This window comes from Hakea prostrata, chromosome 1 (assembly GCF_041222555.1).
Source record: "Hakea prostrata isolate BN-2017 chromosome 1, UWA_Hpros_2, whole genome shotgun sequence".
In the NCBI taxonomy this organism is placed as follows: Eukaryota; Viridiplantae; Streptophyta; class Magnoliopsida; order Proteales; family Proteaceae; genus Hakea; species Hakea prostrata.
Genome location: NC_142600.1, coordinates 23,784,243 through 23,856,331, shown reverse-complemented (window position 1 = coordinate 23,856,331; position 72,089 = coordinate 23,784,243). Strand labels below are relative to the sequence as shown.

General features: G+C 38.3%; 4 protein-coding genes across 5 annotated transcripts; 1 reads left to right on the top strand and 3 right to left on the bottom strand.

Annotated features, from left to right (window-relative positions):
* The first annotated feature begins 13,337 nt into the window (after nt 1-13,337).
* Nucleotides 13,338-14,669, top strand: LOC149028382 (uncharacterized). The gene is made up of 2 exons (XM_089136194.1): nt 13,338-13,656; nt 13,775-14,669. The coding sequence occupies exons 1-2, from the start codon at nt 13,462-13,464 to the stop codon at nt 14,396-14,398; spliced, it is 819 nt and encodes a 272-aa protein (XP_088992320.1). The 5' UTR covers nt 13,338-13,461; the 3' UTR covers nt 14,399-14,669.
* Nucleotides 14,670-49,622: 34,953 nt separating this feature from the next.
* On the bottom strand, nt 49,623-53,667 carry LOC149028381 (calmodulin calcium-dependent NAD kinase-like). Of its 2 annotated transcripts, none has more exons than XM_089136180.1 (9): nt 53,426-53,667; nt 53,145-53,305; nt 52,811-53,037; nt 52,616-52,677; nt 52,001-52,225; nt 51,601-51,727; nt 50,542-50,873; nt 50,302-50,446; nt 49,623-50,065 (listed from the first exon to the last, which is right to left on the bottom strand). In XM_089136180.1, the coding sequence occupies exons 1-9, from the start codon at nt 53,437-53,439 to the stop codon at nt 49,829-49,831; spliced, it is 1,530 nt and encodes a 509-aa protein (XP_088992306.1). In that variant the 5' UTR covers nt 53,440-53,667; the 3' UTR covers nt 49,623-49,828. The 2 variants fall into 2 exon arrangements, with proteins under 2 accessions (XP_088992306.1, XP_088992311.1); XM_089136185.1 differs by having other exon boundaries at nt 51,619-51,727.
* A 6,182-nt stretch (nt 53,668-59,849) lies between these two features.
* LOC149028380 (calmodulin calcium-dependent NAD kinase-like) lies at nt 59,850-64,121 on the bottom strand. Its single transcript, XM_089136167.1, has 8 exons — nt 63,476-64,121; nt 63,141-63,344; nt 62,802-63,025; nt 62,624-62,697; nt 62,174-62,398; nt 60,961-61,087; nt 60,374-60,853; nt 59,850-60,267 (listed from the first exon to the last, which is right to left on the bottom strand). The coding sequence occupies exons 1-8, from the start codon at nt 63,486-63,488 to the stop codon at nt 60,028-60,030; spliced, it is 1,587 nt and encodes a 528-aa protein (XP_088992293.1). The 5' UTR covers nt 63,489-64,121; the 3' UTR covers nt 59,850-60,027.
* A 5,419-nt stretch (nt 64,122-69,540) lies between these two features.
* On the bottom strand, nt 69,541-71,851 carry LOC149028379 (calmodulin calcium-dependent NAD kinase-like). The gene is made up of 7 exons (XM_089148334.1): nt 71,698-71,851; nt 71,374-71,600; nt 71,213-71,274; nt 70,705-70,929; nt 70,478-70,604; nt 69,911-70,390; nt 69,541-69,817 (listed from the first exon to the last, which is right to left on the bottom strand). The coding sequence occupies exons 1-7, from the start codon at nt 71,813-71,815 to the stop codon at nt 69,587-69,589; spliced, it is 1,470 nt and encodes a 489-aa protein (XP_089004460.1). The 5' UTR covers nt 71,816-71,851; the 3' UTR covers nt 69,541-69,586.
* Nucleotides 71,852-72,089: the final 238 nt, after the last annotated feature.

Here is a 72,089-nt window from a genome sequence, read left to right as displayed (position 1 = left end):
CAAATCTGGTCATACCCGAATACCCGTGGGGGTGATACACCGCAAGACCTAGGTTCAATGACAATTCCAAACAACACATAACATAGCGTAATTAAAAGGACAAGTAATCAAGTTCAAGTATTAAAATCCAAAATTTGAAATATCGATTACAATCATCCACGATTCAGATCCAAAAGACATAAATATAAGAGTTTAATAAAAAAGAGAATATTTTGTTCACAGTAGAAAGTCTCTAAGGATGGCTCTAATGAAAGGCGACTCCATTAGAACAATCCTGACACAAGCATGACACATCATGTGCATCCACATCTTCTCTGATCATGCTCTAATGGAAGTCTAACGACGATGGATCCTCCATGGGAGTGGGGTCCTCATAACCTAAAGAGAAGTCTAAAAATATACACAAATAAAGGAGTGAGTTCATAGAACTCAATGAGGTTAACTAACATCCATGTCATACATTCATCCGTCATTTCCACATCATAAGCATAAGATAAGCATGTGATTAATAACATAAATAAAATGATGTATGATTATGATATGATGTTCCTAACTCTATCATGTAGTCTCTATGGTAGACACAAGTTTAAACACCAATCTCCTTTGGGCGGTCTAATTCACTCTCCCTCAACAAAAGACGTCTATTGGGTTCTCCGCGGTTGTTGGGTAAAGTCCTGTCAAGCCATGGTTGGGGTGTAGGTCACCACTCTCTCACATCACCGTCTGGTATGAGATTTGGTGTGTGTCAAAGATAATCCTATGCCCAGTGCAAAGTCATATGGTCTCGTATTACATATGGTCTTGATATCTCCCCTTATGCCTAGCGCCCTTTTGGTTTGATACCTTCCCACCTATGAATAGAATCCTCAACGGGAGGCATCTCTTGGATCTCATTCCTTAACCCAATGGTAATCCATATATAATAGACAGGATGTTCTCCATGTCCTCTCACAGGTTGGTTGTAACAACCCCCGTTTTTCTAACCCGGAATCCGTATTGCAGGTCCGAGAACTCGAAGGTCTAGTCGGATTAAATTGTGGAGTGTCCGAATAGAAGTCCATGATCCATATCCAGAACCCATGGATCTGGATTCTCTTGTTGAAGAACCTGCCTTACTGGGAAGTTGGATCGTTGGTAGAAGGCAAGTGGTGTTTGGAGATGTCTGGAATGAAGGTAAGACATCCCCCATGTGTTGTTTAGGGCTAGGTTGTGTTTGGGTTTCAACCCCCCTGAGCAAAGCACCCTTGTATAGCAATATACTTGGGGGCGGTTGCTAGTGGCGGTTGATTAAACCAAGCGACTGCCTTAAGCGACCACCCGGTTCTGGCTTGCGGAAAATGCCCTATTTTGCCCCCTGTTCATTATAAATAGTATCCCTCGCCCTATTAACGCATTATTATGTTCGAGAGTGCTATTTTGGGCGATTAGGCGGCAGTGGAAACGTGCTGGAAGGTGGGCGAAGTGCTGTTAATGATATGGAACCTTTTCTCTTCTATTCTTGGTGATTCTGGTTAAGGTAATGAATCTCCATCTGCTATTCTCTTCTTTCTAATCTCTAATTGATTTGAAACCATCCCCATTTTGTTAGTGGTTACCCAATTGATTTGTTGTATCTCCATCTCCCTTTTCAATGTTCTTGATGAAATCCTGTCCAGAAACGAATCCCCGCATTTGTTTAATGGATGGATCTCATCAAGGGGAATGTTTTGGGTAATAAATCTTTGTTATTGTAGGGTTTCTTGTTACCCCTTTGTTCTAGACCTATTAAGATTGAAATTCGGACTAAGATCATCCCAAAATGATTGAAATTAGATGATCAAAAGTCCAATTTTCGGAGTTGGAAACTATTTGAAACAGGGGCAGTCGCTTGTGGAGGTCGCTCAACTTAAGCGACCGGCACAAGCAACCGGCTGGTTTCCAGTGACTGTGTAGGTTTGATTTTTGATTTGTTTTGACTCTTGACTCTTATACATTCTTGTAACCCTATGCTTAGGTGTTCTCTGTTTCAAATAAAAGTCTTATAATAGTTTTTGGATTGCAAGTTAGAGGAATTCTATTAAATTACAGGTAAGGACATGCATTCTTATTTATATGCAATTACATATACATGATGATTCATCTATTCTATTTACTATTCTTTGATTATGTAACTTGCTGTAATTGTATAAGCATGTGAATCTTATTGTATACTTGCTGTTTGTGGTGTTCCTTAATGTACTTCATCTTTTATGATATTGCACAACTATTCATGATATGATAAAGAGTGATGTAGTGTAGTTGTGGTGGAATGGGTATTCCATTGGGATATCTTGGCTGGAGATATCAGAGGACTGTGGTATGGGACACATGCTCACTGATGCCTCTAGCACTATCATGATTACTTGACAACATACCTAGGAGAGTTTAGAATTGCATGGCTAGGTACCCCGCATGCTATTACCCTTTTGGCAGGGGAATTGAAGCCGGGTGACCCGTGACAATAGTGACGTGACTATGTTTCATCCTACAACGGTAACCAGTCCCGTGCGGAGATTCAGTGGTCCACTGTTGGTCATGCAATGGTAGGGTTGCATATATTAGGGTTGGGCTCATGGACGTCCAAGGATCGGATCGAGTGTCGTGAGGAGTCATGAGAGCATCCGCCCCAATAATATGTGGATGACCATAGGGTTAAGGAGTGGAGTCCAACAGCGGTAGCCAGTTCGTGAGGGTTCTCACTCCTAGGTTGCGAAGGATACTGAACCGAGTTGGTTGGTGCCATAGGGGAAGTATTTGGACTTCATATAGTATGTTACCAGTATGACTTGTATTGGATTAGAAACCCCGACATGCGCCAGTACTCATTGCCAATGGTCGTGGTGAGAAAGTGTTGACTTAACCCCTAGCCATGGTTTGAGAACTAGTGTGGACTTACCCCTTTGCCCAGGATCCCTACAAAGGTAACCAGTCCTTGCAGGATCAGAGAGACTAGACCTACCCAGAGGAGTGCTGATGTATATCTTAAAGCATGTCAGCTATTAGAGACTTGCATAGTTAGATCTTAGTAGCATTCATATTTCTGCATACCATCCATATCATTTCATATGTGCATTCGTGGATTGTATTGACATATATATGAGAATTGTCTGTTCCTTACTGAGTTCGTCGGAACTCATTCCTTTCATTGTATATATTGTATGAGTTGTACATATGGTTGCACAATGTCGGAAGTTGGAGATGATTCATATGAAAGAGCTTTCTCGTATGAAGCTGATGTGAGACAGACAGTGGTACATGGACTTGCAGAGCATGGAGCCTCCTGAAGATGCTTGTGTGCACTTTTAGCACCCATTGATGGCCGACGGAGGCAGATTCCCAGGATTTTGATAATCGTGTGGAGAAAGATTGGAGGACATCTTTACTTGCTAATTTAGAAAACTAGTTTTTAGATTTAGAAAAGAAAACCAAAGAGAAGATTATTTAGTTTATTTATTTTGCTTCCGCTGAACTCGATATTACATTTGATTCTTGATTCTTTCCTTTGGCTATTTTCTTGGATATTTATTGGAGTATTTGGACTCGTGTAACATTTTTATTAATTATTGCTCTTGATTACATGTATTTGTATTTATTATTATTGATAGACTAAAACCGTGGATCTTGTGAGTTGTGACGGAACGCACCCACGGGTTGTCGAGCGGGTAACCGAGGCCGGCGGGCGGGGTGTGACATTGGTTACCGGTCTTAAGCGCCAGGAGCCCTTAACTATTTATATGCAACCTTACCATTGTATGATGATAGTGTGTTTGCTTGACATTGAGGCCCCGGCCACTAGTATCATGGGTTAACTGGCTCAATACCCTTGCTGGAAGCGTGGTAGTATTCCTAGGGATTCCTAGCCTAACACTTATAAACACCTATTGTTTGTGAAATTTAAAAGTAACCGCAAGCGCAAGATATCGTGTAGCTAACGGGTCGATCTTAGGGAGATATGCCACTTAGAATTAACTTCTTAATAGTAATGCGAGAGTGGAATGATTCAATTTTTGTTAACTAATTAACTAAACTAAACGATCCTAATCTATACATTTAATGCAATCGAATTGAAAAGAAAAATAAATTAAACACAATCAATGCATAAATAAAAGACAGGAAAAAATATGCGAACAATAAAAATAAAAGGAAAAGGGAAGTGATCCGAGTGTCAACTCTGGATTGAGGGAAGGGGAGTATAATAATAATGACTTTGACCGTAGACCCTTTGCTTTGCCGTAGCTTACAGTCCACCGATCGGGGGAATGGATATTAAAGAAAAAAAAACAGTGCAGAAAGTAAATAACAAAGTAATAAAAGGAAAATGAAGCCTTAACCAAAGAGAGGCATGACTATAGGCATCTCTGATCAAGGATCCAGGGGATGGAAGAACAATAAATAAATGTTGAAAGTAAATTGCAGAAAGTAAATAACAGAAAATAAATTGAAGAAAGTAAAAAGGAAGCCTTAACTAAAGAGAGGCACGACTGTAGGCATCTCTGATCAAGGATTCAGGGGATGGGAGAACAATAAGTAAATTCTAAATTAAGAATATGGAGGGGTAGATAGAAGCGGGAATGGAGGGAGGAGAGAAGATTAATACAGAAGGTTACTTACTTGCGAATTTAACAAATGATTCGAATCTCAACCAACCCTAACAACCAGATCTAGATCTAGAATGATTTAAATCTGCAATTGCTAGACCCAGAGAAAAACGAATCTAAAAACTTGAAACTTGAACTTGAATTGCATTACATAAAAAAAATTAAACCTAAACATTCAATCTAGAAATTAAAATCTCACAAATGCAAGCAAATAAAACTAAAGAAAGCCTAAATAAACTGAAGAGAGAAGAAAGAATGCTTCTACTAAGTTCTAGAACACGTTCTCCTTTGATGGAGTATGCTCTCCTTTTATAGAGTTTACATGAGATATGAGGCACGGTTGAATTTGAATAAAACTCAGGGTTTCTATCTGACTCAGCCAATTAGGGTTTTGACGTACTAATCGCGCCAACTTAGAGAGATCAGATGCATAATTATACCGTTGGATTTGAGGTTTAAGAAGTCATTAAGCTCTCCTCCAAAAATCAGCTCGATCGGACACCGGATGACCGTTCGATGAAGGGCTTGATCAAAACTGGACAGAGACATTCAAAAACGGGATTTTTGCCTCTTTCTTCTCTAAATATAATTATTTTTCCTCTTTTTCTTTCTTTAATCAAATCACAAATAGGAAATAAGATATTGAGGTATGCAATGACTCTTTCTCCATTTGGACTCTCTCAATAATATCTCTGTATTTTTTACTGATAATTTATAATTTCAGCCGTAGATCAAATTTGCCTTCTTTATCTCTTCAATATTTCGGAGTTGGCCCATAATCACATCTCTAGCCCATCATGCTCCAAATCAGGCTCATTTTCGCATTTGAGAATTTGAATAGACCTCTTGACGTTTAAAATAGCATGATTAATGCCCAAAACTCCAATTATTTGCTTAAATATTGAAAAGTCCTAAAATATGCAAAAACAACATAAAACCCAAGGTAAATCCACTCTAAGTGTATAAAATGCATGCTTTATGCCCTAAGATTTCACACATAAATATGCTCATCACCTATCATTCATGCAATTTGGTCTAAATGCAATCACATAAGGTAATTAGGGTAATCGGCGAACCCACAACACCAGTTGATAAAATAAAATAAGAAGAATAATCTCATTCACATCGTTCATCTCATACATTCTCATATCGATTTCATATCAACAATATAAGATTCAAAATAAAGAGTAATATCCAACATCAAACCTTACCTTCCGATCGCAAAGTCACACACAAGCATATCATGATAATCATCAATGTAAACAATTTATATTACCAATCAAATAAAAATAACAACATTTAATAATACAAACATTGTTAGTCATTCCTCACCTTCCCACTTGATTTCGTTCCTTAATTTCACAATTTCGGCTCACAAGAGTTGGCGATTAAACTCACAAGAAGATTAATAGACATTATTTGGAATTCATTTGGGTTTCAAAAGACTTCCCAAAATCACCCAACAAAAACCCAATCAGTCAATTAGGTTCAAACCCACCGTTCTAAACCTAGTTTCGGAAATTTCACTATTTTGCCACCGATTTGGAGTCGAATCAAAACAAAACTTTGGGAATGTCTAATTGGGATAAATAGGGTCCTAATGGTACCTTAAATTTGATCTAATTCGTTTTAGGTCAAAAAGCCCCAAATTTGACTCTCTAAATCGTCCACGGGCGTCTCAGAGAGTCAAAACGCGAAATCGTTTGCAACGATTCACACAAACCACTTATAAACTAAAGGGAAACATAAATATAACTAAACACAAGTATTCAATAGACCTAACATTCATCAACTACCCAAATCTATCATTTATTGTGAAGAACACCCCATAAAACCAAGCTTGAGAAGATGGTTTAAGGATTCTCACATTTTCTAACGATTTTGCTATGATTTGGGTGTCGACACGCTTCCAAATGGTTAGAATCCCTTCCTTCCCTTGGTTTCTCTTCCTCCTTTAGCCTCAGCCTCGTACTGGCATTATAAAATGCAAGTATGAGAGAATGAGAACATAAAATAGGGTTTTAAACAATAAAAACCCGATTCTGCCCCAAACTGGGCAGGGGGCGGTCGACTGGTCGTTCAACCAGCCCAATCAATCAGCCCTGGTTAAGGGGCCAACCGAGGTCCAATTCTAGTGATTTTTGGCTTGGTAGAAAGGTCTTTCAAAGATCTACGCTTGGGTGAAATTACCTCGTCATTTGTTTTCCATCATCGTTTTCCGGGCGTGCCAATATCGCCTTTTAAAACATTCGTGACTAAACTTCTCTCTCCTCTTAAATTTTATAAGAGGTGTCAAGTCATCACTAGTGTCACACCCCACCCAGCCGGATCCGGTCATACCCGAATGCCTGTGGGGGTGATACACCGCAAGATCTAGGTTCAGTGACAAATCCATACAAAACATGATATAGTATAATTAAATGAATGGACAAGAATAATTCAAGTTTCTCATATAAAGTTATCAAAATTGAAATAATGGTTACAATCATCCATTATTTCAAAATAAAAGTATAGCATCGGAGTTTTGAAAAGAAAATAGTGTAGTTTTATTCGCAGCGGAAAAATAAACTAAATTAGTTCTCTAATGGAATCCAATCCAAAAGAACAATCTTGATACTGGCATGAAGCTCCATGTGCGTCCACTTCTTCTTTGGTCACTCCTTCAAGAAGATATCACATCAAAGAGTTTATTTATGTGATTGGTGAATGGATTTTAACCATTTGATGTGATGTTGGGACACATGGCACACATCTACAAGGAAATGGATGGTACAATTCCTTGTCATAAATGAACTTGATATTCGTCCCATTGAGTTGTCCCTTGTAAGGCAACTCATAAAATTCTTCTAACCTGAGTTGAATGAAGTTATGGTTTAGAGAAGATTTAAGGGACTAAGGTGTCCAGTGGCAAAACAAGCAACTATTCATCTGCATTGCTTGTATATCTGCACGTGTCAACAGGGGTGTCAACGTTAGACCCGCATCGATAAAAGCTACCGATCCTGACTGATTTAAACCTGGACCAACCTATCTCATTTACTAAATGTGTCAGGCTTTGGCCAGGCCCAATTATTAAATAATCAGTCCTAGTCCACACTTTAGGCCCATTGGGCACCCGACCAGTCCGACTGAAGTGCAACCTTACCGAGACCAACTTGTTAGACCCGATTAAGCCCAAGCTGATTTGTTAATTTTACATATGATAAAGAGCTATAAATCCATAGGTTTGGATAACAAAATCTTCATTTTGCTTGTCTATTGTAAGGGGTCAGAGGATGGAGCGAAAAAAAGATAAATGTACTTTTGTCTATTTTTCTTTCTAAAACAAATGTAGCAGTCCAATTTTCTTTCCAAAACAAATGAAGAAAAGCTACATACATAGAACTCTTCCCCTCTACCCAATGCATACCATCTAAAACCCTAGATCTCTTCTGCATGAGTGTGGAATTAGTCTTACCTAAGATTAATAAACCCTCATCACATTGTTCCCAAATTTTCCCCCTAAAATCTTCATTTGGTCATGTTCTTTCATGAACATCCAATAATTAGTTCATGTAACATTATATGTCGGGAAGCCAAATGAACAATTATGGATTTATTTAATTTGAATGCACCATAGGTTAATTTCGTTTTGTAATAAATGATAAGGAAAGAGAATGATCATTAAGATATGAAATAAAGGTTAAAATGCATGAATACTTATAGATTCTAAGAAAAATTAATCCTACTTTTCAGGGTGGTGTTGGGGATACATGCATCTTCTCAAGGCTCTAATGGAGAGTGGAGAAATAAAAAAGGAAAGATGTGATCGAGACCATGAGAAGTTTATGAAAGTATCTTTTTTTCTTATTCAATTTAACATTATAAGAATTCAATGGAGTCTACAACCCGATTAAGCTCGATTTTAGCCCGGTTAAGCTTGATTGTAGTGACCCGGTTATGGATAAAAAACCGACACGACCCGATATGGTCCAGTACTAGACCAGGCTGTACTTGGTCCAACTCTTTTGGACCGATAGCCCAACTAGGTCCGATCGAGATTGGCCAGGCCAAACCTATTTGACACCCCTAGTCTCAACCATCATCTCAACTGTTGGATTGGGGTTTGGGAGTTTTTAGGATAAATTTTGAGGGTAGATTTGCGAGACACCCAAGATATATGGCAAAAAGCACTAGCTCCCAACAAGTATATTCAGTTGACATAGACACCCCAAAATATCACATAAAATTGTACAGTAATACACTCCACAAGCACTTTTCATTAAGTCATGACTCATGGTAGGCTGAATTATGAACCAAAACAATCCTTATTCTTATGTGAGTTTACCTTCTTAACCTAGTAAAGAAGAAAGAAAAAAAAAATCATAAATGACTTTATTTTCTCCTTGAAATCATGGAATGTTCTAGGCATCAAGATTGTCAATTCCATCTATTACCAAAAAATTGTCACTTGCCTCCCTTGTTTCTATATTTTGTTTTTGCAATTAGAGAATATTTTAGGGCCTGTTTGGTTACATGAGTCTAGAGATTTCAAATCTATGACTTCAAATCTGGTTGTCCCAATTGATTTTGGTTCATTGTTCTTTTTGTCATCCCCCTTACTAATATTTCCTCGTGCTGAGATTTCAATGAGGGAATGTTTTAGGCATCAAGATCATCACTTCCATCCTTGTAGTTATGTCATTTTATCTACTGAAGGCAATATGGTCATTTTTCATGTGACTTAATAGAATCTTGGATGAAAGTCTAGCAGTGTGCAACTTGTAATTTTGCAAGTGTGCAACCTGTAATTTAAACCGCTAAAGTGAGGTACCCAGAGTTTCACCCCATTATAGTGTGCAACTTATAAAAAACTCCAAAAAATATTTTGAGGTTTGATGCTGCCAATTGACATCCCATATCTTGGTTTCTACAAAACCAAAAACCTATGGTTCTCTCTCCTGCACTTTCTCCTCCTATTAAATCTCTATGTAGAAACAGAGTTTGTATGGAATGGACAAAAACTTTGGAAATTGACAATTAACTAGCCAAATCTAGGTTTCTACAAGCGCTAAAAGCAAATATGTTCGCGAGATCTTTTCATTTCCAGTCCTCTGTCTCCTTTGAATTCTCCACCTATATATCTCTCAATAGTTCTTATAGACCACTAGTTCCTTCCAACTCCATTAGCAATGTAAAAAATACCCTTCATGATCCTTAAAATGGTTGAGAAGATTTATATATTTTTTTTTTTTTTTTGGTTGCCAACCCTGGTTTCCAAGGCTTTGCCAACCCGTCCGTGTTCCAAGGCTTTGCCCTGACTAATCCGGTGGGTGAGTCTCTCGGGGATTTTTTGCATCCACAAGGTTTCGGTACCAAGCTGCTTACCACTTGGACCAACCCCCGTTGGTGAAGATTTATATCTTTTAAAAGCAGCTCAAATGTTATTTAGAAAACGGATAAGTAAAATAATGAAAATAAAAGGATAAGAACGTTTGCCAATTTTATGTGCTAGTGGTGTCTCTCCTTTCTGCCAATATATATTGGGGCATCGCTAGAACTTTTCCAAAATTTTTAAGCCTCAACTATATAACGGTTGAGATTATGGCTAAGACGCGTGGTAGATATACAAGCAGTGTCAATGGATGGCTGGTTGTTTTACTACTGCAAACATCAAACAAGCCTTTGTGGAAAAATTACGTGTTTTGGGTCATATCTCTTGGATATATAACTTTGTAGATGTTTCTTCCTCTTTTATATAGAGAGAAAATATTTGGTCTTTTTGCTCTAATGATGTTTTGGAACAATTTCAAAATTTTTGATTTCTCTCTAAGGGCCTATTTGGTTACATGAGTTTGGAGATTTCAAATCTATGAAGTCATAATTCATAAAATTAACAGTTTGATTAACCTGAATCTATGGAATGAAATATGTAAATTCATCCCGAAAAACTATGTTGTTCCATTGGATCTGGGAATAACAAACTATTTGGTCGATGTAATTTTTTGAATGTGCAAATGTTTAGCGCTTTTATAGTGGATTTCACCCCATACCCATAAATCTACATATCACGTTTTTAGTGTAAAAAGATGAATCTTTAGATTTCATGAATCCAAGGATTTTCACAACCAAACAGGTATAAATCTCACATTCATAATCTCTGGATTCATGTAACCAAACAGGCCCTAAGTGCATTCGAGCCAGTGAGTTATTGAGTTTTACCATCATTATATTGCGTGTAATCACTTTTGGAGTGCTAAAATTTGTGATTAGATTTGTTTTATCTTGGATGTGAGAATGTAAGGGCAATGAATTTTGCACAACCTGGGGCATTCAAATACCTTAAGAGAAGTACATAAATACGACTCAACTTGTGTACATAGTAGTTGATTCTTTATATGTTTTTTTGTAACATAATTATTGATTCAAGTGACACAAGAAAACATATATGATGATGTTATTAATCCCATTTGCATTACAGGAAGACAAATCTTGTTCTTATCAATTTAATTGTTGTGCAAAGAAATTCCATCTGTACATCAAACTAGTTTTGAGAGCTTTGAATTGTTAAGAGGACCCATTTGATATCCCAAGTGTAAGATCTCATGTTAAATTTCTCAGATAAACCAGAATTTCCAGCTTTGGGTTTGTAGGCTGTTGGTTAAGATTCCTGGACTTAAAGCTAATCCTCAAGCTAGTTTCAAGGATCAAGGAGGATATGCTTCAAACGATGGACATATTCCTCCCTTAGTACTCAAAAAGCCTCTCTATTTTACACTTTTGATATATTTTCTGCTTTCTTACTTGTATCTTTTCACTTCAGTTGGACCAGTTTGTTCTATTCTAAATTTTGATTGTCTCTATCCTTCTCTTCATTCTTACCTCTCCCCCAAAAGAATGTCCTTCATGTTCCATCACTGAAACACCAATTTGGTTGCTTTTGATGTTTTCCTCATTATGTTAGATGGTGAATATATGAGCTAATCTTTCTAAGGAAGGTTGGGTAATTCACCATACTCAGTTTGCTTCTTTTATTGGAGTGGACTATGGTGTAGGAGGAAGCAAGCTCTAACCCAAAGCCAGGGAACTTTTCCAAAGGATCCAAGGAGCAAATGGTTCAAATGGTCACAAAGAAAGCAAAAACCTTGGAAGTGTGGATGAATTTACAAGACATGGTTCAAATGGTTCTGAAGAAAGCAAATCTGATATAGCTAAAGAATGGTTCCTAGTATTGCTTGACATGAACTGTTCTTTTTACTGTTATAAATATGCAAGTATGAAGAATGATACCTGAATTTGGTTGTATGTTTCATGTGTTAGCTAGGAATGCTATAATAGGGAAGATCATGATGCTAGCTATTGACACTGATGATGTTAGGGATGTCATATCTATTTTTTGTTAATTTTGTTTTATATTTTCTTTCATACACAAAGTCCATGGTAGATGATATGATTCCTTAAATGTATTTTTCATCCATAATTGAAACAAGAAGTTGTTGATGAAACACACCTCATTGCAAATTCTAGTCCAAATGAACTTAACACAACTACACTATCGGATGCTTTAATTTACGAGTACACTGACTGATATCTTATTGATTTTACAAGTCAACTCATGCCAAAAAAGATGTTGAAATTATTTTTCGATCGAACTTTTAATGTCTAAAATGTTCACTGCATCGCCTTTGGTCTCAACATTCCATCAACATTTATCGTTCCCTCTTTTGTTGCGTTCATATTTAACTCTTATTATTATAATGATCGTATTTTCTTAATATGAACAATTAAAACAACAAAAACACTAGACTTGTTATAACATTGACAACATCAAATTGAGAATGCGAAACCTAATCTCAACTTTGCATTGGAAGGACGAGAGATAAAACCTCTTCAATTCAGTTGAAAAAAGAAAGAAGCCTTTGATGCATAGTAGTTATAAGTCATCTCATTTCTTACCATACAAAGAGCCATTCACTGGTTTGATAAAACACACATATAACAAGTCAAGCATTCGATTATGATCTACATGAATCATTGTTCTAATGCTAATTAACTCAAGGATCATCTCAACTTTTAATCTGAAAATAGTCTCTCTTAAGTTCCATGAGTGTTACTTAAGGACACAAAAACTTACCACAAAAATGATACAACTTGTTCAACTTCAATGGTCTTTAAGTAGATGCTTTGATACCCATTTCTCATCGGATTTCAGTAATTCTTGAACCTATAGGTTCCTCTATTAGGTTAGAATCAGATCTGATTGATAAACCACGGATTAATGATCAACATTATCATAAAATTCACTTGAACCACAATGAACTCATGGTAAACCCTAGCCCAGACCAATGTGGGTTTGAAAGCAAATATCTCCCAAATGGCTTAACCTTATGAAGCTCTTAAGGAGTCATTAGAAAGCTTAACTACAGAGCTACAAATGTATCGAAATTTCACCAAAAACCATCAAGAATCGACCGAGTTATGCCCAAAAGAATCGATGTGAAAAGCACACACAAACCTACCCTAAACTCTCATTTCTATCCACATGCATCCGGACCATTCTCAAAGAAGCCGCATAGACCGTCGATAACTTCTAATCCGATGACCCAAATTCAAAAATTCTCGAATTCGGAATCCGAGTGAGGGTGCCTTCAACCAATCACAGTTCTCCATTTCATTTAGCGTCTCTCAGCCGGTGGGTATTTAAGCCCTTTTCCATCTCTCATCGTTTCCCATCAAGGATATTACCAGTAACAGCTACAGCTGATCGCGTTCTTCACGCCTCGTTGCTTCCTCTCTCTTCAAACCCTAGCTTATCTAACGTCTTCCCTTTTCTCCGATCTTTCAATTTCCTCATCGAGCTTTAGTCATGGCGCCTACCGAAGAAGTTCCTGTTGCAGTTGAAGCAACTTCCGATCCGCCCGCTACTGAGGCGGTTGAAGAAAAGCCAGCGACCAAGACTACCAAGTCAAAGAAAACAACAGCTAAGAAAGAGCCGAAAGCTAAGAAGCCTGCTGGTCCGAAGAAGCCCAGGTCTCCTTCTGCACATCCTCCGTACTTCGAGGTAACTAAAGCTCTGGAACAGTATTTTATTTTGAATTTAATTTCAGATGGCTTGCAGATCGGTATCTTTTTCTGTAGATCTGATTAGTTTGTTACATGTGTTATTTCGAAAACCGTAGATGATCAAGGAAGGGATCGTGTCTCTGAAAGAAAGAACTGGTTCGAGCCAGTATGCAATTACGAAGTTCATCGAGGACAAGCACAAGGACAAGCTTCCTTCGAACTTTAAGAAGCTTATGCTCTTCCATCTGAAGAAGTTTGTGTCATCTGGAAAGCTTGTGAAGGTTAAAAACTCCTACAAGCTGCCCCCAACTCGCCCTGCTGCACCAAAGCCAGCCGCTCCTGCTCCTAAGAAAGCCGCAGCTGCGAAGCCTAAGGCACCAGCGAAGCCCAAGGCTGCCGCCAAACCCAAGGCTGCTCCGGCGAAGCCTAAGGCGAAGCCAAAAGCTGCTGCCAAACCCAAGGCTGCTGCTCCTGCTAAGCCTAAGGCAGCCGCAAAGCCTAAACCTGTGGCTAAGCCCAAGGCTGCAGCCAAGCCAAAGCCAAAGCCGAAGCCTAAGGCGAAGCCACCAGTAAAGGCATCGAGAACCTCTACGAGGACATCTCCAGGTGCAAAGAAACCGGCTGCCGCCAAGCCAGCAGCTGCAGCGGCTAAAAAAGCCCCAGCGAAGAGCACGAAAAAGCAGCCCAAGAGCGTAAAATCTCCGGCGAGGAAAGCCCCTGCAAGGAAGGCGAAGAAGTGAAGGTGAAGGGGATAATTTTCCGTGTGAGGCATCTTTCTGTAAATGGTAATGCTAAATGCTAATTGGGTATACTGGTTCAAAATGCCCAGGAGCCAAGAGAAAAAGGAGAACTTGTACAACAGCCTAGTGTAGTATTTCTTGATTTCTTCCGATCTGGTGTAGCTAATTAGCTTGATTTGTTCCTTTTCTTCTTTTCCCTTTTATCTATTTTGACAAATCGAAAAAGGGTTAGATTGTACTCTTCGGTGCTAGTTATATAGATGGCATTAGATGGATTTCCTGTGTTTTTTAGTCTTCAACGAGGTGGATTTCTATAGAAGGATTAACATGGTTTGAAATATCTCTCTGCTTTGTTCATGGTGTCCGATGTCTCCGTAAGTCTTCTTCTTCCCAATAACTTTCTGCTCCTGCAATGCAACATTGCAATCTCGGCCGGAAAGGGCATGTGGGTAGATTTTCAAAATTCTTCCGGATTGATCGGGTGAGAGCATATAATGTGGGCTAGGAGATATGCTGTTCGTCCGGAGCAGGTCAAATTCAATAGTGTGTTGTGAATTTTGAATCCGCATTGACAGGGGAAACTAGATGTCCTGGCAAAAAATGTGTCCGTAGTCCCATGACTTCGTCCATGTGGAATAAGTTGAAAATGGATTAAGGTGCTGACGTGTACTGATGCCTTTTTCATAACCAATTTTTTCCTTTATCGTTTTTAGTTTTTTGGTAAACTCGTTAAAGGGGGATGGTCAAGGAATAGAAAGCTAAAGAAGTGCTTACGTGGTTAGATAATATATTATCCGTTTCAAGTCTTCCGATTGGACTTTCTGTTTTTCCCGAAATTGCCCCTTGGTGTTGCCGTCGTGAATTAAGTGGACATTTTGCTTTTCTTTTTTCGTTCTTTCGGTCACTAAAATGGTCCCTCTTTTTCTTTTCTAATTATTTCCATGAATAACACTGTTGCAGTTTCCAAAACCGTTGACGGGTTTGAATCTTCGAAGGCATTCTCCGTTATGTCCAACTGGAAACTTGAATACAGAAAACAGGTATGAAGATGTGAAATGACCCACATCATGGTTCCACAAAAGATTTACTATTGCTTTTTTTCTTTCAACTAGTGCTTATGCTTACGTCAAGTGCTTCAGTTTAAATTTGCATTTGTAATATATTGCTTCCAGCTATAGTGTTTCTTTTTTATTTTCTTCTTCCCTTTTTGTATTTGTATTAAGAGGATAGAAAAAGGAGAGAAAAATGTACCATCAAACTGAAAGGAAAAAGAAAAATGGTGCCATCAAACAGGTTATCGGTTTCATTAATATGATGAGACCTACCTTTGGCAATGCCGTCAACAGCAAGGCCATCTCACATTTTTCCTATTCCAATTATGTAATTCTATTGCAAAAATGCTGAAAAGCATCCGTTAGCATTTCCATTAGAAATGAGCTGAACAACATGCTAATTATTTTCCTCGGTCGACAGAGCTACTGGTCACTGATAGCACACTTCGACACATGATTCCTTTACATAACTGTTACAGCTTTATAGCCAAACTACTAGTTTTCCCATCATGATGTCTGCCATAGTAGGTTTTATTTCTGTCTGACTGGACACTATTTTGCAGAAATTCAGCTTACTAGGAATTGTCAACCTTTTTGCTTCATATAACTTGAGTTCAAGGATTTGGGTGTTGTTAAGCTTAAAATAAGCACCCAATATGTTCTTTCAAAAGCTTAGGTTGGAGTAATGGCTTCCATTAAGGTTGGAGGTTATGTGATTCCTAATTATGAAAAGAGTTAGAATTTTGTTTGAGAGAGAATTCTTCCACACACCAATTAGTGAGTGAGATATATATATTAATATTATTTGAATTTGAATTACAACTTGTTTACAATTAAACTCTACAACTTGTTGATACTTTAACTATAACTCAAACTCTTCTTGATCGCGTTGGAGATAAGATCAATTGAGGATAGAGTTAGTTACGGTGGATTTGAATTTGAATTTGAATTTGAATTTGAATTTGAATTTGAATTCAGAGGCTTATCCTTAACACCCCACACAAGGTCATTGGTTGAGAATAGACAATGAGCTTGGATTTAAAAAATTTGAATCTTGGAGCAGATAAGCTTTGGTGAGAATGTCTTCGATTTGGTTTCTTGTGGGAACGAATTGGATTGAAAGATTTTTGGTGGCGACTTGTTCACGAACAAAATGATAGTCAATCTTGATGAGTTTGGTTCGTGCATGAAAGACCGGATTAATAGCAAGGTAAGTAGCTCCAATATTATCGCAGTATAAAGTTGGTGCAGAAGTGACAACCCAAGTTCAAGTAATAGTTGACGTAACAATATCAACTCAACGGTAGCATTAGCAACCCCTTTGTACTTAGATTTTGTAGAGGAGTGGGCCACAGTGGGTTGTTTCTTGGAACTCCAAGAGGTCAAGTTAGGGCCTAAGTATACACAATATCCACTTGTAGATCGTCGATCAATAGTTGAACCAGCCCAGTCCGCGTCACTAAAGGGGCAGTGAGAGCAAGGTTAGTTGTTGGCCGAAATAGAATTCCATAGGATGGGATCTCTTTTAGATAACGAAGAATTTGCTTAACTGCAACCCAATCATCAATTGTAGGGCGATGCATATATTGGCAAACCCTATTGACAACAAATACTATATCAGGGCGTGTGAGAGTCAAATACTGAAAGGCACCCACTATACTTTTATATTGGGACAGATCATCATAGAGGGGAGGTTCCTTAGAGGTTGTTTTGGTGATGGAGGTCGGGGTTGCTACTATTGAACTTCATGCATATTGGTCCTTCCCAAAAGATCTAAAGAATATTTTGACTAGCAAAGATGTAAACCGTGAGATGAGCGAGTGACCTTGACCCCTAAAAAGTAGTTTAAGTCACCAGGATCTTTGATGGCGAAATCCTTGCCAATGACTATAATGATAGAATTAACCTCGGAAGAACTAGATCCAGTGAGGACAATGTTGTCCATATATACAAGAAGATAGCTTGTTTGATGTGTTGAAGTATGAAAATATAGTACCGTATCAGATGAGGATTGGAGAATCCCAGAGTAAGTAAATAACTGCGAAGCCGATGAGACTATGCCCTAAGGGCCTGTTTTAAACCATGTAAAGCTTTCTGAAGGTGACATACATAAGTAGGTCTCTCTGGATCAATGAAACCCTGTGGTTGAACCATGTAAACCTCTTCAGATAATTCACCATTTAAAAATGCATTTTGAACATCCAATTGGCGAAGAGTCCATCCTTGGGCAACTGCTAGCGATAGAATCAAGCATATGGTAGTAGGTTTGACAATGACACTAAAAGTGTCAAAATAATCAATTCCTTCACACTGATGAAATCCCTTGGCGACCAAACGAGCCTTATAACGTGAAACAGAGCCATCAATGTTTTGTTTGATTCTGTAAACCCATTTATTTCCAATCAAATTCATGTGGGGCTGATGAGGAACTAGACTCTAACTACCATTACGTAAGAGAGCATCAAATTCGTTGCTCATAGCAAGCCTCCATTTGGGGTCTTTACTGGCAGTGGTATATGAGGTGGGTTCTGTTTCAGGATTATCAACAAAAGAGGTGACTAGGAGGTTCAGTTTAGAGATGGGTTTGGGATGACCCATTTTGGATCGGGTTTGCACATGATAAGGTTGAGGTTAAGTTGGTTGGGATGGTGCAGGTGGGTTATGGGCTTGGGTTTCGGGTGGTTTGGGCTAGGTTTTCAGATGGGTTTGGGATGACCCATTTTGGATCGGTTTGCCTGCAAGGTTGAGGTTAAGTTGGTTGGGATGGTGCAGGTGGGTTATGGGCTTGGGTTTCGGGTGGGTTTTGGGCTAGGTTTTCAGATGGGTTTGGGATGACCCATTTTGGATCTGGTTTGCGCATGATAAGGTTGAGGTTAAGTTGGTTGGGATGGTGCAGGTGGGTTATGGGCTTGGGTTTTGGGCTAGGTTTTTAGGTGGGTTATGGGCTAGGGTTTCAGGTGCAGTGAGAGGTTGAGATAGAGTTTCCGAAATTTTGAAATTTGAATTTCTACGAGGGGAAAGAAGAGTTCAAAATTTGAATTTGAATTCGAAGTTCGGGTGGGGTGGGAAAATTCAAAATTTGAATTTGAATTGGAATTTCGGGTGGTATGGGAGATTTCAAAATTTGAATTTGAATTTGAAAAGAGATTATTAGCTGTAACTATGGTGGGAGTGGAGTGAGAGTAGGAAGGGTGGTTAAGAGGTTTAGTTGCAAAGGGAAACTTGGTTTCATAAAAAACGGCATGTCTAGATATGTAAGATTGGTTAAGAATTGGATCATAACATACATACCCCTTGTGTGAGTTGCTGTATCCAAGAAAGATTTATTGCTTGAAGCGATATTGCAGCTTGTTTTTGTTATATGACCGTAACCAAGGAAAACATGCAGATCCGAAGATTTTGAGAAATAAAAGATCTGGATCTTTGTGATATAACACCTGAAATGGAGATTTATTCCCAAGTATCGGTGTAGGCATTCTGTTAATTAAGAAGACAGCCGTTTCAAAGGCAGCTGGCTAGAAAATAAGGGGGACTGAAGCACAAGCCATAAGAGTGAGGGTTGTTTCTACTATATGACTATGCTTCCGTTCTGCTCTCCCATTCTGTTCAGAAGTGTGTGGGCAGGAGTATTGATGAGATATACCATTCTTTTTAAAAAAATGATCAAAATATTCATATTCCTTTGCACCATCAAATTGAAAAACTTGAATCTTGGAATTAAAGACATTGGCTGTATAATAATAGAATTGGTTGAATACTGGAATTGCATCACAATGACGTACAAGTGGAAAAAGCCATGTAAATCTGTTGTAATCATCCAAGAAAGAAATATAATAACTATAACTTTGTGTAGATGGTGATGGAGAAGGGCCCAAATATTATAGTGTAATAATTGGAATGGAGATACAACTCTTGATTATTCAACTTGAAATGTAATTTATGCGAAAGAGAGTCCAAAGTTCTCTTCGACGGATGCCCTAATCGGTCATGTCACACTTCTTGAGACATACGTTCGCTGAGATAAACATAGGGAGATGCTGATGGTGGATGGAAGCGATAAAGGCTAGCTTCAATTGATCCTTGAAGTAGAACAATCCCCGTTTTTGAGATCCTTCATAAAGCAAGAACTTGGATGAAAATTCAACATAAACATCATTATCCGTGTAAATTTATTCACAAAGAGCAAATTTCTAGTAATAGAAGGAACATGTAGCACTTTAGATAAAGTAAGAATTTTTGAAGGGGTTGATAGAGAAGCACTTCCAATATTTTTTATATGCAAACCTAAGCCATTACCAAAGTGAAGTTGATTAGTACCATGGTGAGGCATTGTTGTATCCATGTGGGTTACATTGGACGTAACATGATGAGTGACACCTAAGTCAGGGTACCAAGAAGGATCAAATGAAGCTGTGGATGCTGCCAAGAAAGCTTCTGGAGAAGAATTCAGCTTGGAGGCATTGTTGCTTGGTGCATAGTGGAAATAACATTGCACTGCTGTACGATTAGTTTTGTTGCAAATCTGACAAGCAACCATAGGAGTAGGGAGGAGAGGTGGAAGATGTTTTGCATGTCGACCATGATTGGAGTAACCTCGAGCTCGTCCTCTGCTATAGCTATGAAAGGGGCCACGATTTCAGTTAGTGGGTGGGGGGGTTGATCTTGTGGATGGATTAACTTCTGACGAAGGCAAGTCAAGGTGTTGTCTTGTTTGATCTTTGAAGATTTCTTGATTCAGTAAAAGGCCTATGAAATCATCAAGGGAAGAGGATCAAGACGGGAGGTAATTGAGGTGGCAAAGGATTCATATTCATGGCCTAGGCCACAAAGCATTGTGAGGATAATATCAACATCAGAAACTGAGTGAGCAACGATGTCAAGATGATCAACAATAGATTTAATCTTTTGAACATACTCGGCCATTGAAGAGTGGCCTTTGCGAATTTGCAAGAGTTGGTATTTCAATTGCATTATGCGAGCTTGAGATTAGGAGGCATAATTCCATTCAAGGGAATTCCAAGCAGCATGGGAAGCGGTGAGATCAACGATTTGAGAAAGAGCACTTTCAGAAAGGAGGAGCATGGAACAAAGTTCTAGTGATATGGTCGAAATATCGCTCGAAATGCCTGCAAAATTTGAAGACGAAATGAAATTCATGTACAGGCACGAAAAGTGTCTTGTATTGTGTCGTATTGCATCGAGCGATATATTGGTTGATACGATACGATATTTCGGTCCGATACCATATCGAGTTGAAACGACACAATCACAGCCTTTAAAGTGTCCTGTTTCGAGTTTATTTTTGACATTTTGTCATTTTCAGGCATACTGACCTATCGCCAGCGAGATTTCGACCTCCATTTCCTCTTTTTATTTTTTTTATTTCTCTTGCTTTCATCCCTCTTTTCACCTAATTTCTACAACTCCATTTCATTCAAACACTAGATTTGCTCCTCCATTTGTGCATTTTCTAAAATCTTGCAAGGTGAGTAACCAACTTCTTCATTTTTTTATTTTTGTTTTGTTTGTGCCTTAAATCATCTTAGATTACTTCCAAATTTAAGTATGTTTACTTTAAAGTGTTGATCTATGAATTTGTAGTGTCAAAATTATTTTTTGATTCTTCCTACTATTTTTTAATTAAAAATTATTTAGTAAATTATGTATATTGCTAAAAATGTATATGTAATTATGTATAGTACATTTATGAGCTTCAAATTAATTTATGTGAGAGTTGAGACACCATATTGCTATTATGGACTTATGGTGTTGAATTAATTTTTTTCCTGTTAATTATGTAATTTTACTGTATTGAATATATATTTAAATTATTAAAAAAATTAAATATTAAAAAATATAATTAATTTCTGTTTTAAATTTAAAAATAGGAGAGTATTAGTGGAAGCATGTATGCAATTTTTGGAGCATGTTGTGGATATTTTTAAGATAGTTTGTATTTTATATATTTTTAAATTATTTATATATTAAAAAAATACTTATATATATATATATATATATATATATTTTATATTTAAAAATAGGAGGTTATTATTAGAAGCATGTATGTCATTTTTGGAGCATATTGTGGAGCTTTTCAAGATACTTAGTGTGCATTTCTTGTAATAGGCACTCTCTTTCAAAGATGTCAGACATAGCTTGGCAACACGGGAGGCCACTGACAGCTGATAGAAGGAAGAACGAGTGTAATTACTGCAAGAAACAAATAGTAGGAGGTGGGGCCATTAGACTAAAGGTGCATCTAACGGGTGGAAACAGGGATGTAGTAGGGTGCCCAACGGTGCCCAATGGTGCCCAACAGTGCCCAACGGTGCCCGTAGAGGTCAAGAGGGCAATGGCCTCATATATTAGTGGGGGAAAGAAAAAGAGGAAAGATTAAGAGAACACAGAGGGAGGAGTTTGAGGATGCATGCTTAAATGACCTTCTAGAGCTCGAGGATTATGGTCTGGGTGAGCCAGGAGAGTATGGATGTGACCTTGATCTAGAGGTCGATCAAATCACGAGGGCGATGATGATGAGTAGGGAGCAACAGAGGGTTAATGACATGAGGAGGCAACAGAGGGGTCTGGGTTGTGGGTCCTCTAGAGAGCCAATAGGTATGGGAGGCACAGACGGTTCCTAAGTCCCTATGAGGAGGACTCACAATGTGAGGCAGGAGGTTCCTATCCCACGGGCCCCTACAAGGGGTCGAGCTTCGCTAGCACATCCTATAGATCCGGATCTTGAGATTCTTCGCAATGATCCGGCCCTATTGTGAGGCCTGAGCATAAACAGAGAAAGTTGAAGCACTTATGGGTAGTGTGAAGGAAAAAGTGGGGATGGCTTTCTCCAAATGGGCTTATTACCACAGTATTCCAGCACATACAACCTAGGGGCCCTACTATAGAGATATGATTGAGGAGATAGGCAAAGGCTGGGAGTGGTGTACAGGGCCCCACTCCCATATGAGATATATAATATCTATTTGCCAAAGCATAAAGAGGATTTAAATGAGTATGTTAAGGGATTAAAGCCTATGTGGGCTCATTATGGAGTGACTGTGATGGCTGATGGTTGGATTGGTCCCACTAGACAGTCCATCATCAATTTTATGTTGAATTGTGATGGGAGGACAGTGTTCCTTAAGTCAGTAGATGCATTCGGTGATAAGAAGGTTGCAAAAATATATTTATAAATTATTAAAGCAAGTGGTGGAGGTTGGAGTGGAAAATGTGGTCCAAATTGTGATAGATAATGGCTCCAACTACAAGAAAGCTGGGTTGAAGATGCAAGAGAACTCCAGGTATCCAAACATAGTATTAATTTTCATTTTTAAATACATATATTTACATTACATGTACACTTTATAACTTTGTATTGAACTATTGATGCCTTGATGGATGGACAGATATAAGCTCTTTTGGACTCCATGTGTTGCTCACTGCATTGACTTAATGTTGAAGGACATTGGAAAGGTCAAGCTTGTGAAGAAGACTTGGAGCAAGCCCGACAAGTTAGCTCCTTCATCTATAACCACACATATGCATTAAGGATGATGAGGGACAAGTGTCAGGGTGAGTTAGTGAGGCCAGACATAACCATATTTATTACTAATTGGATAGCACTGCAGAGCTTTGAGAGTAGGAAGACTGGCCTTCGGAGCATGTTTGCATCAGAGGAGTGGTTTAGCTGGGAGGGTTCTTCATCCGTGGCAGGAAGGAGAGCACAGTTGACCATACTGGATGAGACTTTCCGGCATAATGTGAGGATAATGGTGAAGATGCTTGAGCCTATGGTGCATGTGTTGAGGATGGTAGATCAGCAAAGAAAACCTACTCTACCACACATATTTGCTGCAGTAGAGAGGATGAAGCAGCAAGTTGCTTAGGTCCACCCACATGGCAACAAGAGAGTCCTCGAAATCATCGAACTTAAATGGCAGTTTATGTTGCAGCATCCACTGCATAAGGCTAGTGAGTTGTTAAGTCTGGTATTTAATTTAATTTTCATTATGTTATCACATTATTAAGCATTAACTATTCCCTTTTATGACATACTTTTTCTTACACAACATACTATTTAAATCCCACGTACCATTACAAGGACAATCTTGGGATGAGGCAAGATTTGATGGATGCCGTCCAAACCGTAGTGGAGAAGTTGGGACCGGATCCATCTAAACAAGCAATCATCCTTATGGAGGTGAGATAGTGATTTGAATTATTTGATATTCAGAATTCATAGTTTTATACTAAGTTATTAAGCTAGTAACTAGTTATTGTTTTTTCTTTTTATATATTAGATAAAGGCATTTAGGGATGCCATTGGGAGCTTCGGTCTTCCGTGGTTGTATCAGGACAGGAATTTGCTCCTGGGGGTAAGTTTATTCATTTATTTCATTATATATTTAATTATGATATTCTATCTTTAATTTAGTTATTTAAGTATTAAAATGACTTGGAGTCTATGTTTGTTGTAGCTGAGTGGTGGTTGCAATTTGGACGTGACGCACCCCACTTGAGTGTGATTGCAAGCAAAGTACTCTCCTAGACATGTTCTGCCATTGGTTGTGAGCGAAACTAGAGCACCTTCAGCCTCATTCATTGAAAGAGGCGCAACCGATTGGGGGTGAAGTGTCTAGAGGACCTTGTCTATATACATTATAATATGAGACTGAGAGAGGATCATGTTAGACAGGGGATGGACAAAGAGAGTAACAATATTAAGTTGGCCAACATATTTGAGGTGGATGATGATGATAACCCAGTAGTTGACTGGATCAGGGATAGTAGAGGGCCATTGCTGGATGAGGAGGGAGGTTGTCCCAATAGACAGATTGTAGAGGAGATGGGGGCTGATGTGGAGGACTTCATGGCCCAGGAGGGGAGTGCACGTGTAGCGCCCGCCCGTCCCTTCGTGCCACACCGTAGTGCATCCACCTAGAGTGAGATTTGATTGTTTGGTCCGACACTAAGGATGAGGTGACTCAGGCTTCCGGCGATGATGACGATGGTGGTGATGATGATGATGGCGGTGATGATGGAGGGGATGAGGAGGGTGTTGGACCTCGTGATCAAGATTTAGCTAATCCTAGGGACAGACCACCACCACCACCACCACGACCACCATCAATACGTGAGAGTATAGTTGTTAAGGCGTTGCCTCGGCGTCCGGGCGCCTTAAATTAGTGTCGCCTTATTTTTAGGCAATAAGGCCTGCCTTAGGGTATGAGGCATCGCCTAGGCGTTGCCTCAGGCGCCTTATACCCCAAGGCATCTGCTTTTTAAAAAAAAAAAGCATATGAAAGATGCCTAATCGAAGGCATGTATTGAATTACTTATTAGATTCCGATTGTAAAGTATTTATTGTTTAAACATATATGCATATTTAAAATGACGCTACATGTGATCAAATGTTAAAATAAAAATAAAACAAACAAAATCAAAAGAGAATAAGTTCTTGACTCGAGTCTCACACTCTCACTCTCACTCTCACTCTAATCCCTAATCTCTTTCTCTCTTCCTCTCTTCTTCTCTTCTTCTCTTCCATTCCTGCGACGACACTCTGGCAAGCAGCTGGCCAGCGACAGGCAACTTCTTCTCTTCCTTTCTTCTCGCGACTTTTTATTTAAGACCTATTATGTGTGGTTTGTAGTATGTTGGATGACTTGAGGTAGGCTAATATTAGTTTTTTTTTTTAATTATATAAGATATGATAGATTTATAATGAATTAGAGTGAATGAGATGTACACTAAAAATTTCATTTAAAATGCCTCAACCCCCTCAAAAGCGCCTTGGAGGGCACCTCGTCGACTCATCGCCTTAATTAGCCTAAACTGCCTCGCATCGCCTTGTTGCCGTGACAACTATAAGTGAGAGTTAAGGGTAAGGAGGACGACCACTGAGATTCACAGGCGTGAGTCAGTTCACCCACGCGACACAGGATTCAGACCATACTGGAACTGCATCTCGAGGCCACAATGTTTCCTCTACATATTCAAGGAAGGGGAAGGGGAGACAACACGGCTATAGCACATAGGACACACCATCATATGGGTCCTACCGTCCGGCTGATGTCGAGAGCTTGGTGGGATCTATGAGATCGATGAGCATTGATGATTCTAGAGACATTATGGTTATGGAGCAGCCTATAAAGCTTATGGTGTCCCTCCCATTGTTACCTATCGGAGTCAGCCGCTGGGACCTTATCAGTATGGACCTTATCCTTCTCCTGACAGCTAGGGTGCTCCTTCATTTGTTGAGCAGATCTTCCATTCTATTCCACAGCCACAAGGCCCACCACCAGCCTTTCCATATGCAGCTGAGCCAGTTCCTTATATGGAGATTCACAACTTCCCACCGTCAGGAAATCTTATGCCTATGGATGAGGCCACGTACAGAGATGCAGTTGCTGACTATGTCCAAAACTATATGGGGCGAACATCATGGGACTTGTATTGCCATTTGTATGGGGTGCAGACGGAAGAGGGAGACATTGAATAGACTTGTAAGTAGTAACATTCTCGCTTTTTCTCATATGTACTATATACTTGGAAAGTTGGATGTTATATTTTCAGTGGTTTTTTTTCGTAAACTAGTAGTTCTATAGTGTTTATTATGCTTGAAATAGGTAGAATGCAAGTATCCAAATCAATTTGAGTCCATATGAGGCCCGAAATTGAGGTTTCAAGAGTTTGGAAAAAACTGTCCAATTAACATGTCCCATTTCGACCCAAATTTGTTCCTTGGGGAGGAGATGATCCAAGATAAGATCGTTTGGTCTTGCTTGCGCCATTGAGAATATGCAGGATTAGGAATGGAGGTTGGTGTGGGTGATGTGGTGGAGGGATTGGGTATGGTTTGAGGAGGAGCTGGATTAGTTCCATTGACATAGCCATAAAGGTCATGTGCATGAAGTAGAGGGAGAAATTGCGATTTCCAGAGGAGATAGTTGCTTCGATCAAGCTTTACAGGTAGGAGAGAAACGATGTTGGTAGGTGAAATCAGAGGAGAAGCCATGGCAGTGGTGGAGCTGGTCCTGAGGATCGTGTAGACGGCAGTCAGAGGCTGAAAAACTGATACCAAGTTAGAATTTCATTTGAGAGAGAGTTCTTCCACACACCAATTAGTGAGTGGGAGATGTATATTAATATTATTTGAATTACAATTCTAATATTTGAATTTGAATCACAACTTGTTACAATCAAACTCTACAACTTGTTGATACTTTAACTATAACTCAAACTCTTCTTGATCGGTTGGAGATAAGATCAATTGAGGATAGAGTTAGTTACGGTGGATTTGAATTTGAATTTGAATTCAGAGGCTTATCCTTTACAAAAAGCATAGCATGAAATGCTAGGGAAAATCTGTGTAGTTTTTAATAATATCAAAAGCGTAAATCAAATTAATTTGGGTTTTTTTTGGGTAGAAAATTAATTTCTCTTATTGTTTATGGTAGTTTAGAGCTATGGGGATAGAGAATTTTAATGGCCTCCAACCCCCCCCCAACCCAAAAAAAAAAAAAAAAAAAAAAAAAGATGAAAAGAAAAGAAAAAAGAAGGGTCATTTTTTTCCTTTTCTATTGGAGGTCAGGATGCCATATTTGTGCTTTGTACTCCATCATTGTTTTTATGACTGTCTTCGAACTTGCCCTTGCAGTGGTAGTGGATCATAAATGATCTTCATTGTTGGCAGTTTCAAAAGAAATTATCCGACTGTCACCTTATGATGGTAACTGATTATCATAGTCTGCTATTAATTTCTGTGGTTCTCTTTCAAAACCTGGCCTTGTAATTGTTTAATATGCATGATCAGTATTCTTCACTGTCGGCAATGGTTTGCATCGTGAGAAGAAGAAAAATCTAATGCCATCTTAGGTTGATTAGATATTGACTCATTTTACTGTACTCTTCTTGATTCTTGTTGCTGTTAAGAATATCACAGTTCATGCATGGCATTGATTTATTTTCCGTTGGCTAATAATCTGCTCATTTTGACTGGATAACTTGCCAATGCTAGATTGCATAATGACTTGCATCAAATAACAGTTTTAAAGTTAGCCAAAAATGACTCAGATGTGTTTTGGATCTCCATCTCCACCCAAGGATTAATAGATGTCTACGTCACTTTTTTTTTTGGGTGGACTCCATTTTAATCACGTCTTAGTTGGAGGATGACATATTAAACTGGATCTGATAACTGATGAGGTGTTTATGGTCAGCAGGTCGTCAACTTTATATACTTGGTTCATTAGTTCCCATTTAACATTTTTTGTGCCAACGATCGTAGGTGTAAGGATGATTGATGTTTTCGTCCAATTAAGTAGTTGCCTTGTAATCATCTGGGATCTATTGCAGATATGCTGTTTCATTTTTGGTTTGGAGCAGTGTCTGTAATGTATGTATCAATGGTCTTGTAAATTACAATAAACACAAGAGTGGAGCAGGAAGAAGAACAAGAATAGCTGCACCTAAGGGAGTCCAACCGATGAGATAAAACTCCCAATTTATACATCTATATATAGGTAAAGTATGGTGATGCAAAGCACCCCTCCCAAGAGATCTCGATATCACTGCTAGCTCAACATGGAGATCAAGGGATCTTGGCGCAAATTCTAATGTTCCCCCTTAAGTTTGGAGCATAGATGTTAATCATTCCCAATTTATTACAAATTTTATCATTCCTCCCACTCCCTAAAGCTTTGGAAAAAAATGTCTGCCAGTTGTTTGCCAGTATGAATATGTTATGAAGAAATAAGCCCTTATTGCAGCTTTTCAGGGATGAGCGACAATTATCTTCAATATGTTTAGTTCAGTTGAAATGCATATAATATTCATAAGGGTAGAATTGTCTCTAGGATATTTTCTGTAATAATCTCATGTCGGGAGTTTCTCTTTTTTGTGTACCATATTATTATTATTATAAATAAAGGCTGACTGTGTCACTCTAACATAAGTCAGGATTTCTGACAAACCCTAGAGCTCCCGCTGCAACTTCTCTCTCCCCTAAACCACGACCACCTCTCTTGTGTCTCCCCCCCCAGTTGTTCAAGCCCCATCGCCAGCCCATCTAGTGGCTTAGGACCATTGCTGCCACCTTGGCCTGGTCCTAGGACCACCGCCATCTCCATTGCAAGGTACGGCAGCCATCGCTTCCATAGCGCAAGGCCCCTAGGCCCTGTGATCTCCACCGCCTGTCACTCTTCCACCCTCTGCGAGGCTCCTAGGGCATTGCCCCACTCTAGTGATCCCCCTAGGGCACTTGCTACCCTGTTGCCTTCTCTCTAAAGCCTACCGCCACTTCCTATAGTCTCTTTTTGGCCTTCACCTCACTTCTATGGCTCTTTTTCCTTCGTGCTTAGCACTTTCTCATACCAAGGGTTTGCTTTTCCTATTCATGGTGTGATTTCTGATTTTTTATCAGTTGTTTATCCAATTCCGTGCATTAGCCTTTGATTCTGTCAACTCCCTGCCACTTCTAGTCCTGGAGAAATGGAGAAAACTCCAGTTTCTTGTGAGCGTGATTTCTCTCCCTTCCAAATGATATTTGTTAAACTCAATGAGACTAATTACTTTCGATGGTCTTGCTTTGCAGCTTTTGTGGTGGGTGCTTGTGGTCTTAAATGTCATCTTCATGGTACCTCAGTGAAACCCTTCACAAAAGGTACGACACAAGACAAGTGGGAAACATATAAGTGCTTGGTTATGGGTTTCTTACTCAATTCCCGTTGAATCTAGTATAGTTGAAAGTTATCTTCTCCTTCATGATGCTGCCACCATATAGAAGTTGCCAAAGTGACATACTTTGAGGTTAGGAATGATGCTTAGTGCTTTGAGATCCAATAGAAGATCCATCAATTACAGCAGAAGGAGATCTCTCTTGCCCCATACGACTATACTCTACGTGGGTATTATCAGACACTAGACTTTGACGGTCGCTTCACTCCAACTTTTGCTATCGATGTTGCTGCTTATCAAAAGTGGGAGGTTAAACTTTGTGTCTATGATTTTTTGGCTAGTCTTAATGTCACACCCCACCCGCCGGTATCGGTCCCGCCTGACAACCCGTGGGTGCGATTTGTCACAGGATCTATGATTTACCATCAATAATAGTACATACAAGTAATAATAATCAAGAGCAAGAGTAAATTCAAATAAATCTAATAAAAAGTATTATAGGAGTCCAAATACTCCAAAGGATGAATCAAAGAAAAGAATCAAAGTAATATGTTCCAAAATTGATCGAGTTCAGCGGAAGCAGAAGTTAAACTAATTTAGTTTTATTCTTTTAGCTCTCTCATGAGCGAGGGTCTTCTCTTATAATTTAGCAACGAAGGGAGCCATCCAGCTCTCCTCCACTAACTTCTCGAAGTGTCGAGCTATCTGTCCGTTAATGGGTGTTATAAGCGCACTCCAAGCATCTGCAAGAGGCTTCATGACATACATCTCCGTCTCCCATTGATGCCGCCACAACCTCTTCACAAGAGTCGCTCCAGTCATACGGAACTTCTTTTGATCTAGTATACCCATCTGTATAATATAATTTAACACACAAAAGGAATGAGTCCTGACGAACTCAGTAAGGAAAACACATCTCACACGCATTTCGCAGTGTATCAGGGTAATCAACATATATAAAGAATGATATACAAATATATGGATGTAGCCATAAATCTAACTAAGCAAGTCTCTATATGGCGGACATGCTTTAAGATATAACACCAACCCTCCTTTGGGTAGGTCTAGTCACTCTGATCCCTCACGGACTGGTTACCTCTGTTGGGATCCTAGGTAAGGGGTTCAGTCCTTGTCAATCAACCATGGCTGGGGTTTAGGTCCACACCCTCTCACCACGACCATTAGTATAAGTATTGGCGCATGTCGGGGATTCTAATCCAATGCAAGGTCATACAGTGACATATAATATGTAGTCCAGATACTTCTCCTAACCAACCAACTTGGTTCAATATTCTTCTCTACCTAGGAATGAGAACCCTCACGGATTGGCTACCGCTGTTGGACTCCATTCCCTAACCCTATGGTCATCCACATATTGTTGGGGCGGATGCTCTTATGACCCCTCACTTACTCCCAGCCGCTCCTTGGATGTCCATGAGCCCAAACCCTAACATATGCAACCCTACCCATGTATGATCAACAATGGACAGCTGAATCTTCGCACGGACTGGTTACCGCTGTAGGATGAGACAGAGTCACGTCACCGTCATCACGGGTTATTCGGCTTTAATACCCTTAGCGAAAGGGTAGTAACATGTGTGGGTACCTAACCATGCAATCTAGACTCCTTAGGTATGTCATCCAACAATTATGATTGTCTTGGGGGGAATCGGTGGCAGTGTCCCACACCACAACTAGCCCCTGATATCCCAAGCAATGGATACCCAGTATGGATACCCTCCACCACAGTTACATCACATCATAACTCATCATTTCATATTTAGTCATTCAACATCATAAAGTAATGGAAATGCATCTAAACCTGATCCACAATATATATTCAACTACAAATCATTGAATCATACTATTGCAACAAGTTATAAGAACAATGATGCATGTCAGTAATCAAACAATTCATCATAGAGCATATCATCGCATATATATAAGAGTGTGTCCTTACCTATAGATATGTAAAAACTACTATAATTGCAATCGAACCTCACAATTAGAAAGTCCATAGAACCTCAGAGATTACCTAGAATAGAGTTGTAAAAATACATTAAAAATAGACATCAAAACAAAGCATCAACTAGATTGTTTTGGCCACTATGGACCAGCTCGTTGCTTGGGGCGGTTGGTTGTTCAAGCAACCACCCTAAGCGATTGCGCCTGTTCCAGACTACTTCTAAGTTCGAAATTCTGACTTTTGATCTCCGAATTGTAATCCGATTTTTGGATGATCTAATTCCGAATTTCGTCCTTAAAAATCCTATAACACAAACACAAACCTAGACCTAAGAATTCTAATAATTCAATATTCACATCATCTCCTTTAATCAGATCTATCCTTTATTTGGATGTAAGGATATGTTTTTGGACATGATATAATCAGGATCATTAATGGAGAATATAACCATCACATAAATACTTTAAACCAATCTAAGGAGGATGGATCTACACCAGTCAAAGAGATGAGGAAAGAATAGAGAGGTTACGAGATCAACTTACCTCCACTTAATTCGTAAAACTGACGAAGGATTGGATATACTTAGCAAACCACGCTTCTCTCACCTTCCAGTACGTGTTCTCTGCCTCCTAACCGTCCTCAGCCGTATTCCTGAATATAATAATGAGTAAAAAGGTCAAGGTTGGCTATATATAGAAGACTGGGGCAAAAATAGGATTTAAACCCTGCAAGCAGACCTACCGGTTACTTGGGTCAACCGCCTTAAGCAACCGCCCCCTAGTACTTGGGTGCTTTGTTTAAGGGGTTGATCCCCAACTCAAACCTTACCCTAAGCAACATGTGGGGTGATCTTACCTTGATTCCGGACATCTTCAGTCACACCTTGACTCCGACTAGTGATCCACTTTCCTAGTCCATCAGAGTTTCTACAGGTTCTTCTTCGGATTCCTAGTAAGGTAGGTTCTTCATCAGCAGAATCTAGATCCATGGACTCAGGGTATGGATTATGGACTTCAATCCGGATACTCCATAACTTATTCTGGTTGGATCTTCTGGTACTCGGACCTGCAATATGGATCTCGGGTTAGAAATACGAGGGTTGTTACACTTAACATTGAGTATGATCAGATATGGGCTCACATCCTCTCACGAGAACCTTTTGCCATCTTTGGGGCAAGCCTATGCATGGTAGACACAGAGGACAACTGCTATAGCAATGGTTCACACTCAAATGCCAGAGAAATCTGCCCTCATTGCTAGTATAGGAGACTCTCAGACACGTATAGGCGATTCTTCCCATCCTCGGTAAACTGTGACTGCTGGAAATTACATGGTCGGCCAACTACTTCCCGTGTGGGAGGACGTAATTCTAACCATGATGGAAATTCCCAGGCATCTGCACATTAGGCCAAACTAGAGGACACTTATGTTCAAGATGCCTCTTTCCTCAGATGAGCTTCCAGCATCTCTATCAGTTGATGACCGGACTTAAAGCATCAGCTTTCACATCAACTTCTAGTGCCACTGTTTCCTCTTCCATGGTGCACTCCTCTGAGTCTCATCCTACCTTAGGTACCTTCAGTTGTCACAGTGTATCCTCGAGTAGTTCCTTGTGGATAATTGACTCTGGTTAAACTGATCACATCACCGTTTTTTTCACTTTGTTTCTTTCCTATTCCTTTGTTCCTGATAACTATAATGCTTGTATTGCCAATAGGTCTCTTTCCCTTGTCTCTAGAAAGGGATCCATCATTTGTTCACCATCTTTACAGTTTTGAATTTTGCATGTTCCTGATTTTTTCCACTAATCTCCTATCCATTTTTAGTATCACTCGAGATTTGAACAACAAAATAACCTTCTACCCATTTTATTGTGTATTTCCAGACTTGGAAATGAGGCGTACGATTGCCAATAGTAAATGATAAGGGGGCTTTATATGCCGGACAGTTCTCCATCGGTGTTGACTAGGGTCTCCAGTTCCAATTCTCCTGCTTTATTTACTTTACTTTAGTGGCATCGTCGTTTAGGCTACGTTCCCCTACCTACTTTAGTGACACCTTTTCTACATTTGATTAAGCGCTGTAATTGTACCCCAAAAAAGATTAGGCATTGGAATTTGAATGATTTCCACTATGATGCTTGCATTTTAGCAAAGCAAACTAGACATGTTTACCCTATTTCTGATATTCATAGTAATATTCCATTTTCTATTATTCATTTTGGTGTTTGGGTTCCTTCTTGTGTTGTCTCTACCTTTGGTTATTGTTGGTTTGTCCCTTTCCTTGATTGTTGCACTAGAACCACATGGGTTTATTTGTTTCACCAAAAAAGTGATGTTTTTCCTTGTTTTCAAATATTTCACAAAATATTTATTACTCAGTTTCGCGCCTCTACAAAAATACTTCGTAGTGATAATGGAACTGAATATATGGGTGGGGAGTTTCCATTTTATTTGACTAATCATAGCATTATTCACCAAACTAGTTGTGCTAACACTCCCTCCTCAAAATGGAGTGGCCAAACACAAAAATAGGCATCTTCTTGAGGTTGCTCGATCCATAATGCTCCCAATGCATGTCCCACCTCGGTTTTGTGGTGATACCATTTTTACCGTAGTTTATCTCATTAATAGACTGCCATCTCGGGTTTTACAACACCACTGACCCTTGAAGTCGTATTAGGTATAGCAGCCTGTTCCCCCTTACGTATTTGCGTGTGTTGCCTTTGCTAGAAATCATCATGTTCATGGTAAGCCTGATCCACGTGGGTTATGGTGCATATTCCTTGGTTATTTTGCCACTTAGAAAGGTTATAAATGTTATCACCCTCCTTGCTTGATGCTTGTTTCCGTGGATGTTTTCCAGGAGCAAATTCCCTATTTTTCCCTACACCTCTTTAGGGGGAGAGTGTTAGTGAAGATGTTCTGGTTCTTGTTCCTCAAATGAACATTCCCTCTGATTCCTGCTGATGATCCCCACTAGGAAGATGGAGTTACCGAATAGGAATAACCATCGATGGATCAGACTAGTGATGTGCAGGGAGAGTGACAACCTACCTTGCAATCACCTTTGAAAAGTTATCAAAGAAAATCAGCAAAGGAAGTTCCCTCTACTATGCCTAGCTGATTGGAAGCTCCACCTCCAACACCTGATGAAACTACTTCTGGTAAGTCAAATCCTGACCCTATTTCTAATCCTTCATTAGATTTACCAATTGTATATGGAAGCAGCAATGAGCATGCCTGAAGCACCCAATTTTCAATTTTGTTTTATATTAGTCCCTATCCCCAGATTTTCAGAACTTTGTTTCTTCTTTGTCTTTTGCTTCTATTCTTAACCGTTGAGAAAATCGACTGTTGTAGAGTGGCTTGAATTGATTAGTATAATCCCAAGCCCTTTATTTATAATAAAGTGAAAGGTGCAATATTATGTAATTATCCTTACTTGGACAACAATAAATATAGCAAATTACAAAAAACAAACTCCTAATAGAACTGGACCAACCAACATGTCCCCTCAAGTTGAGGCATAAATGGTAGTCATGCCCAGCTTGCCTACAATAGGAAGCAAAATCTCCTTCCTTTAAATCCTTAGTGAAAATATTAGTTACTTGGTCTTTAAACCTCACAAAAGGTATGCAGATTAGCCCTTTTTCCAGCTTTCATTTGACAAACAATCTGTCAATTTCAATGTGCTTCCTGTAAGTAGCCACATCATCCTGATTAGTGGGGTGACAATCTCTATAATGATCTAACTCCTGCCAAAGAGATCGCAACTCACCATAATACTGAGCCATAGTCAGTTCTTTTTAGGTAAACTCATGAAGCTTCTTCCGTAGCTCATAAACGTGTGCATCATTCTCCACCTGTCCATACATTTCTGTAGTAGCCTTCGAGATTTGGGTTGTAGTATTAAGTAATAGGTATCCAGGGGAAATATTTGGATTCAACAACAACAACAACAACAACAACAATAAGCCTTGTCCCAACTAAATGGGGTTGGCTACATGGATTCTTGCCCTCCAATCAGTTCTGTTCGAGGCCATGCTAGATACAAGGCCTAAGCTATACATATCCTTTCTCACCACTTCTCCTAAGGTTATTTTAAGTCTACCCCTAACTCTTCTAGTTCCTTCAATATGGATTATATCACTTCTCCGTACATGGACATTTATAGGTCTCCGTTGAACGTGGCCGTGCCACCTCAAATGACTTTCTCGAAGCTTATCACTTATGGGAGCAACTCTCAGACCAACTCTAATATGATCATTTCTTATCTTATCCATCATAGTTTTGCCACTCATCCATCTTAACATCCTCATTTCTGCTACATTGAGTTTATCTATATGATTATTTTTAACAGCCCAACACTCTGCACCGTACATCATAACTGGTCGAACAACGGTCCTATAAAATTTTTCTTTAAGCTTTAATGGAATACGCCGATCACATAAGACCTCGGACGCACCTCTCCACTTCATCCACCCTATTTTAATTCTTTGGGAAACCTCATCCTCTAAATCACCTCTTTTACTTATGATTGAACCTAGGTACCTAAAAGAATCACTTTGAGGAATCTCTTTATCGTCAAGTATCACCACCTCATCATCTGCCCGATCATGACTAAAGTTACAAACTAGATATTCTGTCTTCAATCTACTAAGTTTAAAGCCTTTTGATTCCAAAGCTACTCTCCATGATTCTAATTTGGTATTAATCCCCACTTGGGTCTCATAAATCAACACAATATCATCCGCAAAAAGCATACACTAGGGGACCTCATCTTGAATGTCCTTGGTTAATTCATCCAATACCAGTGCAAATAGATATGGGCTTAAAGTTGACCCTTGATGTAGCCCAACTATTATCGGGAATTCATTACTTTGTCCCCCCACTATTCTAACACTAGTCACCGAACCATCGTACATATCCTTAACTATATCTACATATTTACTTGCAACACTTCTTTTCTCTAGTACTTGCCAAATTAACGCTTTAGGGACTCTATCATAAGCTTTTTCTAGGTCAATAAATACCATATGAAGGTCTTTCCTACATTCTCTCTACCTTTCCATAAGTCTCCTAATTAGGTAAATAGCCTCCGTTGTAGATCTTCCCGGCATAAACCCAAATTGGTTCTCCGTAACTGTAGTTAAGTGTCTCAAATGGGTTTCAATTATTCTCTCCCATAATTTCATCTTATGGCTCATCAATTTAATGCCCCTATAGTTATTACAACTTTGAATATCTCATTTATTTTTGTAAATTGAAACCACGACGCTTCTCCTCCGTTCATCTAGCATTTTCCCTGTGCTCATAATCTTATTAAACAACTTAGTCAACCAAACTAGTCCATGGGTTCCTAAGCTCTTCCATACTTCAATTGGGATTTCATCAGGACCTTGTGTCTTGCCGATTTCATCCTCCTTAAAGCTTCTTTTACTTCGGACATCGAAATTCTACGTATATAAGTTTGGACATTGGTGCCTTGGTGAAAGGTGTTATCATCCAAATCATAAGCGCTTGAAGAATGCTCATTTAGTGAACTAGAGAAATAGGTTTTCCATCTTTTCTTAATGTCCTCCTCACAAACTAATACTTTACCATCTCCATTTTTAATACATCTAACATGGTCAAGATCTCTACTCTTCCTATCCCTCATCTTAGCTATCTTATAAATAGATTTTTCCCCTTCCTTCGTGCCTAACTTATTGTATAACTCTTCATACTTCTTTTCCCTTGCTTTTCCCGCAATTTTCTTAGCTTCATTTCTATCCAACCTATACCTTTGAAGATCCTCAACATCCTTAGTTCTTTGCCATGTTTTAAAACTAGCTTTTTTTATTCCTAATGGCAGCTTGAACCTCACTATCCCACCACCACGTCTCTATAAGAATGGTGCTTTCCTTTTGATTCACCTAGGACATCTTTAGCTACCTTCTTAATACACATAGCCATCTCATTCCACATTGCATTGGTATCCCCTTTAAAATCCCATTTTCCTTGTTTGACTACTTCATTAATGAAGGATTTCGAGCACTCTCCTTTCAAATTCCACCATCTTATTTTGGGATAGTTTACCTTGGACCTTTTATGTGTTCTTGGGACTAAGCATATATCCAAGACCACAAGTCTATGTTGTGCAGTTAAGCTTTCCCCTGGTATCACCTTGCAATCCTTGCACAACAATCTATCAGTCCTTCTAGTTAGGAAGAAATCTATTTGGCTTCTATGCTGTCCACTTTTGAAGGTAATTAAATGCTCATCTCTCTTTTTGAAGTAGGTATTTATAATAGATAGATCAAAAGCAGTAGCAAAATCTAAAATTGAAATCTCCTCCTCATTCCTTTCTCTAAAACCATATCCTCCATGTACATTCTCATATTCTCTTTGATCTTTTCCAATATGTCCATTTAAATCACCTTCTATGATAATCTTTTCTCCTTAACGAATTCCTTGCATTAATCCATCAATATTTTCCCAAAATTCTAGCTTTAGACTTTCATCTAATCCTACTTGAGGTGCATATGCACAAATTATATTTACGAACTCGTTCTCCATTATAAGCTTGATAGCAATAATCCTATCACCCACTCTTTTAATATCCACCACATCATTTTTTAAATCTTTATCCACTATTATACCCACTCTATTTGTATTTGTTTTATCCCCAGTATACCAAAGTTTGAAGTCATCCAACTCTTTGGCTTTTTTACCCTTCCATCTAGTCTCTTAAATGCAAGCTACATTAATCCTTCTTCTCCTTATAACATCTATCAATTCTAAGCTCCTACCAGTTAAAGATCCTATGTTCCAAGATGCCAAATCTAATCCTACGTTTATGAACTAGCTTCTTTACCCACACTCGTCCACGGCGCGGGAACCCTTGCCTACTTATCATTGCATCCGGGCGCCGATGCGACGTGTCGGCTACAGGGGACGCCCTAGCTAACCCTTGCCCACTTATCACGTAACGCGTCGCTTACGGGGGAATTTAAAAGGAACGAGATGATAAAAGAGTCATTCAAGATCCATGTATCCTCAAGGAACACATGTGGCAGTAGCTTTATACTATAAAAAAAAAAAAAAAATAAGCGAATTGAAATAAAAACGAAACAGAAACACACAAAAGTGGTTCACACACCAATGCGGTATGCTACGTCCTCTCATAATACATTTGATCTCTAGTCAAGTGAATAGCGCTCTAGTTATCACAATAGATAACAATCACTTCCTTAACTATGCTGAGTTCTCCAATTAAGACTCTAAGCAAAATAACTTTTTTAATGCGCTTCACTCACCGTCATATTCTCTGCTTCTAAAGTAAATAATGCAACTGTAGCCTATAAACTAACCTTCCAACTGATCGTGCAACTTCCCAAGGTAAACACATAGCCTGTGAGTGATCTTCTTTTGTTAATATCAATTGTATAATATGAATCAACGTAACCTGTAAATCTGTCACCGTTCCTCCCAAACTCCAGGCACATACTAGAGGTCCCCCTTGATACCTAAGAATCCATTTCATTGCTTCCCAATGAGTTTTACCTGGACATGATAAATATCTACTCACCATACTGACTGCTTGTGAAATGTCAGGTTGAGTGCACACCATAGCATACATGATGGAACCAACTGCACAAGAGTATGGAACATGTGATATGTAACTCACCTCTTCATCTGTCTGAGGTGATAGAGCAATTGAAAATTTAAATGAGTTGCAATTGGAGTGCTAACAGGTTTTGCATCTTTCATTCCAAGACGCTCCAATACCTTCTCCATGTATTTCTGTTGAGATAGCCATCTATTCCCGGCCTTCCTATCCTTGTTGATTTCCATGCCAAGAATCTTTCTTACTGCCACAAGTCTTTCATCTCAAATTCAATGCTTAACTGTTGCTTCAACCTGGTGATCTCATCCATATCTTTATCAACAATCAACATATCGTTAATATATAATAGCAAATATATGAATGAACCATCAAAAAGTCTTCTGAAGTATACACAACAGTCATACTTACACTTACTGTAACCTAAAGTAGCTATGATAGAATCAACCCTCTTATACCTGGCCTAGGAGACTGCTTCAAACCATATAAGAACTTTTCAACAAGTAAGCTTAGTCCTCCTTTTCTTCTATTACAAAATCCTCAGGTTGATGCATATAAATCTATGCTTCTTGTTCATTATGTAAGAATGAAGTTTTCACATCAAGTTGCTCCACCTCCAAATTAGGCATAGCAGTTAAAGCAAGCAGAACACGAATGGAACTATGCTTAGCAATAGGTGAAAATACGTAGTTTAAGTTAACACATTGTATCTGACTGTAACCTTGTGCAGCCAACCGTGCCTTGTATCTAGCATCTCCATCACTTGTGGTGGGTTCTTTATTCTTGTAGGCCCATTTGCAACCAACAATTTTCTTCCCTTTAGGCAGCTTTACAAGCTCCCATGTCTGATTTTATGAAGAGACTCAATCTCTTATTTATGACCAACAACCACTTTGAAGAATCAACTGAAGAAATAACTTTTGAATATATTGCAGGTTCACTGTTATCAATTGTATCTGCAACATATAATGCATAAGCAATAGTTTTAGCATGCCCATATTTTTGAGGTGCCCTAATACTCCTGTTTGGCCTATTTTTAGCAATGTTGTACTCCTTTTCTTCTTGATTCCCTGGAGCACCTTCTTCTTTAGTAAAAGTGGGCGGCTGAATTGAAGTTGATTGTGCTTTCTTTGAAGATTGACATCTACTTTAAACTCCACCTTCTCCTTAGAATTTTTTGACTTTCATCACTCTAAATATGAGTTTCTTTCCTAGAATTCAACGTAGCAGACTCATCAAAAGTTACACCTCTATTAATAATAAATTTAGGATCATGTGGATTAGGACACCATAACTTGAAACTTAACTCCAGATCCATATCCAAGAAAAATACACTTTTTAGCCCTAGGCTCCAATTTTCCATCATTCACATATGCAAGTAGGATATCCAAAAACTTTTAAATTACTGTAATCAGTTGGTGTACTTGTCCATACCTCCTCTGGAGTTATACACTCAATAGCTGTGCAGGGACACCTATTCGCCAACCATCCTGCTGGTGTTTATTGCTTTCGCCAAAACTCTTTGCCAAGTCTGCATTTGATAACATGCACCTTCCTTTTTTAACAAGGTTCTATTCGTACGCTCTGCAACTCCATTTTTTGAGGTGCTTCACAACTTAATGGTGTCTTGAAATTTCCTCATTCTTACAAAACTCATTAAAGTCTTCTTCATGGAATTCTAGGCCATTGTCTATTTTCAATCTTTTAATTTGCTTCCCAGTCTGCTTCTCAATCAAAATCTTCCATTGCTTGAAAGTAACAAATACTTCATTTTTGTGCTTCAAGAAATAGACTTAGACCTTCCTAGAATAATCATCAATAAAGGTAAGTAAATACTTGACAACCGTCCCCATTGAAGGAACCTTGGATGGCCCCCATTGATCTGAATGGATGTAGTTCAGAGTTCCTTTGGTCTTATGAGTAGCAATACTGAAATTGACTCTCTTCTGTTTTTCGAACACACAATGCTCTAGGGAGACTTTTCCTTTGTTATTCCCGCAAAGGTTTTTAGATATGTGTGTGTTATGCCAAAATCACAACCCAACAGAGTAAGCTGGCTCCCTGCAACCTATACTGCATATTTCCAGGGTATTCTGTTACTTTTAAGGGGTACAAATGTTATCACCCTCCTTCCAGGAAAACCATTGTGTCTATGGACGTAAATTTTAATGAGTCTTGTCTTTACTATACACCTCTCTAGGGAGAGAGTCCTAGATGAGAGGTGTTCTTTCCAACTTTAGACCTTCCTACCACACGCATAAATTCCCACACACCACCACAACACAACTTAGGAGTTCTGGAAGAGTTTCCTGACTAGGGGGAGACTTCAACCAGTATACTTGAGGACTCTAGTTCTCCGTCTCCATTTTTTGAACCATGTGAAGAACCTAGTTAGGAGGAACCACTCCTGTGAGGCACACTATTCAGGTCTTTCAAAACAAGATTGACCAGAATAAGGAGGTGTAGACTTATTAGAGGAAGAATTACAATAGGGCAAAACAAGTGGAGAACAGTGACATGTTACCATTTCAGTCCCTTGCTTCAGGATCATATTCTACTGTTCCCTTTGAGGTATCTTCTTCTGACCTTTCTATTGCTGTTAGAAAAGGAGTTAGATCTTGTACTCAGCATTCCATAGCTAAATATGTTTCTTATGACTCTTTGTCTGACTCTTACCATGCTTTTATATCCTCTCTATCATCTGTTTCTGTTCTTAAAATTTGGTAGAAAGCCTATGTTGATATGAGATGGAAGGAAGCTATGGTAGAGGAAATGCAGACAATAACGAAAAATGATACTTGGGAGCTGGTTACACTTCCTCCACGAAAAAAACCCGTGGGCTGTAAATGGGTGGTTGTGGTTAAACAAAATATAGATGAATCGATTAACAAGTTGAAGCCCAAACATAGTTGCAAAGGGGTTTACCCAAACCTATGGGATTGATTATCAAGAGGCTTTTACCCTTGTTGTGAAACTAAACACTATTAGAGTTTTGTTTTCTGTAGTTGTGAACAAGGACCGGAACTTGCACCAATTAGATATAAAAAATGCCTTCTTGCATGGGGAGTTAGAAGAGGAAGTCTATATGGAGAACCCACATGGTTTCTTTGATGACAATATTGCAGGGAAAGTTTGTCAATTGGAGTGGTGAATTTAGGAGTTGAAATAGTCTCCTAGATGTTGGTTTGGATGCCTTTAGAAGGCAATGACCTCTATTCGGTACAAGCAAAACAATGTTGATCATACACTGTTTGGTAAGAGTCAAATATCAATATCACACTTCTTATTGTTTATGTGGACGATTTTATCATCACTGGGAATGATGGTGAGGAAATACAAAGGTAGAAGGACTTTCTTGGCAAAGAGCTTGACATTTAAAGAACTAGGGAAGTTACAATACTTCCTAAGTATTGAGTTGGCTCGAACAAAGAAGGGTATGTACCTATCCCAGAGGAAATATGTTTTAGATTTATTATTAAAAGTGAGAATGTTGGGGTGTAAAGCAATTGATACCCCTATTGAGGCTGGAGCTAAATTTAAGGAGGGAGAACCAATGGACAAAGGAAGAATCAAAAGCTGATAGGGAAGCTTATTTAGTTGTCCCACACTAGGTTAGACATTGCTTATGCCATGGGGATAGTTAGCCAATTCATATATGATCCATATTCTGCTTATATGAAGGCCATTACCAGAATGCTGTGCAGTATTTGAAAGTAACTCCTGGCAAAGCATACACTGATAATCTAAGGATACACTGATGTAGATTGGGCTGGGTCTCCTGAGAGGATGTCAATTTCAGGTTACTGTACCTTTTATTGGAGGTAATCTAGTTACTTAGAGGAGTAAGAAGCATAATGTGGTAGCTTTATCCATGTGACTCTCCCAAGGTGATATGTTGGGTGATGACCCCTACTATGACAGCAAAAGCCACTCTTTTGTTGGGATACATCTGAGGGCCAACCAGCCTGAGAAATGAGATTTGATGCATACTTCACTTGAGATGGGCACCAAAAAGGTGCCCTCGAGTACCACAACCTTCTCGTGTGTTGCACTATAGCATGGAGGATTGAGATCACTTGGTATGCGTTATCAACCTTCTTGCTGCTCTCAAAAAGCCATAGTGAGTCCGGCCTAGGGCGCCAGAGCTCTTGGGGAGTCACTTTCTTTTGGTACCCTTAAAAAGGTTCGAGAGCGATGTTGAATATAGAGCTATGGTTCATGGAGTTTGTGAGCTATTATGGTTGAAAGGTCTGCTAGAAGATATTGGAGTTCTAGTTCCAAATTGAATGATGCTGTATTGTGACAACAAGGCTGCTATTAGTATTGCCAATAATTCTGTGCAACATGATTGAATTAAACACATTGAAATTGACGGATTTTTTGTCAAAGGAAAGCTAGAACAAGGGCTGATTTGCATGCCTTTTGCGAGGTCTGAAGACCAAGTGGTTGATGTTTTCACTAAGGGTTTGAAGGAAGGAGATTTCCTTCCTATTGTAGGCAAGTTGGGCATGACTAATATCTCTGCCTCAATTTGAGGGGGAGAGTTGGTTGAGTTCTATTAGGAGTTCAATTATATTAGGAGTTCAATTATATTAGGAGTTTTGGTTCATGTAATTTTCTATTTCCTGTTGCCCAAGTAAGAGTATTTGTGTAATAGTGCTCTTTTCACTTTATTATAAATAAAGGGCTTAGGATCACACTGATCAATCCAAACTATCCTACCCCAATCAACTTTCTCAACAGTAAGGCAATTTATGGATTGAACCAATCACTGTAAGGGAATATTTGGATTGAAGCAGTTGCAATCTCCTTAAGCTTGTCCAAGAAGTTTAGTACTACCTATGACATGGATGCGTGACTTCTGTTAGTTATTCAGACCATTGAATGATAATTTGTTGTCAAGTGGAGAAGTTAGTTGTCTTGGTGGTGGTCTATATGGGTGATATTGTTGCCTCTAGTATTGATGAAGCTAGTATTATCAAGTAAAAGAGTGGTTGCAACGGCATTTTCAGAAGGACTTGGTGAATTGTGCTATTTTCTTGGGATTCAAGTTATTATTAGAAGTTAAAAGGAAATCAAACTGTCTTAAAGGAAATACATTTGGGATCTTTTGTCCAACATAGGCATACTTTCTTCAAACCTTGTTGATATTCCTGTGGAACCTCATTAGAAGCCTGGGGAGGAAGTTCATATATCTCACAGTTACAGGGCTAGACATATATTTTGCTGTTAAGAGTACTCAGTTTATGCAATCCCCTATGCTGCTGTTCAGATTCACAGGTTAGGGGCTTATTTATCCTCCCAATAAGCATATGGAATTTGTGGATTTCTCTGATGCAAATTTGGCTGGGTTGGCTAGTGTTCGTCAGTCTATCAAAGGTATTGTACATTTTCTGGAGGTAACCCAGTTACATGGCGTAGTAAGAAGCAAATGTTGCTGAGTCCAATGCTGAGGCAGAACATGGAGCCATTGCTCATACTTCTACTGAATTAATGTGGGTTTGGTCAATATTGCTTGAGATGAGTTGTCCTGTGCCTACTCCTATGAAGATGTTGAGAAAACCAAGGAGCCGTCTAAATTGCTAATAATCCTGTCTTTCATGAGAGAACCAAGCATACTGGCATTGTTTATAATGCAGTCTTGAAGAAGCTAATCAAGACTCCTTTTGTTCCTTCTTTCGGATAAACTGGTTGACTTGTTCGTGGCTTGCTTTGCTCCTAGTTTCCGTTATTATTATAACCAGCTGAGCATGGATGATATATATATGCTCCCAGCTTGAGGGGGAGTGTTATGTTTAGGGCAGCTTTGTCCATTCCATTCCTTAAGGCTATAGTTGTATTTACTAGGGTTATCAGAGTAATGTGAACACAGGTGTATTATAGTTTGTTTTAAGTGAATGAATATTATAAAAAAGTGGAGACTATCTGTTGTAGAGGATCATATACTCTAGCCACAGGTCTCCTACCTTCTTGGATGACTTGTATCTTCCCCCTTTTTCCTATTTTTTCTCATCTTTCTTCTTTCTTACTGACTTGATCACAGTACCTGATATTCTAACAATGATCCTTTAGCTTAAAAATAGGACCTTCTATGATAAAAAAAGGATGGGAGTCATAAACTATTTTAAGAGTGTTAATGCATGAAGTGACATCTTAGGCCCTACTGAAACTCGAAGCATGCTGAATGTGATGTTTATGGGAAAATAAAAACTGTTGAAACTCCTGCAGTAACAGATTTGTTTTCTTTGTGGATGGATTTACTTTGTTAAGGATATTAAATGATCAATGCATGCTTGAGATGTGTTGTCCTTGTAAGGTGGGCATATTGTATAATTTATATCGAAAGTTCTAGTTCTGCTGAACTGTTGTATTTATGCGTGAGGTCATGTATGTTGTATATGAGGCTGCCAATCTCTACCTTGCTCTCAGTGAGACAAGTTCTAGCAAAATAACACTTCGGTATGAAGACTGCTAACAGTTCTTCAACAAGTTACTTGTGTGAAAACTGGTGGCTTTAAATGTGATATGAACTGGCAAACAGCTTTTTGGCACTTGATTCAAGAGTCAAGATTCATGCCTCATTTTGATAATTGAGTGAATCTGCTCCTCTCTGGGGTGTTAACAAGTTGTAAACATGCGTCACTCCTCAAGGCCTTTCCCTTTCTATTTATTTGTTATTTTCTAGAGAGTGTTGGGTGCTCAAAATGGACTGTTGAACAAAACTGCGGGATGAATTATGGTGAATTGGAGAGGCAGGGGATTAATGGAGCTCAGATAGATTTGTGTTGTAATTTTGAGAGATTATTGCTATTCACAGGCCCCAATGGTGTATTTGTTGTTAAATCTGAGTAAGTCCTACTCTTAGTACGAAAAGAAAGATATATACAAGTAAGAATAGGAAAACTAATCCTAGACTGGTTAGGAAACTAGGTTAACGCTGAATAGGAAACCAAAATAGAAAAGAAAAGGAAACCAAAATAGAAAAGAAATGAAAACCAAAAGCATAATTAAAATAGAAGTTTTAAAGATAGAGTCCTAGTCCAATTAGGAAATCTCAGTCCTCACAACACTTCCCCTCAAGTTGGGGCATAAATATCACACATGCCCAACTTGGTCAAAACAAGAAGAAACAACTGTCCAGATAAACCCTTGGTGAAGAGGTTGCAGCAATAGCAGGAGCCATATTCTCAAGCAAGTAGAGACCATTCTACACCCTGCCATGGCCAATTGCCCTCTCTGTTATCAGATCTTGAATGGTCTTGATAATTACTGGAAGTTGCAGAGGCAGTTGTGAATGTATTGGAAGTGGGGGCAACTTGTAGTCGGAGAGCTTGCAGTTTCTCATTGGAGAGCTTTGAGATCATGTGGCTTTAGTGGATTTGTGGATCACTTCAGTTTGATCGGTCTTACTCTTTCCCCTGTTCTTTCCATGGCCAACCTTTCTTTTTTGCTTTAAAGTCTACGGGCTTCCTGTGTAGTTTCCGACACTTATCTTTTATATGCCATGGGTTTACCACAATGTTCACATTTGTTAACTTCCTTAGGTGCCTCTTTACTATTTCTGGTCTGGATCTGAAGGGTTGACCTATCAGGTGTGGAAGAAGGGAGCATTGTAGCATGTCAATAGTCTTCAGTCTGAACAAAACCATATGATTCCTCAAGGTAGGAATGGGATCTTGACTGAGGAATTTGAAGTCAAATAGGTCATATTCAACATTAAGTCCTGTTAGGAAATCATATACTCGGGTCTCATCAAGGTGCTTACAATAGGCTGTAGTATCATCTGTATTATTCGGTTGGAATGTGTTATAATGGTTAATCTTCTGCCATAGTGTGCTAAGGGTGTTGTAGTATTGAGAGAGGGTCATGTCTTTCTGTTTTGTTTCATAAACTTGTTTATGAAGCTTATAAACCTGAGCCCTATTCCTAACTTTCCTACAAGTCTTTTGTGTAGCAGTCCAAATACTAGCAGGACAATGTCTAAAAGAAGGAATCTTGATGCAACTCTAGTTTCATGGATCTAATTAGGAATGCTATTACCAGAGAATCATGTGCTGATCTAGGGTTTTTTGGTTTTATAGCAGTTCCTGTGATATGTCCTAGTAGTTTTCTGTTGTAGGCAAACCTTGACCACATTAAGTGATTTGAACCATCCAGGATTGTAAGAGGGGAACCAAGAGGTTGGTAATCAGTCCTTATGTGGGCCTTTAGTTTTTGTACACTTGGGGTCTTTGGTAGTAGTTGATTTGATGTAGTCATCTTTTCTCCAATTTAATTTAATGTAGCAAATCCTACTGAGCTATTTGGGTGACTAAAACCAATTTATGGTAGGTATCTTGGGCAAACAAGAGAAAATTCTTGGACTATTAGTAACAACAACCTTTAAAACAGTAACAACAACCTTTAAAACATTATAATGGGGGTAACAACTGCTAAGGTACAACCGTACAACAGGAAAAATAAAACTTTAGATCTGCTGCAAGGTTAGGTCTCAAAAGGGAAAAATTGGCAAGGTAAGAGACATATCTCCAAGGGTAATAGAGATTAGGTTCTGTGCAGGTCTTGGAGAATTATTTTTAGAGGGAAATCTAGTTAAATAATATGCCTCATAATAGAATGAATCAATCAGCCAAACCTCCAACTAATTAAAAGAAAGATTTTTTTTTTAATTGTGTCAGATGCAGACATCTCTTTTCCTTCTTTTCTTTGTGTTTTTTTTATATCTTCTTTTCCAACTAGCATTAGTTAAGATAACTTGTGTCATCAGTGCTCCCCTTTTGTTCCCCCCCCCCCCCAGAGTGCCTGAACGTCTCTGATGACATCAGCATCAAGAGCTCCTTTTATTAATTTTATTTATTATTATTTTTTTAACGTCTCCAAAGACTTCATAGACCCATTCCCTTTTACTTGTTTCCCTTTTTAAATAACACTAACTGAACATAATAAAGAAACTAAAGAGTTTCAGCAAGTTATCTCTCACACGCTATTTTTTAATCAGAAATTTGCTACTTGCAAATCGCACAAGCTCTCGCAATGTCCCCCCCGTGGTGACAGATGATCGTCTTCTCATATTTAACTTCAGAATTCAGGCAGACAGAGCTGCCGTAATAATAGCAGCAGCCATGGAAATAGAGAAAGATTGTTGCCGAAGAAAAAGAAGAACCACCAATTCCAATCATGGATAAGTGCTTCAGATCTGCAATTCAGTGTGTCCCGGTCGGTACATTCTCTGATACGATGTTGTAATTTTGAGAGATGATTGTTCAAAAATTATGATGTATTCATAGGCCCCAATGGGGTACTATACTTATAATTTGAGGAAATCATATTCCGAGTAGGAAAAGAACTACAAAAAGAAATAGGAGTAGAAAAACTAATCCTAGACTGATTAGGAAACTAGTCTTAATCCTAGATTGATTAGGAGACTAGTCTAACACATGATAGGAAACCAAAATAGAAAAGATACGAAAACCAAAAACATACTTAAAATAGGAGTTATAACATCCTATTCGAATTAGGGAACTTCGGTCGCAGTTTGTTTTATTTATTAGTTGCATGACAAATTTAAATCTTTGGTAAGAAATTTGGGATCTATAGGCATAGGAGGATTTGTCCAACGTTCATACAACATAAAGTGGGAATTTATTAGGATATGAAGTGTTAGGAAGGCTAGGGGGTATTACCGTGCCTGCTTTATTGGTGAAGAAAGGACCAAAAAGGTAACAGTATGAACGCTGTTGCCGGTTGCGAAGACCTGCAACAAGATGCAGTAAGATCCTTTAGTTACAGGGAGAAAGGCTTTAGAGGCTTTGCACTTGGTTCCTTTCATCCTTGCCCATCTCTTCCCTCTCTGATATCTGGTCCGGCTGGTTGGACTGAATTTTTTTTCTTTTATTTTTGGGGGATGAATGTTGGACTGAGTTTGGATTAAACCCAATTCTTATATCTGAGGCCATGATTCTGAATCAAGCTTACTATCTGAGTACGACTCACCCTTGTCCACCCCATCCCTCTGCAATGTCCGGTTTCAGCTGGTTGGATTGAGTTTGTATAAATCCTATCCCTAATGGGTTGCCAATAACGTATATCTGAGGCCATGATTCTGAATCAAGCTTACTTTTCAAGTTCGACTTACACAACCGAGAATGGGACTAACAGGTGAAAGCGAGACAGCTTTTGATCCTATTAAATTTAAATGGCAAATGGGAATGAGAGGCAATTTCCTTCAACAGCTACGTCGAAGGTTTTATACTATTTTAACAGGTTATTCTTGCACCTTGTTAAGATGGTTGTATGCATGAGGATAAGATTTGATGACACCCAACAGGAGTCTCTGAATGAGATAAATAGGACATATCTCAAGGAAAGAAAATTTTAAGTTGCTAACATGCAATCAGTAAAGGGTTCAAGTAGGAAACAGGTTCAGGAGAGTTTAAGAGGAATAGATGCTGAGGTTGGAATATGTTCATGTGGAAGAAAAAGAGTTATGTGCTTGTCCATTAAGGTTACCAGATCAAATATTGGCATACCTTGATGATGGCAAAGCATTATTATTCTATTTTTGGTCCTTCCTTTACTGCTTTTGGTGCATACTGTCCTAAGCTTCTTAATGCTTCTGAGCTCATGCAATCCTTAACCTGCTTATTGCAATTGAGAGAGAGGTTTTCAGAAAAGCTTCACTGAAACCAGCTGATCAATTTTTTATTTTTTGGCTATCTGCTCTGGAGCCGATGTGTACTAGTACATGGCAGAAATGCTGAAGCCAGCATTGTGGAACAAACAAAGAGTAAATTCAATGGATGCATTCACTTCGGAAATACAGTGATGTTTAATCTCAAAGCATAGATTCTTATCTTTAAAATTTTACCTCCAGAATTTCCTACACGCATCTAGTTTCACTAAACATTTAGTCCTTGGTATATGAATGTATCTTCCTGTAATCATTTTATATTGCAATATGTAGTGTCTACACAGAGTTTTGTTGAATGCACTTGAAGGAGACGGGCTTGTGCCTTGGGTTACAGTTGAAAAGAAAAGAAAAAAAAGAACAAGAGCAAGAACTATTCTGGCCTCTATTTTTGGGGGCATGGATCAGAAGACATGAATACAATGCTCCCTCACTCTGATTTATCTTTGATTTTCAGCTTGCTGGATGGCATTCTTTAGTTCATCTTGAAATTGAGCTCTTGAAGGTGACAATAAGAAGTCTTTCCAAACTGAGCCAGACTTGCTTGTCAGGTCAATGTGCGTGTAAAGTTCATGTACGGATTCTGCATCTTCATTCAACGTGCTCAGTGTCTCTAGATACTCAACTTCTTGCGGATCAACCAGCAACTTGTTTTCTCCATCTTTCCATCCTATCAACTTCAAAAGCATTAACAACCACGTCAGCAGGTATTGTAAATTTGGATTCTTCATTAGTAGTATTAGTGAAGTCACAATACCCATTTCTGATCTATCAATTATTAATGCTGGCCATCTAATTAGTTTTTATGCTTCTGGATAGCCAACACGATTCTGGGCCAGGTTTATAAGCTCAAGAAACTCAAAAGTTGGAAGAACTGGATAAGAACAATGGAATGGGAGAGAATGAGGTTTACCTTAGGTGGACCTTCTATGGAATTTGTGCAGTATAGCCTGGCACTATCAACTAATTCACAATATCTGGGAAATCCGTTTGCGAATCTCTTATGGGACGTCAACTGTGATTTCAACCTTACTGCTCTTCCCTTGAGGATAGCTCTCCTGCACATTCCCAAAGAATTAATCCCTTCAACCATATTACTACTAGAAACTCTCCCTCTTTATTTTTCCAAATTAATCTACTCTTTGAGATGTACCTGATACCTCTAACAACAGCTAGATGAGGATCACATACAACTCCAACGAGTTCTATTCTGTACGGTTTTCTCTTCTTTGCTGCTGCCGTTTGCTCTAGATTTCCTTCATCATTTTCTACTTGTTCCCAGTAGTTTTCTATTACAGTCTCATTCTCAGCAACTCTATATCCGACACCCATTCGGTACCGGTGATGGTGAACATTCCGAGCCATCTGAATTGTCTGTTCGAAGAAAGGTTCCCATGACAGGGTACCATCCATGATCACGTTGCGCCCTTCGTTGAGTGCAGTTACGAGTAGGGATGATGCTGCATCTGTAGATGATTGATGCACCTGCCATCAAATGGAATTGAGATTATGAATTCTGTCTCCCTGGATACTTTGAAAAACGAAGCTCTTTGATTACTCATGAAGCAAGTCAGGTTAGATGTTAGGTGTAGTCAGGGTTTGAGAAATGGGGATTGAAAAGAATGGTGTCTGATCCTGATTCCAGATGACCCGATTAGCACCATTAGGTTATTCTTTTGGCGAGTTATAGCTTTTTTTCGACCCATCAGAGAAGGAATAGGATCTGGGCCAGCAGTTATTTTGATCCTGATTCCGAGCTCTTTAACCATGGGTGCTATCCTTTTTACGCACTTGGTTTTCCAACAACATTTTGTATGATCACGGCCAGAAAAATCTAAATCCGAATCAAGTTGAACTGGGCTTGGGTTGAGCCCTGAGGATCCTTGCTGAGTTTCGATTTTCAAAAGCTCGGTATAGCCCGGCCCTATTAAGGCCCCGTACTCAGCTGGTCAGCCTCTATTCTTGGGAAAGAGCTTCAGTTTTGCACATTTCATGCACAGGATTCCATTAGATGTCGAAAGGTGGTCTAGATTTTGACCACTCTTTTGTTTTAAATCTAAGAGATGCAATGAGTGGTCTTGACCACATTTCGACGATCCAATGGTTGCAGTCTGCCACATTTAATGCACAAGACTAAAGCAAAATCACCTATTCCCCTTTAGAGTTGAATTTATTTTGCAACCACGAATATTTGTGTATGAAAGAGAGAGACCAGTTCAGATGTTTCGACCATGTCTTCAGGGTCCGCAGAATTGAGGGCTCTGAAAATAACGTCCGTCTCTTTAAACGCATCTGCTTCAACGACCACCGCATTCCCCACCGCCCCTGCCCAGAAGGTTCTGTTCATCCACACAACACACGCATATAGCTCAACCGATATTATCAAGAAGAGAGCTTCTTCTTGTCTGAAAGTCTCTCTCTCTCTTTTTTTTTTTTGATTTTTTAAATATTTAGTTGATCTGATACGGTTCGATACAGTTCATTCGTATCAATTGATACATCCGATTCATATCGCAGTATCGACTGATACAATGAAGTAAAACCTTATCTTACTACAGAATAGGTAAGCAAGAATGTGCAAGAGAATAGCTAGAGAGACCAAACATGCTTACTCTTTATTGAGTATGTCCTGTAGGACAGTGGTCTTGCCAGCTCCCATTCCACCACCCATCAGAAGGAGCACAGGGTTCCTCTCACTGGTGGCTGCTGGAGCCATTTGATCCGTGCAGTTGGAATCATCATTTGATGAAATACCAATAGCTCTCATCTCTGTCACAAGTGTCGAGAACAAGCTGGTGATCTTCAAGTTTTTGGTCACCCTATCAAATCTTTGCTTCCTGCAATTTGGATTTAAAAAAAATAAAGAATAAAATTGTTAATTAGTTTCTAATGATCAATAATGATAATAAAGATATGATTCTCTATTGGGTCTTAATGATTAATGATATAAATCACAACAAGAGTACCAGAATGGTCTATTCAACTATGGTTGGGTGGGAGATGAAAGGGACTGGTGCGTCTGGGAAGGCGTAGCCGGCTTCACCCTCCACTTACTTGGATAGTGGAAACGTAATTATCTCAACAGTTTTTTCCCCCTCTTTTCTGGGTAATAAAAGAAGTGAGTGTAGGAGAACAGTTGGTTCTTTTTTATTGAAAAATTTGGCATCAAAATTTAGTGATTGGTTAGAGAACATAGAGAGAAGATCGAAAAGGAGAAACCCACCCACCTGGTGAGAGCCATCACAATGTTTTTTAGCTTTTTTGTTGGTTCATCGTCAGCCCTTAGTACCTGTAATCAATATTATCCAGAAAAATTTCAAAGCTTTTCTTTTTCTAAAATAGAATATAAATTGCTTTTTATTTTTATTTGGGGGGGAGAGGGTGCTTCTCAAATGCTTGAAGTTCGGATCTTACATGTTTACCTGATTGATCATTACAGAAAGTTGGCTCCAATGGAAACAGAAGTAGCTTAAAATGCATTTTTCGAACTCTTCAATGAGTTTGGTGAAGAGGGAACCATCTACCGCTGGGTCACTGGAGAAATAATCAAAGATGTCCTCCTCACATCCATGAGTTTTTCTCAGATAATTGTTGGCTAATTTGCACAGCTGTGGGCATTCATGAGGATCTTCAAATCCTATTTGTCTAGCTGCACCCAAAACTCAACCTGTTAAAATTCACAGAAAAAAAGAAAGAAAGAAAGAAAGAAACAGAGATCCATTACGATGATGTTTCATGTAAAATGATTTTAATTACCAACATAATGAGAGAAAAGCTCGACCCTATCATCTTGACCGGAAGTCGATTTCTGTAACCGTGGAATGATGTTTTGGCATATCCTCTGGCGCTTCCGGTGGTGGCGATAGTGCATAATTGCTGCCGCTACGATCGAATCCAAGGAACGTCGCAGCGAGAATCTGTCTTAAGGAAGAAAGAAAGTATGGTGTCCGGTATTTCTATTCTATGATCTGTGAGAAATTATATAAACACAGACGCACAGAAAGAAAGGAAAGAGATATGGATGATGATTAGGTTACCTCCTAGGTTCCATGGAACTTGTCTTGCTGCTGCAGTCTCCCAACACACTCACCTCTCTGTTGCACTTGCATCGCTTGGGGTAATGGCACCGGAGTTTCGAAATTCCATTAATCAAAAAGCCAGAAATCCAGAAAGCACAATCACCCAACTCATACCAAGATATGAGAATGACTTTTTATTCATGGATGGATCGTGTTAAGCACTCACTTATCAACGATCTACGATCCATTTCATCTCTAAGTGCGTGCGCCCTTGCGATTAAAATATGTGGTTTTACATTTCCTTTATGGGATTTTATGATATGCAAGATCACCCCAATCCAAGGTAGAAGTCACGGGGTTCGATTTTGCCTAATATATAAAAATCACCTATGAGAAACATCAGATGATCATATTTTCTGCCTCTCAAGCTTTTTACTGTCCGGAAGATTGTATCACTCTTGGAATGAATAGAGAGACAGAGACTACAAGAAGGGATGCAGATCCAAATAATAATAAATAAAAAAAATGAAGATTGCTGATTGCTTTTTTTATGACTTTATATTTTTTAAAATAAAAAGTTTTATATCTTTTAAATCTTACTTTAAATTTTGGATATGACTGATGGATATGTGCACTTCATCTAGAGAGAAATAGATGATTCATTTATTAGATGGTCTAGAAATGGACCTCATAAAGTTCCTAGTAGATCCTTCATTGAAAAGGTTCTAATAGTCTTGTCTTTTGTTTGGGCTGCCAAAAGTAGTAGTTCATCTACAAGATCCACCAGCCAAGTACTCTATGGTGTTGGGGAAAATGATGCCAACTTATCCACATTACTCCAAATTGTGTCAATGGGGTGATGTATAAGGTTTGCATATTGTAACCCATCTAGAATGCCTCTTGCAACTGCTTTGATTGCATCATTGCCGTGTATGGTACCTAATCTGCATATCCATCTATGGTTCTGGTTCATCCATCATCCCCTAGTAGTATCCTATCCAATTCTTTTGTGTATTTCCAAACCCTGCACACATTAAGATTGTATTACTCTTGAGTGCTTTACAAAAGCATTTCTTAAGTGTCAAAGGTGCAGGTCCAGAGAAAATTTCTCCAGCCATTCCCCCGAGGGGGGGGGGTTGGATATGCAATTGTTTTATTCAACTAGAGACAAATTCTATAACCCAATTAGGGTAGGGTTAAATTTGTTGAAATACTACTTCATTCTTTATTAGCCAGATTCCATAGCAGGTAATCATCATAATTGAGAAAATTCAACATAACATCGGTTTATCAAGGTTTGAGTGATAGAATAGGAAATAACATAAATTTAACAAATTAGTTTGAGGTAGAAATTCTAAGCATATCCCTAATGGTCTAGTTGCCCAAATGTGCCGAGTCCAATCACAACCCATAAATAGATGCCAATTTCATTTAGAGCTTCCACCACCACAAAGCACACAATGGTTGTGAATTGCAATCCATTTTGATGGTCTCTTTATTTGGTAGTCCTGCATTGATCAATCACCAAAAAAAAAAAAAAACATTTTAAACATTAGATGAATATGGATTTTCTAAAAGAACTTCCACCAAGCAAAGAAATTATTATTTGAATTAGGGGACTCTCTACAAAGCAATTCTTAATAAGCAAGCTTAGTGGTGAAACAACCGATTGTAGAAAGCCAATAAAGCCAAGAATCATTTTTAGGGGAAAGGGGATTGCTTATTGATTGCTGTAGCGATGGAGTGGGTGGAAGTTTGGGTGATCTCATTGGCTGGAAGAGATCGACTTTCCACCACATCAGCGAGCTTAGACTCCCGAGGTTGAAAATGGGTATGGGCCTCCCCAATTCTATGATCCGAGGTTGTTGGAATCCAATGATCAAACCAAAATGGGGTATCACGATAATTTCCTACTTTTCTGATGACCATACCTGAAAGTATAGGAAAAGATTTACGTTAGCTATTCCAAGAAGTCGACCCTATTTTTTCCCCCACCTTAAGATCAAAGACAAAAGTCTTAAAGGAAGTATTTTGCTTTAAGACATTTAGCCCAAAGAGAGTCAGGCTCATTTAAGAGTCACCACCCAAATTTCAACAAAAGGGATGTATTCACCTGTTCCAACTTTTTGAAGCGTCCTCCCCTTTCTTTTGGTTGACAACATTTTCCCCAAGCAATAAGAGTCAGATATTTCTGTGTCATGTTTCCTGACCATAACTGTTGACAAATAGAATCCATCTTTCTGCACACAGTTTTGGGGAAAAACGCGTATTGCATATGGTAAATGGGCAATGCCTGGAGTACAAATTGCAATAAAATAATTTTTCCCGCAAATTACAGGGTTTTAGATTTCCACCCAGCTAATTTAGAGGTCATCTTCTGCAGCAAAGGGTCCAAGTTCTTTATTTTTGCCTTTGAAGGCAATAAATTGGACCCTAGGTATATATAGCATTACTCTTCATCTCTTCAATACTAAGACTATTACTTGAGACTCGCTTACTCAAACTTTTATATCTGATTGCCCCAAAAAAGTAAATTCTCATTTCTCGCCTCTCCTTCTCCCCTGATACTTTTAATCAGTTCAGATCTCATTACCTGCTTCAAAATTAGGATTTATCAATGAATTATTTTGCATCTTTTCAAACACTGAAATCAATTTTACTTTCTACCTTTTTTCTGGGTAGAATTATCGTCTCTTTCTCTTCCAAGATAATGAGAAACTTTGCCCGTCAATCAAAGTTATGACTTCTTTCTTAGTCATTTTACTGTTTTTTCATCTCCGTCTTCCAATCTGCTCGTTTTATTGGTTGATTCATTATCCGTGCTAACCCTTCTCCATAACTGAAGGCTCAATCACAAAAGGATGTTCAAGAAACCAACAAATCGAGAAAGGATAAAAATAGAAAAAATGATTGCTTCATGGGAATTGATGAAGAAGTAATTGCTCATCAATAAGAAACTATTTGAAACCACTCGAGAATTTCAACTCCAATTTGCAATTCCATTATTATTGACTGTGTAATGCCTTGTGTATCTCTTATTGACTCTCATGCCTGAGCAATGCTCTGATGAAACTGTACCTGAAGCAAAGTAATTCTGAAATAAGTCTTCCCTTTAGCGTCATCTTTTATGATATGAGACAACGCTTCAGGTAAAGAATGAGGAGATAAAGAAATTTCATGAACAGATGGGTAAAGCCCAGCCAAAAAATCTGCTCCAGCATTAAGCTCACGGACAATATGATGAAGCCCATATTGGCATAACCATTTCAATGAGTCTCGGATGTCACATACATCCTCTGTTGCATACCATGGTATGGTAAACCGACCTAAAATCATCGCAATAGCACTCGATGAATCAGAACGAATCTGGACTCTCTGGATAGAATGTCCCAAAACTAGTACTAGTCCTAGTCCTCGACAAATGGCCGTGAGCTCCATGCAAAGAACATTTGTTTCCAGACATCTACCAGCAGCTGCGAAGATAACTTCACCCATCTCATTTCTCGCAAGAATCCCATATCCTCCTTGATTCCCCAGAGCCGTCACAATTGAGAGAAACCCATTTCGCAGGTGGTTTATTCCAAGTTAGAGCATGTGGTCTTGAAATCCTATATTGCACCTTGATCTTTCAACGATGAAACAGAGACCGATTCCGCTCATTATCTATGACTAGAATTTCTGTCCCAAGGAATCTCAACCTCGTATCATAAATAATACGGTTTAAAATATCAGTGTGAGTCTCCGACTTCCCCTGAAAAATGCGATTATTCCTCTCTATACAAAGACGATAGAGAAAGCAACAAAAATTGAACCGAAATGGTTTACCCATCAAATACTGGTTGTTGAAATGAGAAGCTGCCTAGGTCAACTCTTCGCCCCAGTTAGATCTATCGCTTGGTTACACTCTTCAAATAACACAATGACACAACTTAGCCGTCTAAGCAATTAAAAGCCTAAAACAATCATTAATGGTATTAAGTTCTATTTTAGCTAATTTACTAACAAAAGAGGATTTCACTTTGAAATTAGACACATGTCAAGAATCCAACTATATGGGTTAGAAATTTTTTCTCTCCATGGGATGGAGGATCCGGATTTATAAAGAATAAGCCAAGGAAAGAAACTAATTTTAGACAAATCCTTTTTCCTCGATCACATCAATTATACTAAATTGTGTAGAGTTCAATACAGATTACATAGCACCAAGTACAAAATGAGGGCCAGTGTTTCAGTTCCCTTGTGGAGCCTAGTTAAGAATTATCCTGAAACTGGCCTCTCCTCTGACCTTTTGAAATCCAGACCCTCAGCAATCACTGAGTGCAATTAGCTGATCAACCACATTCTTATCAGAAAGAGTGCTCGTATCACCAAGTTCATCCAACTATCTAGATGCAATTTTCCTTAGGATCCTTCTCATTATCTTCCACTCCTTGTTTTTGGAAAGCCGGGTGCCCAGTGAATCTTATCAGGAGCAGCAAATGCACCCATCAGAAGAAGCACAGGGCTCCTCTCACTAAGGGCCGCTGTACCATCACATCTGAGCAATGGGAATCATCATTTGATGGGATATTACCAATTACCTTCATCTCTGTAACCAGTGTGGAGAACAAGCTAGCTTGTCATCTTCAACTCCTGGATAAGGCTCACTTTATCCAATCTCTGCTTCCTGCAATTCCCAAAAATAAAATCTCTAATTGTTAAATATATCTGAATAATCCGCAGTGACATGATTTTGTATATATTATACCCTATGGCAGACAACAAAATCTTTTAGGCACCCACATTTTGTAAAAAATAATAAATGGGGATATAAGAAGAGACGATGGAGTATAAAGAAATAGAGAATAAAGAACACTAGATGGGGAGAGAGCTACATGATGACGAAGCTCACCTAGTGGCAGTCATTCCCATGTCCTTCAGCTTCCTTGATGAATCTGAATCTGAATCAGATCTCAGTACCTGTGACCATTTAACCCCATCAAAATTTCTTCCAAATTTTTTAGAATGAAATTTTTATTGGGGTTTCAGTTGCTAGCTGGACTTGGGCCCAACAAATAGGAAGAATAATCTCCTAGATTACTATTCACGTTAGTGTAGCATGAACAGTAACTGTTGCTGCATTAGAAACCTGAGAAGAAACAGAGTTGCAGGGAAAATAGGAAAAATTGCATAACAAGAGGAGTTGCATAAAAAAATTGCATTGAGCCTGAGCCTGAGTCTGAGCCGGAGTTGGGGTTGGGGTTGGGGAAGACCATATATGTATTGTTTTCTTTGGAAGCGAGGGAGTCCCCCATGATAACTAACTGCGTTCAGGTGCGAGATACTACCATCGGATTCCCCTGCAAGTATTAGTACGAACCTACTTGTGAATTGTGATAGCAGGTGAGGATTCCAGCAGGGTTGAGCTGCGCGGTATGGAGAGTGTTTCTAGCTTTGCTAGGTGTACGGTGTTGAAGTATTTGAGTTATACCCAACGTATGTTCTATTACAGACCATTAAATTAGTTATGATTTAACATATGTAATGGGCCTTTGTGGGAGAGTCCAATTAACCGTAGAACCTGCTAAGGAAGCAACGGTTTAAATATTTCAAACTAGATAATGCTTTAAGCAATCTTGTGCTTAAACCCTAACCTTAACACACGAGAGATGGGAAATGCAAGCATAGATTGTAGGATGCTAGGTAGCAGATTAAGCAAAGTGTGGGAAGCGAGTGGAGTGGATAAAAACAAAAGACTAAGATTACGTATTGGTCTCTGAGCCAACGGAAGATGAGCAGAAGATTGTGGATTAGCCCCTGTGGATGTATGACCAGGGAGGGAATGGCTCTGGTTCAGCTTGCCATTTACATTGATCCCGAATCCCAACAACTGTTGGGGTTGCAGAAGGCCTGGTAGCAGAAGGCCTTGTGACTGGAAAAGGACTTCTCATAATCATTTATAACTATTGTTTTATATGATTAACTTCATATCATTAAATATTTTAGTCAATTATGTATTCCTCCTCCTTTGTTTTTATTAACAAGTAAATAAGGTTAAGGCTTTTTTTAATCAATTATCATTATTAATTATGAAATTTCTTTTTTATTTTTAAGTTGTTAGGCAAAATCCATAATGAACTTTTTGTCTATTATAGATTATGGCGAGAATTTCATTCTCTTCACTTATGCATAAGTTTATTTAAAAATTTTATGATTAAGATGAAGTTAAAATAATCAATACACATTTTTTTAATAAAAATCATATTTTCCCCTCTTTTATCACTTGTTCATTATTATTTTTTAACAATTTTTTATTTTGACACCAAACTTATTTTTCATTCTATAATTTATTTTTGACAAAATTCACCAAACCATTTTTCATTCTTAATCAATAATAAATTTTTATACTTATTTCTTTTAAATAGACATAATAGAAAATAAGAATTGATACCAAAAAGAGCGAAATCACTTACTTCTGCTTACAACCAATATATTGTTTAGAAGATAAGGGTAGAGCAATTCATTAAGCAAACATGCAAATAAGGGATCTTTCCGTAACAATGCATTGATGATGTTCTTGCATATGCAATTACAAAGATTGGAGAAAACAACTCAGAGAAAGTAGGAAACTGCACTGCTCCTTAATTGCACTGGTTCTCAGCTTTCTCGATGGCAATCTTGAGTTCATCTTGAATATGAGCTCTGGAAGGTGACAAGATGTCTTTCCAGACCGACCCAGACTTGCCTATCTGGTCATGGTGAGTGCTGTAAAGTTCATCTACGGATTCTGCATCTTCATTCAACGAGCTTATTGCCTTCAAAATGTCTATTTCTTGTGGATCAACCAACAGATTGTTCTCTCCATCTTTCCACCCTATCAACTTCACAATCGATCCCAATAACAACCACGTCAGTACTTAGAATATATTGATCACTAGTAGTTTGGAAGTTTGGAGTTTGTTTAGGAGATGGAGAAATAGATTTTACCTTAGGTGGACCTCCCATAGAGTTTGTACAGTACAGCTTGACACCATCGACTAACTGGCAGTATTTGGGGAACCCATTTGCAAATCTCTTGTGGGACTTCAGTTGTGATTTCACCCTCACTGCTCTTCCCATTATAATAGCTCTCCTGATCCCCCTAACAACAGCCAAATGAGGATCACATACAACTCCAAGCAACTCTATCCTGTATGGTTTTCTTGTCATGGCTGCTTTCTTTTGTTCTTGATTTTCTTCATCATCTTCTACTATCTGCTCCCAGTAGTTCTCGATGATGGTTCCATCATCGGAAACTTTGTATCCGACACCCATCTGGTAACGGTGACGGTGAACATTCCTGGCCATTGCAATCGTCTGTTCGACGAAAGGTTCCCAAGAGAGGGTACCATCCATGATCACATCACGCCCTTCGTTGAGTGCTGTTACAAGAAGCGATGATGCTGCATCGGTAGACGATTGATGCACCTGCCAATTGTAATGCCACAAAATCCATGTAACAACGCTTCTAAATTCTCAGTCAGTCTCCAAATAAAGAGAGAGCTAGAGAGAAAGAGAGAGAGATCAACTTCTACCAGTTCAGAAGTGTGGAGCATGTCATCGGGGCCCTTGGAGCTGAGGGCTCTGAAAATAACATCCTTCTCTTTAAACGCATCTGCCTCAATTACCACCGCATTCCCTGCCGCCCCCGCCCAGAACGATCTGATCACCATAAACACATACACACAAAATATCAATTTTCACTATTAATTGTAAATCTTTGTTTGTTGCAGAGAAAAGAAATCCAATCTAATTATGGGTACACGACGGTGGAAAAATGATCATTTATTCGTTAAGAAAATGTGATCATTTTGAAATAATTAACTAAACCCAATTTGTGTTATGACCTTTAGTTGATAAAATACTTAAACCCAACTTATTATAGTCAAGGGTGCAACTAAGATTTAACATCTAAAGGACCAAGTATTGATATTTCACAAAAAATCCATTAACTTGACGTTGAAAATTTTCTCCAATTTGGGCCAAGTACTAATATTTCATACATAAAAAAGGACTAGGGGAAAAATTTCAAAAAAATAATAAAACAATAAAATTTAAAATATTGAAAAAGGGTAGCCAAGTGCTGATATTTCACACTTAAAAAGATGAGAAAATATAAAAAAAATAAGAGAAGGGGCTAGTCCACCCTTGCGGATAGCTCTAGCTTTATTGCTCTTAACCTTTATTTGGTAAAATATAAATTATTACACTATCATTTTGGATTACGTAAAACCTAGTTGAAGATAGGTCTAACATTTACTTGATCATTATTAACTTCTTTTTTTATCTTGCATCCCCACATTTAGATACAAGATGGTAAAATAATTGTTTGAGACTGCACTGATTTGGCAAAATTCCACTGCCTAGCTGAAGGAGCCTGTTCGTCAGTCAGAGCCTGTGTTTCCATCAATATAGTTGTGTTTTCTACCAAAACAATTTTGGTAAAATAATTGTTGCCTCATATAGTATTAATATCTAAGTAAGGACCATATTCCTAAGAATGACCACACACTCCCCTTACCAAACTCCCAGAAGGCTATGTCGGTCAAATAGCATTAATATCTAATTAATGACCAGAGTATCCTTTACCAAACTCGCTTACAAATCCGATAGTCAAAATTTCGATCCTTCGCAGCAGTTAATGCGCAGCATTCAAGTTCTAACACATGAAACCAGAGAATGCCACTAACCGTGCTTCCAATTTACTCCTTAAAAAAAAAAAAAGTAATAAGAATCAGGGATGCTTACTCTTTCATTATTTCCTTGAGAACAGTGCTCTTGCCAGCTCCCATTCCTCCACCCATCAGAAGAAGCACAGGGCTCCTCTCACTAAGGGCCGCTGGTACCATCAGATCCGTGCAATGGGAATCATCATTTGATGGGATATTACCAATTACCTTCATCTCTGTAACCAGTGTGGAGAACAAGCTTGTCATCTTCAAGTTCTTACTCACCTTATCCAATCTCTGCTTCCTGCAATTCTCAAAAATAAAATCTCTAATTGTTAAATATATCTGAATCATCCGCAGTGACATGCTTTTGTATATATTATACCCTATGGCAGACGACAAAATCTTTTAGGCACCCACATTTTGTAAAAAATAAAAAATGGGGATATAAGAAGAGACAATGGAGTATAAAGAATTAGAGAATAAAGAACATTAGCTGGGGAAAGAGCCAGATGATGACGAAGCTCACCTAGTGGCAGCCATTACCATGTCCTTCAGCTTCCTTGATGAATCTGCATCTGAATCTGAATCAGATCTCAGTACCTGTAACCATTAAACCCAGAAAATTTCTTCCATATTTTTAGAATGAAATTTTTATTGGGGGGTTTAAGTTGCTTGAAGTTGGGGTTTTAGATTCATGTACAAACCTGAGTGATCATAGCAGGAGTTTGGCTCCAGTGGTAAGAAAAGTAAGCAAGGATATACCCATCAAACTCTTCAACGAGCTTAGTGAAGAGGGATTTGGCTTCTGGGTCATTGGAGAAGAACTCATAGATGGCCTCCTTGCACCCCTTGGTTTGCTTCAGATAATTGTTGGCTAACTTGCATAACTGTGGGCACTCATTGGGATTCTCAAATCCAATCTGTCTAGCTACACCCACGATATGCAAATTCTTAAAATCAAACACAAAAATGAGGATCGGAACCTGATATGACGATCTGATGAGATTCAGAATTTATACAATGTATGTATAAATTATTTTTACCTACAAAATCTGAGAAACGTTCGATCCTATCAAAGTGACTGGAACCTGATTTCTGCAACAGTGGAATGATCTTTTGATCGCTCGTTTGGCGCTTCCGGTGGTGGCGATTACGCACATTTGCTGCAGCTACCACGGCGAATCCGATCAATGTGGCAGAGGCGATCCGTGACAGCAGAACCAAAGCATGGCCGCCGCCATTCCCATCTGAAAGGCATAAAATAATTTAACACACAAAAACAGAGCGAGTGAGAAAGATGGATTTGAGGTTCCATGAATATGGAGGATACCAGTAAAGTAATGAAAAAACAACTAAAACGCGGCCGATTGGACGATACCTTTCAGCTGCATAGCTTCCGCTCAAACTAAAATTTCAAGTCTCAATCTATTTGAGGTTTCAAACTCGGAACCAACCAGAGAGCAAGAAAATCAGAAAAGGTGAAGTAGAGTAGAAGCAGCACTGAGGTATGATTTTGGGATTTTGAGCAGAGATAATGGAGAAAATGGCTTCGGCACATCACATCCAAATACTGACCCTTTCCACTCTGGGTGACCTGTGATTTGTTCTGCTTTTGCTTTTCGCTTCATTTGGTGTTTATTTTAAGGTTTTCAGGCTCGTGTTCTTTATATAAATTTTTTTTTGGAACAGTAGTTCATACCAACCATATGAATCAGTAAAAGAATCAACCAAAAAAAAAAAAAAAAATTCAGGATAAGAATAAAGCAGGCTTTTTCCATTTACATGGGAATCTCATAAGATGTAAGACAATCTCATCTGGGTGTGAAGGAATCTAGCTAGGAAATCCGCTCTGTAGTTCAACTTGTGGACATGGTGGAGGAAGACATAGTCTCTGATAAATCGATGAGAAATTAAGATCAAAAGAATAGCCTTCTGGGCAGGATTCTATATTCTCTGCAAACCTAGTGCCTTTTTTAATAGCAACCATCTCCATTAAAAGTATAAACTTCTCTTCAAAAGCACCTCTGTAGTCACGCACTTACGCCCAAGCACTTACCCTGTTCTTGATATAATTATATTATTTAATTTTCTTTTAAAATATCATCTTTATATCCTCCACACGTTTTCCCTGATTCTTTTCTGTTAATCGTGCTACCTTATCCTACTATTCTGTTGCTTGAGTTTTAGTTGATAAACACAATATCTACTACAAAAAAATCAGTAAATTCCAGTAGGTCCAATGAAATTGAGATTTTGTAAAAAAAAAAAAAAAACCCAAGATCCTTCATTGATCTAGTAAGTAATTAGAAATTTCATTAAAAAAAAAAGGAATTAAGTTTTCAGATAAGATTTAACAATTGAAATTAAGAATGAGTTACATGAAGCCCTCCTTGCATGCCTAAAAGGGGAAATTGTTAGTCCTGCACAGGACTGTCAAGTGAAATTTTGGATCGTTAGATCCAAAATTTCGATTGAGATTTCAATCTTGACTGTTGAATATCAACGGCCGATGATGTTTTGCTTGATTGCAAATGCGCAGGACTGAAGCAAGATCCTCTAAATTATGCTGATGAGTCAAGTATAATTCACAGGCCCTTACCATACGAAATATTAAGCATCTAATAGCATCGTTAACTCTTTATTTAGGATGGCAATCTTCTTACTTAGATAAGTTTGACTGGCCAATATCCACAGTTTGGATTTCCAAGTTATTTAACTCAGGATTTGCTTTTGCCTTCTTCTATGGAATGAAAGTTAGGTTACCAATAAAAGATGAGAGAGAAATGTATGCGAAGATTGTTTATTGCTCGTAAAGATGGTGGATCTCAACTTTTACTTACAATCTATTTTAGCATGAGGAATTTTTTTATTTAAAATATTATAGAAAAAGTTGTCTTTTTTATTGTGGGTGATTTGGCTCCATTGTATTGTTTATTTTATGTTTTTAGACTCGTGTTCTTGGTATGATTATTACTAACTCTTCTGTTTTTTAAAGTATCATCCTCACCTGCTACATGAGTTGGGATCCTTTACCCTCAATTAGACTCATGCTTCCCACCTTTATGACCCACTTGATAACCGCCAAAAAACAGGTTTTTAGGGTGTTTATTTATTTTATTTCTTTTTAGGTTTTGCTTCAAGAAACTAAAAGAATTAGTCAAAAATTGTTCGATAAAACTATCTTGTTTCAAGTGATTTATGAAGCATAGATTGAAATTTATATAAATTTTTACTTGAAGAGACAATTTTGACTTCTTGTTGTGTATGTTTCTTGAAGAAGGGCATTAGGTTTAAGTGAGAGTTTAAATAAGGGAATTCAAGGAATTTTGAAACTCTAAACATAACAATTATGCTAAAATATTATTGATGTGTAGTTTTTAAATTTTGCATTTAAAAGCAAGTTTTAGCAAACCCCTAAAAAAAAAATTCTGCTTTCAGAAACAACTAAAAGTATATTTGGTGTTTCCCAAAGCAGAAATACTAATAAAATGTTTGTTTGCAAAGGTAGGGTGGGAAAAAAAGAGTGAAAAACAAAAACATGTAAGTCCCTATGTGTAGTGAGGTGAGGGAGAAGGAAATGAAATGAAATGATTTTGTGGAAAAGTGATAGTGGTGGGTCCCACTTTTAACTTTTCCCAACTTTCTCACAAAGTCTCACCAAATATGTAGGGTTTTAAAATGGTTTGGGGTGGGAAAGTTGGGCTGCCACATCAGCAAACAAGTTTCCTTGATTTTAGGGAGACTTGTCTCTCACTTTCCCACTCCAAGCCACCAAACAATCTACCATTTTTGGATTTAAGGGAAAAATAAAGAATCTACACTCTTTTCAAGAATTTTCCCACCCCACCTTTATTCGAACAAACAAACGCAGCCTATTGAGTTACCAAACATGCTCTTAGGCTCTTTTTGGTATCAATTCTCATTTTCTATTATGAGGTTTTTTCATTATTTTAAATTGTTTGGTATCTATTATTAGTTTTATTTTTATTTAAAATAATAGAAAATCTTCCAAAATCCATAATGAACTTTTTGTCAATTATGAATTATGGTGAGAATTTCATTCTCTTCATTTATGCACTAGTTTACTTAAAATTTATTACCAAAAAAAGTTTACTTAAAATTTTATGGTTAAGATGAGGATAAAATAATCAATACACATGTTTTTATAAAAATCATACTTTTTCTCTCTTTTATCACTTGCTCACTATTATTTACTAATAATTTTTTATTTTGACACCAAACTTATTTTTCATTCCTTAATTTAATTTTGACAAAATTCACCAAACCATTTTTCATTCTTGACCAACAATGAATTCTTGTACTTATTTCTTTTAAATATGTATAATAGAGAATGAGAATTGATACCAAAAAGAGCCTTAATTTTTGTTTGTGTTAATCATATCACCTAATCCTCCCCATTTCCTATTTAGCTTTTAATAAGGGTTCAAGAATAGATCTCACGGCCATTTTGGTTTTCCCCATCTGTGTTTTAGGGTTTCATTGCCACCAATGATCCACCCCCTCCCCCTCTCTTATCACGTTTGTGTCTAAGACCTTCTACTACACACCTTGTAGATGCCTCGCGCATCAATTCTTTCAAACATCACTTACAATATTACTCACTTCAATATTGAATTGACTTTTTCTTGTTCTTCCACTGCCTATTTCCTGACATTAAAGGAGACCAACAGGAGAGGAAAGACAAAGAGAACATGACTTAGCATGATAAACTACACACACTTAGCAAGATGCACTGCACACACAATTGTATGAAGAGAGAGAAATAACTTGCTAAGAAGTGATAGCCCAAGGAAGAGAGAAGACACAAACAGACTTAGAAGGGTGCAATGCACACAGAGTCTCCCCTATCAATATCATAGTCCTTTTTGGGATTTACAGATTATCAATATCACCCACAATTATTCGTTGAGATGGATCTTCAATAATATGAGAATGCGAATCACCAAGATTGCATCACGAGATAGTTGAAATCTTCAATTGGAAGTACAATCTCTTTGGAGATAATGGACATCCATAAATAAATATTATTTATAACATATTCCTAATTATTTCTTTAAAACATCATCCTCATATGCGCGTTTTCCCTTTTAATCGTGCCACGTAATCCCATTTATCTATTGCTTAACTTTTAGTAGATATATTTTTAACCAAAAAAATAATAATTGAAAAGATATAAATACAACATCTACTTTAGATAAACAGCAAATTCCTATAGGTCCAATAAAATTGAAATGCTTCTTTTTAGTTTTTAGAATTGAGTTTTACCTAGAGGTCATTTTAGGCATATTTTGACTCCATCTTAGGAGAAATATTGTTTTTACCAATGTCTCTATTTAAATATCACCAAAAAAATGTAAGATTTTAGACAGGATTTAACAATTGAAACAAAAATGAGCCAAAAGAAGCCTTCTTTGCATGCTTAGATTCCACTATTTTTTTCTTCCCATATTTTTCAAGTTTCGTTTTCAATTTTATTTGAAAGAGCAAATTGCACCTACACTTTAAAATGGAAGTCTTAAAGCACTGATACTCCCATTTATGTTTAAAAAACACAGACTCCAAAATTTGATTTTCATTGGATATATTTGTCCAATTCATCATTGAAAACAATTAAATTATTGTTTATTTTATTTTAATTCCCTATAATAAACAGTGTCTGAACGATTTTCAGGCACAAATTGGACAAATATATTCAATGAAAATCTAATTTTTGGTTCTTTGTATTTTTTAAACATAAGTGGGGTGTCAGTACTTTAAGGTCTCTATTTTGGGATGCTAGTGCAATTTACTCTATTTGAAATGAAGGCTTTCAAAATCTTATGATCTTATTATAACACTAAGACATGAATATAATCATTTCGAGTGTTTATCCATATTGGTATTGTTAAGATCTATTGAGAGTTGACCCCACCCTGTGCATGGTGGGGATTGTCTTCCTTGCTTCAAAAGGTAATGGGTTCCAACATCTACTTAATTAGGGCCATGTCAGTATGAGGGTTTTTTCTTTTGGGTAGATAAGAATACTATTCGACCACCCAATTTTTACAAGGTCCACATCAGAAAATGGACCATGCTAGCATGAAGGGTTAATATGAAAGTATTATAAAACCGCCTAATTCAACATGGTCCTCGTTAGAAAATTGACCCAAATAAAATACTTTATATGTTGCACGCCAGCTTATGTGTACTTCGATTATATTTTTGTAGGTAAGTTTTTATTTATAAATTAAATATATCATCAAGGAAAGTTGAGCGCATGACCTCTTTGATAAGAGTCGTTGGTTATTGGGAGGACCGAATCTAATTTGTTGGCAAGTTGTTGTGGATCATTCAACCTATGGATCATTAAATTAGGTTCCCCTTGTCAAGTTGTGTATGCACGAAAATTAATGAATTGAATCGGAGGACTGATATATTTGCTCTCAAAGAAAACCATTTTTTTTGTGTTTTCCATTTTCTCGAAATAGGTAGATGCAAAAACAACAATCAAACTCTTGACTTTGTTTATTTTTCTCCAAAATCCATATGAAGAAGTTTGAATTCATCCAAACAAGTCACCCAATCCCGCGCATGTATAAGTTTTTTCATATCTTTGTAGGATCTTAGGTAGTGTGGAAGCCTTATGCACTCATATCTTTATATTGAAAACGTAAGAACACAACTTTTTGGTGTGATTATTATCATTATTTTATGAAAAAAATTTGGGACACCTCAAGATACATAATTGACAAAAAACATAAACGCTCAAAAAGTATGTGAAATTAGTAGTCTCTCCCTTTTTTGTTAGAACTATTAGTTAGCTAGAGTAAATGACGAACAAATCCTTAATTATAATATTTTATATCTTATAATATAAAATGATGAACATAAAAAGAAGAATGAACGAACCTACTAAGAAATAATATGAAATTTAAGATTCTATTTTACTAGTACAACGTTGTAAAGTCACAAGAAATTACAAACAATATAAGAATTATGAAACTATTTAACCATGACTTAAAACGGGATTTGCTAATTAAATATACTATTGTGTAAATTTAAGAAACAATTTTAGGAATTATTGCCAATGTGACATAATTTTGGGGCGTTCGTGCTTCTTATTGATTATCTTGAAGTTTCCTTAAAATTTTTATTTTTATTTTTATTGTTTAACATGCATGTATCATGTATCGAATTGGGTATTCTTTGATTAGTTATTGCCGTAGAGTGGAGCTGGTTTTTGAATGCTCAAACACATACAGACCCGCTATTAATTTCTCTGTGTGAAACAGGAGCAATTTCTTTTCTTTTCTTTTTGTTAATGTTGGGAGTGGAGGCAGATCTTTGTATAACCATATATTAATTTATTGGTATTCTTGCATTTTAATTACAAGGATTAAAGATGACAACTTATGGAAATGGGGATTAATCCCTTTTATTTATTTCTTTAGCCATTAATTAATCAGAGGACATGAAACTACAGCACTCTTCAGCTGGTGATTTCTCTCTGATTTTCTGCTTTTTGAATAGCAATCTTTAGTTCATCTTGATAAGGAGCTCTTGAAGTTGATAACAAGATGTCTTTCCAGTTCCGAGCATGATGCGGGTAAAGTTCATCGATGGATTCTGCTTCTTCATTCAATGTGCTTATTCTCTTTAAAATGTCTATTTCTTGTTGATCAACCACCAAGTTGTTCTCTCCATCTTTCCATCTTATCAACTTCAACCAAATTAACAAAAACAAATCATGTCAGAATACTTAATCAGTAGTGGACCCTGCAGACTTACTATAAAATGAGAGTTTAAGGTTTACCTTGGGTGGATTTTCCATAGAATTTGTGCAGTATAGCTTGGCAGTATCAACTAATTGACAGTACCTGGGGAATCCATTTGCAAATCCCTTGTGGGACTTCAACTGTGATTTCACCCTCACTGCTCTTCCCATGATAATAGCTCTCCTTATGCCTCTCACAACTGCTAGATGAGGATCACATACAACTCCAACTAACTCTATTCTGTATGGTTTTCTCTTCATGGTTGCTTCCTTTTGCTCTACATTTTCTTCATCATCATCTTCTACCTTTTCCCAATACTCTTCGATTTCGGTCCCATCCTCGGCAACTTTGTATCCGGCGCCCATCCGGTACCGGTGACGGTGAACATTCCTGGCCATTTCAATTGTCTGTTGGAAGAATGGCTCCCAAGAGAGGGTACCATCCATGATCACATCACGCCCTTCATTGAGTGCTGTTACAAGTAGGGAACATGCTGCATTGGTAGATGATTGATGCACCTGCCAATTAATTTCAATGCTATCATCAAAATGTATTGGTTTTGATTCTCCATTGTCAAGAAGAGAGAGTGAGAGAGCAAAACCAACCAGTTCGGAAGTTTGGAGCATGTCATCTGGGCCATTAGCACTGAGAGCTCTGAAAATTACATCCTTCTCTTTAAACGCGTCTGCCTCAACTACCACCGCATTCCCAGCCGCTCCTGCCCAGAAGGAGCTGTTCATCCACAAACAAACACGTATGAAGTATAACTTAACTATGTTTTTTACTCAAACCCTTTACAGAATTGATGAGAAATGCAAAGATGCATGCTTACTCTTTTAGTATGTTCTCAAGAACAGTGCTCTTGCCAGCTCCCATTCCACCACCCATTAAGAGCAACACAGGGCTCCTCTCACTGAGGGCTGTTGGCACCATCACATCCGTGCAACGGGAATCATTGTTGGATGGGATATTACCAAGGGTTTTCATCTCCTCCACTAGTGTAGAGAACAACCTCGTGATCTTCAAGTTCTCGCTTACCCTCTCAAATCTCCGTTTCCTGCATTCATGTTCAAAGTTTTTGTTATAAGGTTGGTTTCATTGGTAGAAATCAATACTCCATAGAACGAGATCAAGAGTTTAAATCTCCTTGAGATAAGTAGAATCGGAATTATCATACGGCCATCACGGTGACCCGTTCACCCAATTTTTTGAAAATTTACCCATGGCCATCTTTCCATGTGTGAAACATCCATACTGGACCCTCCCAATTTTGGCAATTGCCCCTTTTTTCTTTTCCATTTTTTGAAAAAAGAGAAGGTGATGATCATGATAAAGCGCACCTATTGAGAGACATTACGATGTTCTTCAACTTCCGTGTTGAATCTGACTCAGACGTCAATACCTAAAGCCAATTGAAACCCAATAAATAATGTTTTTCAAAACTCGATAAAAAAAATGTATCCATAAACTTTTTGTCCATTTTAATGGATCTCAATCTTACCTGGCTGATCATAACAGAAGTTTGACTCCAATGGAAAGAAAAGTAGACAAGAATGCATCTTTCAAACTCTTCAATGAGCTTACTGAAGACGGAAGCATCAGCTTCTGGGTCACTGAGGATGTAATCATGGATGGCATCCTCGCATCCTTCACTCTTCCTCAGATAATCGTTCACTAACTTGCAGAGGCCTGGGCATTCCTGGGGATCTTCAAATCCGAAGTGTCTAGCTGCACCCACAAACAAACATAAGCATTTGTAAGAAAATATACAAAACAGAAGGGATTTTGATTAAACGAATGCATTCTTATAAATTAAGAGCTTTACCTACTAAATGGGAGAAACGTTCGATTCTGTCGACGTGACTGGAACCTGATTTAGGGAAACATGGAATGATGTTTTGGGATCTCTTCTGGCGTTTCTGGCGGTGGAGATTGTACTGCATAGACGCTGCTGCTGCTGCTGCTGCTATAATGACGAATGTGATGAAGATTTGAACAGGAATCAGGTTGAGGAAGAAGAAACCGTGGGCACTGCTATTCTTCCCATCTGAAGAAATTATTTAAATAGAATGGATGAAATTTACACCGTAACTTCCATCAATACTGAACAGAGAAAAAACGAGTCAACGCGGGTTAATGCATCATCTCCAAGGAACTCTTACCTTTCAGATTCGTCGCTTGCTTTGGTTGGTAAGGAAACGACTTCAAACTTATATA

What these genes read in the sequence shown, in the direction of transcription:
- LOC149028382 (XM_089136194.1), top strand. Translation starts at nt 13,462, where the DNA reads ATGGCGCCTACCGAAGAAGTTCCTGTTGCAGTTGAAGCAACTTCCGAT. An exon ending in CACATCCTCCGTACTTCGAG is followed by an intron (nt 13,657 to 13,774) that starts GTAACTAAAGCT and finishes CGAAAACCGTAG; the next exon opens with ATGATCAAGGAAGGGATCGT.
- LOC149028381 (XM_089136180.1), bottom strand. An exon ending in GCTTTTCTCTCATTATGTTG is followed by an intron (nt 53,038 to 53,144) that starts GTAATTAAAATC and finishes TTTTGGGTGCAG; the next exon opens with CTAGACAAATAGGATTTGAA. An exon ending in CAGGACATACTCAATAAAGA is followed by an intron (nt 51,728 to 52,000) that starts GTAAGCATGTTT and finishes GTGGATGAACAG; the next exon opens with AACCTTCTGGGCAGGGGCGG.
- LOC149028380 (XM_089136167.1), bottom strand. An exon ending in CTCAAGGAAATAATGAAAGA is followed by an intron (nt 61,088 to 62,173) that starts GTAAGCATCCCT and finishes TATGGTGATCAG; the next exon opens with ATCGTTCTGGGCGGGGGCGG. An exon ending in CTATGGGAGGTCCACCTAAG is followed by an intron (nt 60,268 to 60,373) that starts GTAAAATCTATT and finishes TCGATTGTGAAG; the next exon opens with TTGATAGGGTGGAAAGATGG.
- LOC149028379 (XM_089148334.1), bottom strand. Translation starts at nt 71,815, where the DNA reads ATGCAGTACAATCTCCACCGCCAGAAACGCCAGAAGAGATCCCAAAAC. An exon ending in CTTCTGTTATGATCAGCCAG is followed by an intron (nt 71,275 to 71,373) that starts GTAAGATTGAGA and finishes AATTGGCTTTAG; the next exon opens with GTATTGACGTCTGAGTCAGA. An exon ending in ATCGTAATGTCTCTCAATAG is followed by an intron (nt 70,930 to 71,212) that starts GTGCGCTTTATC and finishes ACATGAATGCAG; the next exon opens with GAAACGGAGATTTGAGAGGG.